This window comes from Zootoca vivipara, chromosome 10 (genome assembly GCF_965207765.1).
Source record: "Zootoca vivipara chromosome 10, rZooViv2.hap1.1, whole genome shotgun sequence".
Taxonomy (NCBI): domain Eukaryota; kingdom Metazoa; phylum Chordata; class Lepidosauria; order Squamata; family Lacertidae; genus Zootoca; species Zootoca vivipara.
In genome coordinates, this window is record NC_142593.1 from 13,428,437 (window position 1) to 13,500,525 (window position 72,089).

Genomic DNA, 72,089 nt, shown 5'->3' on the forward strand with positions numbered 1-72,089 from the left:
AGATGTCTTGCTGCACGCTTTCATATCATTTCTTTGCCCATTGCATGCTCCTGGGGTTTCCTTTGTGTTTGCATGTGATGTGTTGTACATGCAGCACAGTTTTGTGTGACATGCCTCTGCATTTGTTTGCACGTGCTGTGCTGCCGTGGGTGTTTGCGTATATTGTTCTGGCTTCATGGGTTGCTGCACTTTTTTTTATGTCGTGGACAAACTGGCTTGAGTTAATTATTCATCTGCTCTTGGTAATTATTCAGCCAGGTAATATAAATAATAATCACATATATTATTCTATTAGTGGTTATTCTCGTGTCAAAGCTTTTCAATAGCTTTCTCCAACTCCATTACAAAATAAAGGTTGGTAATGCTTGGGGATCTCTTTTCAGCCTGGCAGCTGTATTCTCTCGTGAGCAGTCTGCTGTGGCCCGCAGGCCAGGGATGGGCAGGGCCAGAGGCGAAAGCGGATGTGGTCATGCAAAATGAACAGAACAGTGGATAGGACTCTTACCTCTGTACAGTAGATTGCATTCCAGCTACACAACGCCAGGTGTTTCTGCCCAAATGCACTCCACACTTTTCCTCCCTTCATCCAGGCAAGCAAGAGGCATTGTTCCAGTTTGACAACACACACAAAAGCATTCAATGTGAGACTCGGGGTTGTGGGTTCGAGTCCCACATTGGGGGAAAAGATTCCTGTGTTGCAGGGGGTTGGACTAGATGACCCTCATGGTCACTTCCAACTCTACAATTCTATGAACAATTATTTCTATTTACAAGAAAGGAGATTCCAACTAAACGTTCGGAAAAACCTTCTGACAGTAAGAGCTGTTCGGGAGTGGAACAGACTCCCACAAGAGGTGGTGGACTCTCCTTCCTTGGAGGTTTTTAAACAAAGGTTGGATGGCCATCTGACATGGATGCTTTAGCTAAGATTCCTGCATTGCAGGGGGTTGGACTAGATGACCCTTGTGTCCCTTCCAACTCTTAAGATTCTATGATTCTTTCAAGGAGGGTGTAAAGCCTAGGGATGTGTGATACCTAGGGAGAATCCCAGGGACCAGACAGAGCTATGGAGGGCTGCATTTGGCCTTTGCGCCTGAAGTCCCCCCTTCCTGGTTTAGGTTTTAATGTAGACAAGAAGGTTGAGGCATACATAAGGACTAGGCTGCTGGCTGGGGTATAATAATTAAAATAATTACTGCCACTCCAAAAGCAGTGAGTCGCAGTCAGCGCTGAAAATCAGCCAGGCGCACTTTGCAACTAGGAATTGTCTGATTTGAGAAATCTTGGTGCCATGCACGGAGACTTGAGATTCAATATTAAAATTGCCACGGAGGGCGCAGGAGGAGAACCCACTCTAAAGTAAGATCGCTGGCTGCTGCCTTCCAACTCTTTAGTGCTACTTTGCCTCCCTCCCCACCCCAAACAAGTAAGTTCAAATCTAGCACAATATTTTACATAACACACACACACATTTGTAAATATTACTTATTCAAATGACTTGCGGTTTTGGCCACTATTGCAGGGATTGAGCCTCATTTATGTTTGTGGTGTCCAATTAAGAATTGCTATTAAAAATGTGACATTAACACTGTGTCACTGGTGTGAATTGTGTATTAGTTCATGTGTAATAATAATAATAATGATGATGATGATGATGATGATGATGATGATGATGATAGAAAGTGCCACTGAACTGAGGGGGAGACGGCTAGCCATTCTCTTTTAGTGCCCATAACCTCGGTTCCAGGAGCCCTGTGGCAGATTTCTATTGCTGTTTGTTTGATTGCTGAGTTGTTTGATGCTCCCAACAGAAACTGAGAATGTACCCCAAATCCTTTCTGCCATCATGACCTCCCAACCACTCCCATTATCTTTCAGCCCAAACCATTATGCTGCTGTTTTAGTTTTAGTAAGATTTAGCTCGTAACACTGCAGGGTGATCAAATTACTGTACTATCTTCATGCTATGTGTAATCAGGCACATTGTGTTGGGGAAAGTATCCCTGAAAAGTGAAATGGAATATTCATTTAGCTATATGTAAAAATAATCCGAAACAATTAGTCATAATATTTTGATGCATAATGTATCTAACTGAAACTGTTTATTATATACTTTTCCTAATAGTGCACGGCTGTTATTTTATGTTAATAAATTATGGGTTTCATCATGTAAATAAAGAATAACACAAGTAATGACATGTGATATAAATGGGAATGGAACAATATAGGGTCTGAAATATAAAGTAGTCTCCTCCTGCCCAAGAAATACACTAAATAAATAATTTTATTCAAAGTGAGCAACTGCTTTGCAGTAAAGCCAGAGGGTGATATCCAACATTAGTCAAGCTCAGATTTGATCTCCTGATTTCATAGGGTATCCTTTTAAGTAGGACTTAGTTGGAAAGCTCCCAGAGCGCATGGCCACAATCCAACAAAGGGACATGTGTGGATGCACGTGAACTGAACATATGGCCAGAGTTTGACGTGGCAGTTTTTAGGGGTGCCACTTCAGGTTTGGGTAAAAAGATGCCAAAAAGCACTTGCAACAAGGGTATGCTCACAACAAGATTTAAAGGCCTTTCTGTTATTCCCCACCTCCTTATTTCCTTTAATATGCTATTTTTGGAAGAAACTGGAAATTCAACATCCCCCACCACCCTAAACTAAAGTTGATTAAATAAGGGACAAGTAAAGAAGGGTGGTGCTGTACCACTGAGCCTGGGGCTTGCCAATCAGAAGGTCGGTGGTTCGAATCCCTGCAATGGGGTGAGCTCCCGTTGCTCGATCCCTGCTCTTGCTCACCTAGCAGTTCAAAAGCATGTCAAAGTGCAAGTAGATAAATAGTTACCGCTCCGGCGGGAAGGTAAACGATGTTTCCATGCGCTGCTCTGGTTTTGCCAGAAGCAGCTTAGTCATGCTGGCCACATGATGACCCAGACGCTTTCTGCAGACTAACGCCGGCTCCCTCGGTCTATAGAGCAAGATGAGCGCCGCAACCCCAGAGTCGTCCGCGACTGGACCTAATGGTCGGGTACCTTTACCGTTACCTTTTAAAAGAAGAATTAATTTCTAAACCCTCAAGTGTATTACATAGGAAAGCAGTAATCTTAGCTGGACCTGCAATCAGGAAGGTTTTCCTTACCTTTAAGAAGGGACTTAGATTCTGAATGGAACTTACTTGTGAATAGACATTAGAGACATCCTTGGCATAGGGAAGGGAATTGCTGGATAACCTTGTGCTTTAGTAATTGCTTGCCTGCTGATTGTGGAGAAACAATGCTTCAGCATCCCTAGACAACCTAGCTAGAGAGTATTTGTGATAAGAAAGAGAGATAGACTGAAGTGTAAAGAGTGTCTCAACTGCTAGCCTGTTTCTATGCGGAATAGTACTTAATGCATTAGTATGTATTATCTCAAAATGGTGTCATTTATACCAGTCCTTCGTAAAACCATAAAATTTAGTAGCAGGAATGCTATTAACGCCACATAAGTGATGCAATTAGGAGAAGGTAAATATCAAGAGGGCAAAGAAATGCAAAATCCCTGCTGCTGTCTTTAAGCAGCATAGTAGTCTTACCTCTGCTGCAACATGAGACAGTAAAACAATGAATTATAAAAATTTACAACCCCTGCATAATGGCCATGAGAACGGTGGAAGCAAGTTGTGATTTAGCCTAAATTTATGCAGTTAATATTTTGTAGAGCGGAATTGGCAAACAACCAAAAGACCTGTATACTATAATTTTGAATAACCACTTTAGAACTGTAGGTGTGGTGTCTAATGAATGGTTTAAGGAAATGACTGGTGTTTTCTGATTTGTTTGTTTATCTTATGTCATACTGAAGATATAGGGCTTGTGTGCTTGTCACACGGTAGGTGGGTGGGTAACTATACAATTATGATAAAGCTAGGTGCGTTTATATCTTGGATTTATTAATTATTGCTTATGTACAGCTTAAAAGTAATTGAAGCACTGAATATCCAATACACACACACACACACACACACACACACATATGCATACATACATAAAACTGTGTGTGTGTGTGTGTGCAACACACAATTGTATAAGTTATAGGTTTAATTCAGATGACGATCGGAATCATAGTTTGGAGGATTGGAAATGTATTGCAGATGTACGCTTCTTACCTCTTCCTCTTTTGCCAATCCTACTTCCATTTCCAGCTTTTTACAAATTCACAGCATGTTGGTGGGCCCTGATGTGGATCATAACTCCAGGTTGAGTAGGGTGGTTGGGGTTGTAGAAAGTTTTAAGCCTTTGCTCTCTGCTGTGGTCCCATATGACTCAGGATTTGCATGCTGCAGCTTGCTTTTTGGGGCGGGGGGGGGGAATCAGGCCCATTTTCATGCTGCAGAATTGGACTCCCTGATCTGGATCAGGACCACAGTGAGAGTTTAAAAACTCCTACCCCTGGTTCCAGGCTCCTGATCCGAATTGCCCCACCAACACCCCGCTGGCAATTTGTGAAAGAAAAAGTCTCTGCTCAAGGGCAAACTGTAAGATTGAAATCAGCATGGCCGTGAACCTGGCGGTTTTCATTAGCGCTGTTCTCTGAAGCATGGCTTGCTTTCAAGTACTGTAAAGGTGTTTAAGTTTATGTTAAGCATAGTTAGCAGACATCATGGTAACCTGTGGGTAAAAGAAACCTGAAGATGAAGAATAAGACAGACAATGAAAGATATCCCAAGCTAGGATTGTAATGTGACATCTGAACTGGGCCATAGGATAAAACATGTTACATTCATAGGATTGTAATTATAATCCAGTTCATTTATGAGCACATAGTTCTAATTGAAATCAATGACTCTGCCAGATTGTGATCTTTATATCTTGAAATCAGTGCGCACTTTTCGGTCTCTTTTATGCCAGTGGAACAGTTAAGCGTGTACTTAAATCCCTCTCATTTACATAAGTTCCACTGACAGTCAAACTGTATGTATGATTACTTTGAACTAAGTTTCATGGGACTCCTTATATTGTGCCATTTATTCTTTATTATTTTTGCTTTACGCAGTGTTTGAATACATCGCTATTCTAAATAACACTTACCTTTTTTGAGGGCTCATTTGAAATTCAGGTTTCCCTGCATGAATTTTCTATTAACTCCAGGAAGATTGCTATTGAGCACAATTATGCCCTCTATTTCCAATGTTCAGAGTGTGAGCGCCATTTTTTATGTAGCCAAACTGGCACTGCCCACATGCAAGAGGGAGATACCAGCAGGTTTGGGAAGAATCTAAAGGTTTGCAAATGTAAGAAACAATGTTTTTTTTTGAGGGGGGAGACTCCAAGGGAGTAAAAAACAACAACCCACCCACCTCCAAACAAGCAAATGAGTACAGAGTGACTGATTAGGGTTATGGGGAAGAGAAAGTCAAGTTTGATGGGAAATGGAATGGAATGGCCACCGCATGAGAAGAGAAAACTCCCTGGAAAAGACCCTGATGTTGGGAAAGATTGAGGGCACAAGGAGAAGGGGACGACAGAGGACGAGATGGTTAGACAGTGTTCTCGAAGCCACCAACATGAGTCTGACCAAATTGTGGGAGGCAGTGGAAGACAGGAGTGCCTGGCGTGCTCTGGTCCATGGGGTCACGAAGAGTCGGACACGACTAAACAACAACAAATCTTGGGAAAGGGTATGGCTCAGTGAATGGAATGATGAACAGGAGCATCTTGTTTCAGGCCTACCCTTCTATAATTATTTTATAAAGAATAATTCACAGACTCATTTCCATTCAAAAAGTTTGCTCTCTTTTGATGTCTTATTTTTCATTTTTGTGCACCATAAATATACATAGACACTGTATTGTGATGGTTTGAGGGAAAGGCTTATCTTATAATCTGTTACTGGTGTTACCTTTCCCCCCGGATATTGGACAGATTCCTAAACAAATGTTGTATAACCATGAGGCATCTTATGTATATTTGTGTATTAAAACAGACCAACACTTTCTTTTCTTTTTCTTGTTTAATGGTACCATATTTCTGAAAATTTGCCAGGCACATTCCATAATTAAGCTCTTCTTGCTGAAACAATTCTAAGCGATTTACATTGCTGGCTGGATGCAGGGGTGGGAAAGCTCATTTCAACAAGTTAGTATGATTTTTATACTTGCCACTAGGTATTCTGCCTTCCAGCTCGGGTTACTGTTGTTTTTCCCTTGCATGTAACAGTCTAAAATCAAGACCACCATTAATAGTAATAAAAAGTTAATCTTTAAAAAGAGCTACGTTTTTAGAACTTGATGTTTGCAGCTGACATTTTCACAATCCTCATTGTATCTTTTGAATGCTTAGATGGATCTACGAAGTACCATTTTTTTCTTGAATCAGAAAACCTAAATAGTAGGTACTGACTTTCTTCTCCCTGTTCTGGTCTTGGCTAGAGAAGGGAGTGACGGGCATATCAAGTTAGGTTTCTTCCTCTGCAGTCTAGAATCCTGTCCTGGGGTATCGGGTAACTTTCAGCGCCCAAGGACCCTAAGCTACTGATGGCTGCAAAATTCACTCTCTCCTTGTGGGCAACTTGTTGCTAAGAAAGGTCACCTCTACACTGTATCCCCCAAACTAGTTGTCAGTCCTTGGCCAGATGACCCAACAAAACGAGATTCATAAGTGTGTTAGCTGAGCTTAAGAAAAGGGTCATAAACGAGACGCCAAAAGCCACCGAGACGACAGTAGATCGGCTTGACTAAATCTATAGGAGGATGGCACAAAATATTCACGATAGCCTCCCAAGTGTTTTATCTGAACAAGGATGAAGCATAACATACCTATCTTATGCTGTGTAGCTCTGCCGAGGGTAAAATACAGTCCAGATTGTGGGTGGAACAGCTGCTGCTAACAGTCCCAGTTGATGCCACATGGTTATTACTCCTGCTTTGTTCCGTATGTCTGAAGAAGGGCATACCAACATTCCCCGTGTCAATATTTATATCAGAAGGGATATGCTCTCCCTCTGCAAATGCTACTGTTGTCTTAGGCTCCAGTTACAGAATTAGTCTTGTCAAGTCCATTTATGTCCTGCCTCAAGTACTTCGCCATTGATTCAGTGAATGTGTGGAATCTTTCTCCAGCCATCATTGGTATGAGAACCATGGCATCCCTGATGAACAGTGTGGCTTCTTTATTGCATGCTTTCAACCCCATGGATTCTTCCAGCTCTTTGTGCTGGTTTTCCTACCTTATCTTCAGATGGCAAGGAGGCAGCTTATAGGCAAAGCTTTTATTCATCTGGAACTCAGTTCCGGCACCTCTCAGGTGGGCGCCATTGCCATTATAAGAGAACAAGGGAGGTGTTCCTGGTGCATTCCGGCACCTCTTTTTCTAGGAAAAATAGCACTGGTTATAAGTGCAAATGAGTCAGCCAAGAACAGCTAAGCCACACAATAACTTCTGCACATTCCTTCAAAAGAACTCCGTAATGTTTTTTTAAAAAAAATTGCCGAAATTTGATTTGGTTTTAGTCATAGCACCAAACGCTACGCCAGGATTTTTGACTGAGCAAAAGGCTCCATCTTAATCGAGTTGGCTTGGCATGCCACAAATCTTTTTATTTGTCGTACATTAGCATTCATTTTGCCAGATGCTGTTGACATCTGGTGTTACATGCTGCCCAGGAAATATATTAAGCATTTTACAGTATATGTGATATAAGATTAAATGTGCATGTGATATCCCAACGAGAAATGAGCATGTTCGCCTAACACAGGGGTTGTCAACCTGGTCCCTACCACCCACTAGTGGGCATTTCAGGATTCTAGGTGGGCGGTAGGTGGTTCAACGGCACAAGCTGAATCCTCCTTCCATCGAGCACTGGGGGGGGGGCGGTAAGGAAACTTTACCATCAAGAAAGATGCATTAGTGGGCGGTTGGTATAAAACGGTTGACTACCCCTGGGACGCAGGTGGCGCTGTGGGTTAAACCACAGAGCCTAGGGCTACTGATCAGAAGGTCGGCAGTTCGGATCCCTGTGACAGGGTGAGCTCCCGTTGCTCGGTCCTAGCTTCTGCCAACCTAGCAGTTCGAAAGCACATCAAAGTGCAAGTAGATAAACAGGTACCGCTCCAAGTGGGAAGGTAAATGGCGTTTCCGTGTGCTGCTCTGGTTCGCCAGAAACGGCTTTGTCATACTGGCCACTTGACCTGGAAGCTGTACGCCGGATCCCTCAGCTAATAACATGAGATGAGCACCACAACCCCAGAGTCAGCCACAACTGGACCTAATGGTAGGGGTCTCTTTACCTTTACCCCTGGCCTAACATCTAGCAGCAAGACTCCTATCAGGAGCAAATTGTAAATATTACACAACACGTGTCTTGAAGGAAGTGAGTGCCCATGTTTTATAAGCCAAATCTGATGCCTTTATATTGACCCTTAAAGCTCTAAAATGCTAAGGCCATGGATACCTAAAACAGCCCCATTGTTTTCAGAAGAGTAATTGTCACCTGTGAGATCTATAGGGCTTGTCCAGCCAGATACAGAGTGGGGAGGCTATACTGTGTCATTCCCTAGTGGCAGGTGTGCTGTTGTCTCCTGCCTTGTGTGCCACTTCATGCAGCCTCCCTGTCCCACCTGCTGTGCATCATTCTCATCCCCCGCCATCAATATGCTCCTGTGTGGATCGTAGCCGAGGTTGGTGAAGGGGGTGGGCCAGGCTTGAGTTGTCCTTTTACCATTTTTGTTCCTCTCTGGCCTCAGGTCTCTCTTTGCCAGTTGGGAGATGGGGCATGCATTCCCTTCACAGCTCTTGGCAACACGAGCTGTCCTTAAGACTTATATATCCTTCCCACTTCTGGCTTCTGGTTCCCCCCCCCCCCATTGGTTATGGGATAATTCATTCCGTAGAATTCCCAGTCCAGTAGGCACTTAGTGAAGACACTTCCGTTTGATGACTGTGCTCTTAATCCATTTCTCTTGCACACAGCTGCTCCCCCCTCAAAAAAAATTCTTCCATGGCAATATCAGGCATTATCTTCTTGATGGCATTTGTGCCAGTTGCGACAATGTGAGCATTCATTTGTGTGTCCCTCCGACTCTGCTAGCCATTCTCCAATCTTGCTTATGCCCTTGCAAGCTTTTGAGTGAACAATGACTGATGTGGACCAGGAGGGTGTTCCCCCTGTGTAGATTTGAAAGATGGGGTTTTGCGAACGTGTGTGTTTATGCTTTCTTGCATTAGAGTAGGAGGTAAACTGTTTTGTCTTGTCGGGGGGGGGGGATCAAACCAGTCACCCTAGGAGTGAATGCTTGCTTGCACTTTAGCAGAGCACGCTAAGGAGTTTGCCGCAGTTTCTGTTGGGCTCTTTGTGTGCCTTCCATGTCCGGAGTGTGTAACATTGTGATGGACATCCCCTTGGCTTATAGCCTGCATGGATCGGCTCCCTGTGTTACATAATCACTGGCTCTGCCCAACAGGGGTGTAGTGTTGATGTGTCTATGTCATTCTGCCATTTTGGGATTTTCTGGGTTGTGCATGTTTCCTCTTCTTCTGCCAGACAGAGCAAGTATAGGGATACAGCAGCCTTCCCTGTCCCCCGGTATAATGTAGGGTTGCTATGCTGAGCACATGTGCACTGAAATATTGCTCACATCTGCACTAGATTTGGACAGATGTAAATGTTTCAGGCTTGGTGCGTTGAACTCAGTTTCAGGGTTTGTGGATTTGCCCTGCTTAAAGAGGGGTGATTTGTGTGCTCTTCCTTCAGTTGCGATAGACTGTGCAGAGGAAGCGTACTTATCTTGTGACCCACTAATCCAGCTGCAGCACAACAGCCCAAAATGGCAGCTCATGAAAGGTTTAATAAATCTGCCAGCGGGTGGGTGGGTGGGTGGAGTTTGCTGTCTGCCTAACCCTGCAAAAGTGGAAAAATCTAAAGCATTTTACAAACCATAGCACATGGCTGGTGCTTTGTAAGTCTTTTGAAAACAAGGTATTTGGTCTTTGTGTATTTTGACCCTCCTACAAGTTGCTTTGAGGAGTGTTCTCCAAAGTATTGGATCCTGACTGAAGCTAACTTTCAGAATATCCTTCGATAAAAAGTATCTCATGCTTTCACTTTTTACACGCTCAGTCGACTGTCTTAAGGGAATCTGTGGCATTTTTCTCAGATTTTATTTATTTTGCAAGCCTTTTGTCCCATTCAATCAACAAAAACTTCTAAGTGGTTTACATAGAACAGTATAAAACCTTCATTAAAAATATAGATGATTACCTCCCCACCTTGTTGGTTTCAGCAATGCACTGGTTAGGTGTCTTTGGTTCTTCCCAGATCTTTTCGAAAGTCCATGGCCAGGGGTTGAGCTTCAGCTCTATGGCGATGAGGCTACGCTGTTGCTCTGTAGAGTGGGAACACTTACCCATTGCAGAAGCTTTTCCTTTTTAAAAAAGGTTATTGATCTCTCCTTCGTTTGTTACCCTTTTCTAGCGTTTGTTACCCTTTCTAGCGTCACTCCCACTAATGGTGAACTCAGCCGATGAGTTCCAGCAGGACTGTAGCCAAAACAATGGAAACTAAAAACCAGGAGGAAGGAATTGGTATGCTCAAAGGAGACCCAAGGTTTACAGGAACACTTGTGCACTTTCTAAGGGGGCAACCTCCCCACTAAAAAAGGACTGAGCATCCTCAGTGGCCACATAATATTGAGTGTCTGTTGTGTAGAACATAATATTAGTAAATAAAGGGAGAATGTAGTGTCCTGGCTGACTTGATGGAACTCTGCCTAGGCACATCACACTGCAATATTGTGTTGTAGGTTTCCTATGCGTTCTTTTCTAATGAGTTACCAGGCAGTCTCAGGACTACCTCATATGTGCTTGAAGCTGTTGTGTGCAAAAGCTCCCCCCCTCCGCCCGTTTGTTGAGTGCAATGATACTAGCACTGCATATAAGGAATCATTGGCCCCCTATAAGCTGTTGAGCCTTTCTGGGTAAAGAAGGCTTTCTTTCACTTGTGGGTTCTACTTGCAAACATCTCCCCATCCACTGGTTTTTTGAAAAAAAGGTAAAGGACCCCAGGATGGATAGGTCCAGTCAAAGGCAACTATGGGGTGCGGGTGGCGTTGTGGTCTAAACTACTGAGCCTCTTGAGTTTGCCAATCAGAAGGTCGGTGGTTCGAATCCCCGCGACGGGGTGAGCTCCCGTTGCTCTATCCCAGCTCCTGCCAACCTAGCGGTTTGACATGCCAGTGCAAGTAGATAAATAGGTACCACTACGGCGGGAAGGTAAACAGCTTTTCCGTGCGCTCTGGTTTCTGTCACGGTGTACCATTGTGCCAGAATCGGTTTAGTCATTCTGGCACATGACCCAGGAAGCTGTCTGTGGACTAACGTTCCCTCAGCCCGAAATATATTTCTGCTTGGGATGCTGTGGCTCAGGAAAGCCCTTCTCCTGTTGCTTTCAGGATCAGTTTTCTGTCCTCCAAACTGCTTTGGCTGTGGTGTTAACTGTGCATGATAAGATGCTATGTACTTCTCATGTCAGCAAGGTGATGATGTCTTACAAGCAAGCAACCAGAAAACTTAATTATTGCACAGCATACTAATGCAGTTAGAGAAATAAATAAATAGCGGGTCAAAAGGGAATGGACTGGGTTCCATCACTGCATTTTGGTTGGTGCTTTCCATGCATGGTTAATTTTAGCATCACTGGGATTATAATATAATTGCTGGGTAGAAGCAGTTGCTGTGGCCCCAATAGGAATGGGTAGCTGCTGTATTGCCAGTTTGTTTGCTGTATATTGTGCCATATTGTGGGAGAACATAAGGATCCCAACTGCTTACACCACTGTAAGCTCTGTCATAAAGATGCATCATTCGAGCTGGGCTACAGGATTTCCTTTCCCATTTTGAAATCATGACTATTTTTTTTTTTAATGGAACAGAGGAAAACACTACTGAAATACCTGATATGAAAATACCTTTTAACAAGCTACAGTTTAAAGTAGTGGCAAGCAGTTTTTTAATTGTTTGACCGTTTTGCACACTTCTCACATAATCTGAGACCTAAAGTAAGGAGTAAGGCTATTCGGTGAATTTCAGCATTATCTCTTACCAATAGTTCTGGGGAATGCTTCCTCCTCTAGCACAGATTTGTTTATTTATTTTTAGAATCCCTTAACAAGGCTGAAGAAGATGGTGATACTCTCCCAATCTGGCTCATGCCATAGGATGGGGGAGAACAAGCATGCCATTTCACTATCATTAAAAAAATATATCTGAAAATCACCTGTGCAATTTTAGCCTACATGCATAGGTTGCATTTGCACTTTCTATATTGCCCCCCCTCCCCTCATGAAAATGCTAGGTGGGATGGCCAGCCAGTACACACATAGTCCATGTTATGGACCCAAATGGAATAGCGGTATTGTCCAATCTGACCCAAAGCTTTAGTTGTTGCCTGTGCCCCACTCCACCCCAGATCTTTCTTTCAAACCCCAGAACACTCTCTTTCAAAAGAGCTTGCCATGGCATAAATAGGGTTATAATACGTTGTTTTAGGTCACCTAGTAAGCTTTATAGTAAATAAGGGATTTGAACGCAGGTCTTTATTTAAGTTCACTATGCTGGACTGCCTCTTAACTGGGATGTCACCGTTCTATCCCTTGTATATAGACTTCAGTACAGTAGAAAACTGGAATCTCTTAAGGACGTCATCTAAGAGCATCCGTACTCAGCCTTCACATGCTGGGCTCTGCCTCTTAATATCTCCATCTGTCTATTAGAGGGACATAGCACCTTGGGAGATTGGGAGAAGTCATAATACTATTGTCTCAATGTCCAAGTCTTGATGTTACAGAAATGACATTTAGGGCTACATAGGGATTTTTCTTCCTGCATGCTTGGGAGTTTCTGTGCAAATAAGAAAAATCTCGACAACACCAAGTTATTATCATTTGAGAGGAAAACATTTCAGCACCACTGCAGTATATTTTCAGTGTTTTCCTTGAAATCTAATGTTTGTTTGTTTTAAGAAGCAGGTATTTACTAAAGCCAGCTTCTAAGCTGACTCAGCTGGAAGGCTCCAACATTCCCTAAAATTGCTTGACTAGGAAGTGGGAACAGAGTGTTCTCAGTTCTAGGTCACCAAGGCTGTGGATCTTTTTTCATTTCAGCACAACAGTCAAAAGGTTTTTCACATCCAGGTACAACACAGGGAATCTATCTGGAGTTGAAATGAGGTTTATTTGTTTGGTAAATGGGGCTTTTTCATAACCATCAGCTAATAAAAGATTTCTTTTGCAGCATTGTGGATTTTTTTTATTTGTAAAAGAAATAGTACTTGCCTCTGGCAGAGGGACAAAGTCTGTGCTCCTCAAATCATTTCTTCAGCAGCAATCCCACTGACACAAGAGTTTGTAGTATGACCCATTATTTAATTCTTAAAGAGACCCAGTTTGTTACACAATTGGATGATAGAACATAAGACTAGAATTGGTTTTTCATCAGTGGAGGCCTTCTCCTAAGAAGAGACTGGTTTATTTTTGTTGTTGGACCATTTTACTTCTCCAGTATACCTGAAGGAGCGTCTCCACCCCCATCGTTCTGCCAGGACACTGAGGTCCAGTATCGAGGGTCTTCTGGCGGTTCCCTCGTTGCGAGAAGCCAAGTTGCAGGGAACCAGGCAGAGGGCCTTCTTGGTGGTGGCGCCCGCCCTGTGGAACGCCCTCCCATCAGATGTCAAAGAGAAAAACAGCTACCAGATTTTTAGAAGACATCTGAAGGCAGCCCTGTTTAGGGAGGCTTTTAATGTTTAATAGATTATTTTATTTCATTTTTCTGTTGGAAGCCGCCCAGAGTGGCTGGGGAAACCCAGCCAGATGGGCGGGGTATAAATAAGAAAATTATTATTATTATTATTATTATTAAGAACGGGGGCAATAACAGCCTTCAGGCACTTTGGTTTGCTGCTACACATAGCTATTGTATTCATTACGCAAATCGTACCTTCTTAAATTAAATTAAGCCAGCAACTGGGCACTTATTAGGTACCTAGTATGTGTTCCCGTTGCTTTTTAAATATTTGACTGCCACCGTAGCCAGCTTTTAGAAAACCCTTAATGCATAATGAGATCTAAGGAACACCAGCTGTTTCTTGAAAATGAGAACATCATTAGCTGCCATTACAGGTCGGATATTTTGCTTCATATCCAGTAATCTGCAGTGACCAGTGTCATAAGCTTTACACGCAGCAGGGTTCGTGGTAATTTGTGCTCGTGGTGCTTTTGGGCCACTCACGTGCAATCCCACTTTCAATAATGCTTGTTACTTCAAAGATTTTGAGGTGGTTGTACTGTTACATGGCGAATCGGTGAATATCCCTGCTGAAATTCTATATCTTTTTGCATCAGTAATGTTCTGGTTTGTTTTTGTCCCACTTTTGTTGTGCTGTAGCCCCTCCAGACAACAATAATGTGATAGCTCTGAGGAAGCATTGCAGAACGAACTAAAGCAGAATAAAGCTGGCACGAATCATAGAATTGTAGAGTTGGAAGGGACCCTGAGGATCATCTAGTCCAACCCCCTGCCATGCAGGAATATGCAGTTGTCCAATACAGGGATCAAACTTGCAACTTTCGCGTTATGAGCACCACACTCTAAGCAATTGCAATGCACTGTTATTGTGTAAAAAATTACATTTCAGAATACACCCATAATAAAATAACAGTGTGGATGGGCCCAAAGTTTAAATACACATAGGGCTTATCCACACTTACATTTCCTCTGCATTTTCCAGGCATAGCCCATGCTTTAAAGCTCCGAGTGCCCTTGTTTTTGTTTCTGTTTGCTCTGGAGCTTTCCCCGTGAAAAGCTGCTCTTTAAAGCTGCATCAGAGCAAATGGCAATCCACAAGAAATCCCAAATTGTCATTTGCTCCAACTGAGTGCTAAAGAGTGGGTTTTTGCTCAGAAAGCTCAGGACATGGAGCTTTAAAGTGTGGACCTGTGTATGTGGCTAAGCCCAAAGTGTACAACCAGCTTAAGAGAAGTTAACATAATTCATGTGTAAGATTCTGGTTTACCCTTGAGTCCAAAATCAAATTTCTCTCATGTGTCCAGGCGATACCTTTTATTTACTGGGTTGCTGGTGACTTGCTTTGATGAGGCCCACTTCTTACCCTTGTTTTCACACTTGTAACAGACTGTCCACACACCAGAGACCTTTCTGTACCATCTTTGCTTTGTATTCTCTAGCATCCTACCCGTAGCATCAGGAGCTGGAGGCAAACACAGCATTCACCTCCCTGAGTTAGGTAAAACACTGAACCTAGAGATATCATTGCAGCAGATGATGGCCTCCACTGAGAAGCTAGATACTTATAGGTATAAGGAATACCATAATATAACATATTGGTGCACAGTGTGGCCTTTTGCACCAAGACATTCATTCAAGTATGGTTTCCTGAATTTTTTTCAAAAGCATGCATCACACTCATATTATAGGTTCAAATGACAGACAAAGAAAATGTTGGTCATTTTTTTAAAAAAAGTTTTAAAACTGCAAGTAACATCTATGTTTATGCAATATTAATATATAATAATTTTCTTAAATTTTCTGTTTTACAATTTAAAGTTCTCATTTTTACATCTTTAAGATATCAATGACTTCCCTTCTTCTCTTTCCATGGTTCATTTTACATATCGTAAATCCCTGCATATTTTACAGAAACTGCCATTCAGTATTCCATTATTACATCCATCATAACTTATTTACACTGTTGGATTTATCTTAATGCTGCCAGCTATTTCCCATATATTCAATAAACATTTTCCAGTCTTCTCTAAACGTATGTTTTTCTTGTTCTCTTATTCTATATGCTAAGTCTGCAAGCTGCGCATATTCCGTCAACTTAAGTTGCCACTCTTTGGTTGGGACCTTGGTTTATGCAATATTCAGATGAACAAGATAGTGTGTGTTTTTAGTTTGCCACATGTCAAGTTTTTCATTAGACGTGTCTTGATTTCATCACCTCTTTTCTTGGCTTGGCGATGAGTCACTCTTCTGGGCTGTGTTTATTAACCCAGCCATGCTCTAGATATTAGGAACAGCACAGTACTGAGAAAACAGTCCCGGCCTCCAGGTTTTTCTACCTTTAGTGTTCACAGTGAGAGTTGTAGAATGTGCAGTACACTTCTGACCAGTTTTAAATGTTGGCACGGGGCTGCCTTATTTTTCTTGAAGATGTAAATTGGCTGATACTTAGGTGTATAAAAAGTCCTCAGTACCAAATGTTCCAGGTTTTTTTTAAAAAAAAAACTAATAAATCCAGCCTTTAAAAAGTGATTTATGTGAAATATTCTATTAATATTCCAAAAGCATTCACGCTATAAGAAAGGGGAGTGTTGATTGCCTTCATATTCTTCTTATGAGCTCCTAGACATATCTGACACACTGTTCTAAACAGAATAGTACATAGACCTTGTTCAGCAAGGTTATTAAAATATATATCTTGCATTGATTGGTGTTTTTCTTTTATTGGGGTTCACCATGCAGTTATGTATGCAAATGGTGCTTCAGAGGCATTTCAGATACTTCATTCCAAATTTTCTTTAACATTTGCTGCTCGTGTGGACTTTTCATCTCGTGAATTTCAGGATGCCAGTTTTAATTTTGTCTTTTTAATATTGAGCCCATCGTGTTCATCAAGCCTGAAGCTGTGCATGGTAGATGTCAGTGGAGGAGGAGGAGGAGGAACTGACCTCTGGAGGCACACCAAGTTCAGCTCCATGCTTTGGGGACAGCAGGTGGCCCCGGCCCCTACCCCAAAATACAGGGGTGGCCAAAAGGGCTTGGCTCCTGCTACATATTAGGAAGTACCTCTTCCTCCTCAACTTCCTACAACAACTGGAAAAAGCTGTCATCTCTGGGTCCACATTCAAGATTAACTTCAAACAGATTAGTTACTTATAAAACTTTTTAACCACCCTTTTTATATTTACACAAGACAAAAAAGAGGGGATTTTATTTTTGTCCCCACCTTCTAATGTTTTATTACAGCTGAAGTGGGAATTCCAGTTTCCATTAGGGACTTTATGAGATCATTAACAAAGGGTAGAATAATTAATGTGGAGCACAAAGGGGAAAGTTTTGTATGTGGCACTGAAATCAAGACCCAAGCTTCCCAGCTACAGTACTTTGGAATGAAGCCTCAAGATTATAAACAGAAACAATGATTGCTCACTCTCATCAAAAGAGTTTGCTTGCCTGCAAAGCAGATGCTTTATCACTGAGCTAAGGCCCTTCCCCTGAGCTACTTCCCTGACCAAGTGTTATTTCTCCCGGTAGAGAGTTTTAGAGTCTCAGACAAGATGAAACTAGAATACTTCTGTTCAGTCAAACAATGGCTACAAGGAGGTGAAAGACCCGTTTAACCTTTGCACTTGCTTCTCCTATTCTCTTACATCAATGGACCGTAAACATGCTGAAAGTTGGCTAGGTAGCACCCTAGCAAACTTCTTGAAAGAAATCCCATTCTTATGTTATTTGCAGCCTAATCTTTTAATCTTAGGAAGTGTAGGTAGTTGAGATAAGCATGTATCAGATTATATGGGATTGTTATTTATAAATCCAGCCTCCTTTCGTTCTAAATCACAATTTCCTCAATTAAAGCCTGATCCCGCTTCTTAGTTATGCTTCTGAACTCTCCACAAATTACCAAGATGTTTTGTAAGGTTGGCACATGCAAAAAATAATTTTTTCACACTTCCTTGAAGGGTGTTGGGGTTTTTGTTTTTGTTTTTTTGCCAGCCTTCTCAGGCTCTGCTGTGTGACAAAAGTTTGCAAGTAAATCAGTACAAGAAGTACACCACCTTTCGGGTGTTTTTTGAATAATAACCACCCTGCCTCCTTGTACATTCCCAACTTCTCTCTCGTTTTATTCTGTTAGATGTACCGTAACTTACCGGTAGTAGCAGAGGGGCTGCTTTGTATGATAGGCCCCGCAATCTCCCCTTAGCATGTCCTGTTCAGGTAACATAAGCCTGGGAAGGATATTGGCCAGGAGACTTGCTGTCAATCACATGCAGCTATACATTTCCTTTTGTCTCTGAAATGTACATCCTCCATTCAAAGATTGTCAAAGCATTCTACCACATGGATGTGCAAAAAGGCAAAGGCATTCTGGGAAATGATATATAACGAATTGAAAAAATGTTTAAGATAACTTTTGTTAAAAAAAAAACACCAGAAGCCTTTTTAATAGGTATAATAGGAGAATTACCAAATGATATGAAAAGACTGTTTATGTATATGACGGCAGCTGAGAGAATGATTTACGCCCAGGCATGGAAAGAAGAGAAAACACCAACTAAATAAGAGTGGATTACGAAGACGATGGAATACACTGAAATGGCAAAGATGACTGGAAGAATCAGACACCAAGAGGACAACAAATTTAATACAGAATGGAAAATATATACTATTAAAGAACATTGCAAACACTTAAAGATGTTAGCAGGATTTTTAAAACGCTTGTAATTTGCAAAACCTAAAGATTTTTTTAAAAAGGATTACATTAAAGTTAGATAAATGTAATTAAATGTGGTAAGGATAAAAAAATGTACATTTTGAAAACCAGGGTGAGGAGAAATCCAGGGGTTCAGAGAACCCCAGGTTTATAGCAGTGTTATTTTGTTTGAATGGATGTGTTTAATGTGAAAAACAATGGGGGGGGAACCCACCACAAAGATTATTAAAGCATGTGAGGCTTGTAGCATGTTCATTTGCATTCCTGGCTGCTGCTAGTAGAAATTAGGGTTGTGCGTCTGCTTCAGATGAAGTCTGATTCCAGAAGCCAAGCAAGCTGCTTCAGGCTCTGTATGAGTTGAGGTGCATTTGGCTTCTCCCAGAGCCTCAGGCAAGGCTGGCCAAAGAACTTCTGGCACCTGAGGCAAACCACAAAATAGCACACCATCCCGCAGCCAGGGAAGAAGGGGCGAGTGAAGATGTACTTCAGAAACAAGGGGGGAAATTAAATATCTACATTGGGAACAAGGATGGGCTCTTAGTCACCAAGAGGCTGCTGTCTAGGGATAATTTGGGGTGGGGGGCTGTCGAGGAGGGTGCAGATCTGGCCTCTGAGGAGCACACTGCAGCTGCAAAGGCAGTAACGGCAGGTGATGCATTCCTTGAAGGCCTGATCTGCTGTCCCCATGGAATCTGCAGTCTGAGGTGGTTGCCTCACCTTGCCTCCTGGGTGGGCCGGCCCTGTCTTCAGGTCTGCCTTGAAGATTCAGATGATGCCAGTAGAGTCAGGCAGTCTGAAGGAGCAATCCTACCCTCCCATTTGCGGGGAGTGGGTTGAGGGTGGTGAAGTTTTCAGAAGGTTTCTTACAAAAGGGCACCTCTTACATTTCCACCCGCTCCCACAAAAATGGGGTAAATCCCTTCCCCGCAAAATGTTAAAGACCAACTTCCCTTGCATTTAGCCTTCTGAAAGGATACTTAACACTCTCTGTACCTCATGCCGTTTTAATACAAATCCCCCCCCCCAAAACCCATGGGGCATTAGTGAATCAATTTCTCTCAGACTTTTAAGACTCCTTTTGCATAAAATCACCTGCACCTATCTGTCTGAAATTTGGCAGGCATCATCCTCTCAGGTAGGGTTGCCAGACTCAATAGAGGACAGGACTTTAATTTCCAAGCAAAGGGTCTGCTGGTTTCTCGTTAAGGTTTCCAGACTCAAAAGAGAGCAGGGCAATTAAAGGCACAGAAGTCCTGTCCTCTATTGAGTCTGGCAACCCTACTCTCAGGTCTGCTATGTCTGCAAATTTCATCCAGTTCTGTCAGAAAGAAAGTTGTTGCTGATTGACGATTTCCTCATGGAAGGCATAGAAAGCCTTGGATTTTCTGAAACAAGGCTTGGTATTTGAAGTGGAATCAGCCAGATGTACAAAGTGAGGTCTGAATAAAACAATAAGCATAGCACTCGTGGAAATCCCCTCTTCCACTTTCCTGAGTCTAAGGTGGGGAGTATGTCCTTCCAGCAATTGTGCTGGATTCTTCTGTTGATTCCAATTGTTTAACTAGAAATAAAACGTGTTGTCTTTATACGAATTTCTTCTCTGCTTGCAATTTATGTGCTGGAATGCTGTGGCTCACACAACCCACCATTTGAGAGTCATTGACATAATCTTTACACCCAGGCAGTTAGTTATAGATACATCCTGCCTCTGTTCTCCATTGCCAAATATCTAGAAAGGTACTGAAAACTGAGTATTGTTGGGTAACCTTCAAAAATTTGGGGATGCCAGATCAGTTCAAGCATCACAGAGACTACTCCATTGACTCTTGCTTTTCATTTCCCCTTGAGCTTTCTTCCAAGGCTGGAAACAGTCACTTGTTGGTTATGTTTAGAACAAATTTAATCATCAGCCATCTAAAGCAGCTGCAATGGTGACTGATTTAGACATGAAATACCGAATAGAGGCCTAGAATTAATAGAAGGCAGTTTAAGCCAGAGATGACAAAACAGTCTGCTATTAGAAAATAGTAGCAGGAATTCATCAGTCATGGGAGAGTAATACTTTGTTTTCTGTTGCAGGATTCTCAAAAATGTCTGTTGCTTGTGGACTCGACTGAAGTGCCGGTGGTATATTATTGCTGCTTACTGTTTACCAGCTATTTTAGTTCAACCTCACTATAGATGACTCAGGTTGATAAAATAAGGCCAGGTTATTGGCTACTGCTGACCATAGCTGCCAAGTTTTCCCTTTTCTCGTGAGGCAGCCTATTCAACATAAGGGAAAATCCCTTTAAAAAAGGGATAACTTGGCAGCTATGCTGCTGACCCATTTGTTTTGCTCAGGTATCCATTCCCTTGTTTCAGCAATTTGGAAAATCAAATTTTACAAAGCACCTGGGGATCTTTCAAAAATATAAGGTACCAAACATTTCATTGGGAAGTGAGTTCCCTAGGAAAATATATGAAGAAATATTCATGGCATGTATAGAGAGTATCAGTATTAATATTACAGAATGGTAAAACCAAGGCATGCTGTTCCGTTTGTTCAATGCCACTTCTGATATTGTATCTCCAGCTTCAAAAGACTTCAGCAAATATAGACATTTGGGTCTCAATGAGAGCAATGTGAAATTTCTTAATCTGCATCCATAATAGATAATTGGAGGCATTATGTCTCTGAATGCCGGTTGCTGGAATTCACAATGGGAGAGTACTGTTGCGCTAAGTTCTTGCTTCCAGCCTTCCCATGGGCATCTGGTTGGCCACCGTGAGAAGAGGATGCTAGATCACAAAGGAGAAACAGACAGAAAGAAGAAATGTAATAACTAATAATAATAATAATATTTTATACCCCGCCCATCTGGCTGGGTGGCTCCCAACAGAATATTCAAAACACAATAAAACATCAGACATTATAGAATCATAGAATCATAGAGTTGGAAGAGACCACAAGGGCCATCCAGTCCAACCCCCTGCCGAGCAGGAAACACCATCAAAGCATTCTTGACATATGGCTGTCAAGCCTCCGCTTAAAGACCTCCAAAGAAGGAGACTCCAACTCACTTCTTGGCAGCAAATTCCACTGTCGAACAGCTCTTACTGTCAGGAAGTTCTTCCTAATGTTTAGGTGGAAGCTTCTTTCTTGTAGTTTGAATCCCTTGCTCCGTGTCCGCTTCTCTGGAGCAGCAGAATACAACCTTTCATCCTCCTCTATATGACATCCTTTTATATATTTGAACATGGCTATCATATCACCCCTTAACCGTCTCTTCTCCAGGCTAAACATACCCAGCTCCCTAAGCTGTTCCTCATAAGTCATTGTTTCCAAGCCTTTGACCATTTTGGTTGCCCTCTTCTGGACACGTTCCAACTTGTCAGTATCCTTCTTGAACTGTGGTGCCCAGAACTGGACACAGTACTCCAGGTGAGGTCTGACCAGAGCAGAATACAGTGGTACTATTATTTCCCTTGATCTAGACCAGGCACCCCCAAACTGCGGCCCTCCAGATGTTTTGGCCTACAACTCCGATGATCCCTAGCTAACAGGAGCAGTGGTCGCGGAAATGAGAATTGTAGTCCAAAACATCTGGAGGGCTGAAGTTTGGGGATACCTGATCTAGATGCTATACTCCTATTGATGCAGCCCAGAATTGCATTGGCTTTTTTAGCTGCTGCCTCACACTGTTGACTCATGTCAAGTTTTGGTCTACAAGGACTCCTAGATCCTTTTCACATGTACAGTACTGCTCTCAAGACATTAAAGACATTAAAAACTTGCCTTCAGATGTCTTCTAAAAGTCAGATAGTTGTTTATGTCCTTGACATCTGATAGGAGGGCGTTCCACAGGGCGGGCGCCACTACCGAGAAGGCCCTCTGCCTGGTTCCCTGTAACCTCACTTCCCGCAGTGAGGGAACTGTCAGAAGGCCCTTGGAACTGGACCTCAGTTTCTGGGTGGAACAATAGGGGTGAATATGATCCTTCAGGTATACTGGGCCGAGGCCGTTTAGGGCTTTAAAGGTCAGCACCAACACTTTGAATTGTGCTCGGAAATTTACTGGGAGCCAATGTAGGTCTTACAAGTTATGTGGTCTCGGCAGCCACTCCCCGTCACCAGTCTAGGTGCCGCATTCTGGATTAGTTGTAGTTTCCGGGTCACCTTCAAAGGTAACCCCACGTAGAACGCAGAATCAGTAGTCCAATGTAGATCAGCACTCCCCAAATGCTAGAAGAGGTTGTAAACAGGACATTGTTAGGCCTATCATCTAGTTCAAGCACAAGATATGAAGCTTGCCTCATAAGAGCTGCCAGCATTCTTGCAGAGGCCAAGCCAAATCACACACACAGCAAAACACGACTCCCACATGCTCTTTCTTCACACATTTGAAGAACCAGCCTTTCATTGTGGGAGGAGAGATTTGCCAGTGGCCTTTAAAAGCATTCTCAAAACAGGACAAGCCAGAATAGAGGATGGCAGGAGATGCTTGACAAACCTTAATAATTCTCGGAGTGGGGAAGCGAGGCTTTTCGTTGCCACCCAAAAGGATTCTTGGAAAATACCCGTCATGTGGAAGCCTGCAGAGGAGCAGTTGCTTACGCACAGACTTCTTCAGTTCAAATGCCAATGCCGACTTGTAGGTGGTTAGAGGTGTGGCCCTGTTCCCCAATGCTCACGTGATGTGCCTTCCATATGATTGATACGTGAATGAATGAATGAATGAATGAAGTTGGCTATACAAACTTTTAACATAAAAATCTATATGCCACCTTTTCTGTTAAAGGAAATTTGTGCCCCACTAATTCACCGAATATCGGGTCAGGTGTGTACAAACTTACTTCCACAATGAAGACAACACTGTGAAAATGGCTAGTATCCTTGTAATGGCAGTCTTTCCTTCCCTGTGTCATTCTAGGCCAGGGTTTTTGGGCTACAACTCCCATCATCCCTAGCTAGCAGGACTAGTGGTCAGGGATGATGGGAACTGTAGTCCAAAAACAGCCCTGTTTGGGAAACCCTGTTCTAGGTATTTCCCTATCAAATAGCTGTTCACCAGCTGCTGGTGGTTTATCCCGGACTGCCTAGGGATTCAGGCCCCTGACAATTTACTTTTGTAAATTGTAAAACATGAGCCATCAAAAAAATTCCGACACAGGGTTGCCTTCAGATGTCTTTCTAAAAGTCAGCTAGTTGTTTATTTCCTTGGCATCTGAGAGGAGGGCGTTCCACAGGGCAGGTGCCACTACCGAGAAGGCCTTCAACCTGGTCAAACTTTGTAGCCAATGTTGCCAATTTCTGCCCTCTTTACCATGGCGCTAAGGGGAGCCTCTAACAGGACAACCACTGTGAAGGCTTCTTTATAGCTTATTGTTTGCACTGCGTGTGGAGCTCTGTGGGTTAAGTGTGATAACCTCATGGTGTTTCCTGCTCCTCTGTGCATTGATTGGTGTGCCTTCAGTTCATATGTACTGCAGACAGAGCATCTCTACCAGTGGACAGCGGCAGTGTTTATAGGGGCATTGAAGGAATGCCAGTTGGTTAGACAGCTACTTTAGCTTGTAGCTTGCCCCGATAGTGTTTTGCTTTGTTGGTGTGAGTTCACGGGACTGATTACAGTATGTGCCTGCTATCTATGGCATAGCAGCTGTTAGCACGGTGGGACTGAGGATCAGCCTATGATTTTTTAAAATGTATATGCTCACATATGAATGAGATCATTGTTAAATGCTCTGAGAGCCCCAGGCTGAAGAACAGTACAGGAATTGTCCATATAACTACCGTAAATAAATGAAATTAAAGCTTGATATGGCAAAATGTTCATATTTGGGTCACGGCCATGTGGGAAACTGACTCATAGCTCACTCATTCAGAAACCAGCAGAGCAAGTTTATCATAAATAAAGGGCATGTGGATCAGAGGCTGACAGAAGTATTTGTAAGCGGCCTCTTCCAAAAAGGAAAAATTAGGTCCCTGCATAAAGAGACATATACTGTATGTTGGGTGGTTTAAATATTTCAACACAGGTTTTGTTTCGGAGGAGAATACTTACTACATGCATGATTTCATTAGATTGTAGCTGTTCTCAGCACAGCAAAATGAGACAAAGTGGTGATAGTCTGTTGGTCTTGGAAAGCCTTCTGTTTGCAAGAGCACGGAATCTTCCTACCTTCGCCGAGCTTTTAAAATGGAGCGAAACCAGATGTTAAGTGTGGTTTCGTATATCACATTCTTTTAAGTGCTTTGTTGAATCTGTGCCCTGAGTCCGTTTTGACATACCTGAATAGGAACTAAATAATTTAGCTGGGGGAAATGTGACCGAAATTATACGAATTACACCTCGATGCAGGAAAAGTTGCGTTTTGTAATACGTGAGGTTGGCCAGCATCACACATGACTAAATTTGTTGTATTGCAGCAGTTTGCATGGGCGGGGGGCGGGGGGGGGGAGAGAAGAAGCTTGCCCTATGGATATATTCTTGGATCTATGTGGCAGTGGGCGGGGGGCGGGGGGGGGGAGAGAAGAAGCTTGCCCTATGGATATATTCTTGGATCTATGTGGCACTGTTGACCAAAAAAAGAGCTGCTTTTGAGTTTGCCTGAAGATGATAGAAGGTTCTGACAAAGTAACTATGTTCAGATACTGCAGTAAGGGCCACATATTTTAGGAAGAGGCAAAATAAAATATAATTCATACACAAAAAGTCACCCAGAAACACTTTGTCATACTGTTGCAATAAACAATGCAATAAAACTTACTAGCAAAAAATATCACCCAGGCTCTAGATAATTTGACAGATTTGAGGAGCATGTCTTCCTTTTGCCCACTATGATAATCAGTTCAGGGAAATTAATAAAAGTCCAAAAAGGACTACTACTTCACATAGAAAGTCCAGCCTGCAGCCATAACAAGGCCCACCAGGCCTCTGAATTTGCATCAGTTTGCATATTTATTTTAAGTCCTTATGAAAATTCATCAGTGTTTTACCGTAGTGCAGATTTCTCCTAATAGGCATATTTTCCTAAGCAATTTCCCTTAATAATGCGTCTTTGTGTTTTATTTTCATTAATACAGTGGTACCTCGGTTTACAAACACAATTGGTTCCGGAAGTCTGTACTTAACCTCTGAAGCGTACTTAACCTGAAGCGAACTTTCCCATTGAAAGTAATGGAAAGTGGATTAATCCGTTCCAGACGGGTCCACGGAGTACTCAACCTGAAGCGTACTTAACCCGAAGTATGAGTGTAATTGGTTCTGGAAGTCCGTACTTCGCCTGAAGAGTACTTAACCTGAAGCGAACTTTCCCATTGAAAGTAATGGAAAGTGGATTAATCCGTTCCAGACAGGTCCGCGGAGTACTTAAACTGAAAATACTCAAACCGAGGCGTACTTAAACCGAGGTATGACTGTATTTGCATTTTACTGCACACTTTACCCCACTAAATGTGCTTTTGTATACATTACTTAGCTGGAAAACTGAGTTGCAAAATCTAAAGAAGCGTGAATTTTGAAGAAAGGATGTGTTTTGGTTCACACACAGTTTGGGAAAGTGAATTAGATGGATTTGCTTTTAAATGCTGGCGGTTTTAAATGCTGACTGAATCCAATTTCTCTTCCATCCCTAACTGTGTCCATGCTGGTTGTAACACTGCTCCTATTTAAGACTCTCGGCATTGTACCGCCTGTGCTATGCTGCCCTAAACCAAGTTGCACGTGATCCGCAGCTCTTCATCATTGCTCAGCAGGGTCAATTGAGCAATGCTTGGCATCACTGTGCATGCTATGTGAATCAGTGTAAGCCTTCAAAAACAGAGGGAGAAACAGACCAATTCCATGCTACTTAGTTGTGGCAGTCTCTGATGCAACAGAGAGAGAGAGAGAGAGAGAGAAACATGTATTTGTGGAAGTGACTCCCTTCCTGACTCAAATAAGACATAACTTATGTTTTGAAGACATCTGAAGGCAACCCTATTTAGGGAAGTTTTTAATGTCTGGTGTTTTATTGTGTTTTGAATATTCTGTTGGGAGCCACCCAGCCAGATGGGTGGGGTATAAATAAATTATTATTATTATTATTAAGAAGCCAGTAGAGGAATCACAAAGATGTACTTCATAAATCCACCCAGCTTTGTACTGAACGCAGCTGCTTCCACAAATGTTCCAGGTAGTGCACCCGAGAAGCTCAATATAGCCAATATTGATAAATGGCCCATCTGTTAACCTTGATGTGGTTTCTGAGTCCATCATTTAAGTTGTGGTGCTGCTAAACACACTTTTAAATATGTTCCAGTGGGTTTGCTTCCAAGAAAATAGGCTCAGAATCAGAGCATCTGCTGAACTAGATGCTGATGTCTTAAAGTTTAGTATGGAGAGAGACACCATCAAAGCAAATGAAGTTGAAGTAAAGTATAAAGGAATCCTGCAAATATCTCTAAGGATTGCTTTCCTGCCTCTTGGAGAAAAGGAGATGAAAACACCCAATTTTGAATACACTGCTTTCAGTCTAGAATTTGGCTGTCGGTGGAACATTGTAACAATGAAGCCCTGTTGTAAAATCTTCCTCATTGTGCCTAAAATGCTAATAAAGAAAATACTTCATTGCCAGAGGAGTATTCTTTCAGCTGTATTAACATTTAAAGTAAATGGCACTCACTGTCTACTTAAGTTAATTATAGTTCAGAAATGCCTGTTACTTAGTTAGGGAACATAGTCTAACCTCTGGATTCCTTTTGTGGAAGGTAAGCTTGGAGAACACAAATAGCCTATTCACTAAAGGACCTTAAATATTTCATAAATTAAGCTGGGTTCCATAAGAAACAGAAGCTTCGTTTGGAACACCGTCACAGCAAATTGCTTCACTCCATTTCTGCCTATGGGAGCCCTAAAGCAATGTCCTCGCCCACCTTTGGAAAGTCAAATCAGATTGTGAAACTGGTGGGCAGATTCTGACAAGTCAGGCCAACTTTTTAAGTGGCTTCTCATTCCTCATCTCTACATGGCCAGCATTAAATCACCTTTTAGAATGGCTTCCAGATTTGCAGACACAACGTTGTACATTCTAATTGAAAGGGCATAATTACATAAATCCTCAACAGCTCTATGGTTACCATGTTCCTAAAATTTAAGAAAATAAATTACAACAGTACTGCCAGTTCTGGGAATAGTTTATGCATAGCTGCCAAGTCTTCTCTTTTCTCGCGAGGAAGCCTATTCAGCATAAGGGAATTTCCCTTTAAAAAAGGGAGAACTTGGCAGCTATGAGTTTATGGTTTACACTCCGGAAACTATCCTATGAGCCAATCCCATGATTTAACATGCCAGCACATAAAACACTTGCTTGGATGGGATGTCTCTATTGGGGTGCCAATGCAATGCCATGTTTAAACAATATTTTGTTGCAGCAGGCAGATACTCAGGCAATAATAATAAGGATTGGAATGATTAAATTATCACGGTTACTGCATAATCCTACACATGTCTTCTCAGAAGTAACTCTGATTGAGTAAATGTTATCTTATTATGCATGTTTTTTTAAATGTATAATAATAATAATAATAATACAAATAGTAATACATTTCCCACAAAATTAAGAGTTACAGCTTTCTCCACTGCCGTAATACCACACTAAACAATCACTAAAATCCTCAACTCCCCATCACTCTCATGTTGCTTGCAAAATACCTTCAATTGGCACCTAACTACCTGTTTGGTTTTGGTTTTCAATAATATATCCCATCCACAGACACATCTGTGGTGATCGTATTAAAATATCCTGTTCTTCAATGAAACAGAAGAGGGAGACCAAATTGCATTGTGTGTGTGTGTGTGTGTGTGTGTGTGTGTGTGTGTGTGTGTGTGTCATAGCTGCCAAGTTTTCCCTTTTCTCGCGAGGAAGCCTATTCAGCATAATGGAATTTCCCTTAAAAAAGGGGATAACTTGGCAGCTATGCACAGTGTGTGTATGATTCCTTTGATTATTCGCCAACAGTATGTGAGGTATTTGGATAGAGCTATGCTCAACATGTTGTTAACCCAAGCCTCTATTGGTATATTTCTTCCTTCCTTCCTTCCTTCTTATGCACCAGTGAGATCCGGCAGAGTGATCAACAGGCCAGTGTGACGAACTGATTTGCTCAGCTTCTTCCAGTGGGGTTATCATTTCAACGTCAGCCTCAAACCGTTGACCGAGCAAGATGAGTTTGCAAATGTATGCAAATCGGATCCTCCTAATTGAGGGTCCACGTTGTACGCGGGCCCAAGGTGCTCCCCTGCCACTAACCTTAAGGGGGTGGGGGATTGAGCCCGGCCTACGCGATGGCCGCATGCTCACACCATGGCCTATTGGCCAATCAGAGATTGGTGGAGTGACCGTGGGGGCATATAAAAGGCAGTGGCACTTGACTGGGGCCTCACCTGGTTTCGCGCCGCCAAACACCCACCCACCCGCCCTGTATTTTATGTGCTTGCTTTGGCCTTGCTCTGGACTTGGGTCGCCTGTTTTGGAACAGGGGCCGAGTAGGAATTGTTTCCATTTGGCAAATTGGCACTGGTCATTTGGTTTTCGCCTACCTCTTAGCAATCGTCACAACTTTTGTAAGGTTTGGCGGTTAGGCATTGGCTTATTGTGGTGTGTGGGGGGGTGAAGGTGTGGCCATCACCTGCGGCTCCAGGTACAAGGGTATTCCGGTAAAGGAATCGGCAGATTTGGATCTCGTCTGAAGTCTGCTTGAGGGGCTAGGGCCATGCCAGGACCCAGCCGGAACCGAGGAGTGAGCTTCAGTTGGTTGCTATTGACAGAGCTCCCTCGTTTGGTTGTTTACCCTTCCAGACTTCCTGCAAGGCGAGCAGGAGTCAGATACAGTTATTGCCAATGCCTGAGCCAATACTACTCACATTGCTGTAATCACTAAAGTTGCGGCCTAAATTTTTGCCCATTAACTTTCAAACTAAAATTCTGTGTCAGTGTGTATTTATTTATCCTTGGGGGTGTGCTGAGGTCTTGACGTGCAAATACTCTTTAACTGGAAAGCAGGAGAATACTTCATTTTAAACGTCTTGCAAACTAGTTTTGTGTTTCTGGTGTGAAGGAATCCTAGCACTCGGCTCATAGCTATGTACAGCTTGTAAGTTTCCTGGTGATTCTGTTTCCAGGGGAGGGTGGATCATGTAATAAAAAGTGTCCAATCAAAGGTCTGAGCTGCTGCTACTTTTTCAGCTGACCCTTTTCATGAAGGCAATGCTGCAGTTTTGTAACGCTTCTGACTATGCCCAATCGAAGTTGCTGAGATTCACTTCTGAATAAGCGTGTGTTCGCATTTATATATTTATTTTTGAGACAATTTTCTGCTGAAAAATCTCTAAACCAGATGATGACACAAAGTAAGAACACCATAAAATAAACAATATACATATTAAAACAGAGATACTAAAGCAGGAGGGGAATCCACACTAAAAAAACAAAAACCCAATGAAATCAAAGGAATAATTAAAACGGCAAACCAGGAGAACGTAAGAAAACAGACATAATCAAATAAGCAATAAAACAACATGGTTTTAACTGATTGTCAGAACATCAATAAAATGGGGGGGGGTCAGACTAGTTTCTCGGGGAAGAGACTGCAGAGCAGGGCTCAGCAAACTTTTTCAGCAGGGGGCCAGTCCACTGTCCCTCAGACCTTGTGGGGGGCCGGACTATATTTGGAAAATAAAAATAAAAATGAACAAATTCCTATGCCCCACAGATAACCCAGAGATGCATTTTAAATAAAAGGACACATTCTACTCATGTAAAAAACACGCTGATTCCCAGACCATCCATGGGCCAGATTGAGAAGGCGGTTGGGCCGCATCCGGCCCCCGGGCCATAGTTTGCCTATCCAGTTTGCTCCAGAGTCTACTAACCACAACTGAAAAGACCCCATCTTGTGTCCTCACCAAGCACAAATATACTAGACGGGATACTGGGCTGGTCTTCTGATAGGATTAGTTTGTGTATGTGCTAAATACCGTATCAAATGTTTTGTGGCTAATGCTATGTATAATAGAAACAACAGATGACAGGCTTTTCATGGTGGTATTGTTGAAGGTTCATTTCTTTTAATCTCTGTTTATTTGTTCAGCTGCATAAATATGGATTTGGGAGGTTGGATTCCATCCTCTCCTTTGTCCATATGTTTATATGGCTCGGAGATCAAAGCTAGCTAAGATGGTCCATTAAATCCATGTCTGGGTCACAACAATCTGAAATTAATAAGCTGCATTAATTAAAAATAACAACGTAACCGAAAACCTTCACAAATTTAGCAATTTATAGATGGTACTACTGGACCAGTTCATTCATTACATTTTTATGTGAAATACCGTGGACCCGTTTTTTTAAAAAAAGCCCAAGTATTTTATACATTTTCAGAAGCAGTAACAAGAATGTAGTTAATCCCTACAAATCTGTTACATTTCACCCACTTATCTTATAGCCTTGTATAGAAAAAAAGAGTTGTGGAGTAATAATCAAAGCATAGTGCAATTTCAAATTAGTGTGAATGCAATATAATAAGGCACCATCGCTGAAAGGTACAGACACTTTCCAGTTCCAGGGACATAGAGATGCAATTGAAAAATGGGGGGGTGTGTGTGTGTAATATATTAAATTATAATCTGTGTTGGAAGAAAGAGCCAAAATCATTCCTCTCATATTTTTTAGATGATACTTTATTTCTGTTCTGCATCCTTTGTTGGGTGGGGGGAATTATTTGACGCTAAGTAAATGCTAAGCTTTAATGTTTTTACTCTCTTAGTTTGCATTCAGGGTCATTTCACGTATCAGCTCTTTCCATTTCCACCCTACCCCATTCTGACCTCTTCCGGGGCTGAAGGTCACACACGTGTCAGTTGCGTGTCAGCTGGACTCCACCGTGTGTGTGTGTGTGTGTGTGTGTGTGTGTGTGTGTGTATTATATAACACACACAAAAAAGAAATATGAATGTTTGCAGAAACGTCTCAGAATATTCTCTACCTGGTATGATCCTAGGTCAATAATAATAATAATAATAATAATAATAATAATTTATTATTTGTAAACAAACATCAATCAATCAATCAATCAATGCCTACTAATGAAGTCAGGTTTTAGAGAATGTGCATAGGTTGAGGAATGGTAAGGAAAAAAAAATTCAGGAAATTGGGTGCTACCATTGGAATGCAAGGTGGGTGTCTGTTTGAATGAGCTATTGTCCCTCTCTCCCTCCATATTACCTTGCCAATATTTTGTTGTGATCTTGTAGCCTTTCCCTCAAGCCCAATTTCTTGCCACCAAGAGTTCTGTTGGCCTTCCAGAAAGGATATTAGTCTGGGCTGAACTTGGGACTTTATGTTTTGTTTACTGAGATGGAGACATCTGCGTAAGTTTGGGGAAACCTGTTTTATAACAGAACTTTCATTTGCCAGGATGTTTTGTAGAACTTGGAAACGGTGTGGACTTCTGTGGGAAAGAAGAAATAGCCCTTTCTGTAGTTTGTTTTGAATGTATGCAACACACAGTGCTCCGCAGTGTTTGCTTCTTCCTCACTATTTAGAAAGGAAGAAAGTGAGCATTAATGTTTCATGTTGGGGTGTCTCATTCTATTTTATTTTTTGAGCTGCCACCTAATTGCATCCAAAGGGCCTTGTCTTCCAGAACAGAGAGTTCCAGAACTGGTTACTACCATAGAGAAGACCTTGTCCTATGTCCTAATCCTCTGAATCTTACAAGACAGGAGAAGAGTAGGATATCCTCCTCTGATGTCCACCTTCTGCAGTCAGGGTCCTTCAGATATCTTAGTTCCTACTGTCTACACACACACACACACACACACACACACACACACACACACACGTGTGTGAGTGTCTGTATCTTCCAACTAAGGTTAATCACTGATGAAGTAGTCTCTAGTCCTCAAGAGTGTATGCCAGAATGAATACATTAAAGATGCCATAAGATTCTGTTTTCTTTTGCTGCAGTAAACTAACATGACCCACTTGTTGCACTGAAATAGCTTTCCAGAAACACTTGTACTGTATTTACTTCTCAGGAAATGGAACTTATTTGCACAGGCAAAGTCCTGATTTTTACAGAAATGAGGAGGTGTACTACAGTGTTAGGTAAAGGTAAAGGTAAAGGGACCCCTGACCATTAGGTCCAGTCGTCACCGACTCTGGGGTTGCGCGCTCATCTTGCATTATTGGCCGAGGGAGCCGGTGTATAGCTTCCAGGTCATGTGGCCAGCATGACAAAGCTGCTTCTGGCAAACCAGAGCAGCACATGGAAACGCCGTTTACCTTCCCGCTGTAGCGGTTCCTATTAATCTACTTGCATTTTGACGTGCTTTCGAACTGCTAGGTTGGCAGGAACTGGGACCAAGCAACGGGAGCTCACCCCGTCACAGGGATTTGAACCGCCGACCTTCTGATCAGCAAGCCCTAGGCTCAGTGGTTTAACCCACAGCGCCACCTGGGTCCCCCCGACAGTGTTAGGAGAAAAGGCTAATCTGGGTGAAGTAGACTCTGCCCTTCCTAAGCCCAATTGTTAAGTCTTGTTTTCCTCTGTTCCTGGACTTGGAAAAATATTTCCACTTTGGTGCTTGAGCAGAAGATCTGTACAAAGGAAAACAATACACACTTCACATTCAAGGTTGTATTGACCCTTAAGGAACACACACCAGATAAGATGACTGCACAATACCTTTTAAGTGCCAATCCTAAGGCTGTAGAAAACCTAACTGGCAGGTCTCTGTGCATTTCACTCCCTTCTGCATCACTTTTATCTTCATCTGCATACAGCTGTAAAAGAAAGATTTCCCAGCATTCTGTTAAAGTATTAACATATGAAAGGGCTGACATGCATTCTGTTCTCACAAACCTCCCCTCCCCTACGGAGATACTATGGTTTTATAATTTTTAGCTATTCCAACTGAAAGCATTCAGGCACTAAAACAAAAACAAGTAAAGCCATCGCCCTGTACTGAAAACAAATGCAATTTTTAAAACACCCAACCAAGCTGGTACTTACAGTAACTTCAGTAAACAGGAGCCTGGGCTGTATCCTTTGGGGAAATTGCAGTAACTTGCCTGCTCCACAGTATTGGAATGTTATTATTTACTATAAAAAGATCATCAAAACAAATGCATCACCCATAGACACTCTCTATATAATGCGTACCTAAAAGAAGCAGAAAAGCTTTTGCAGAGCATTGTTGTAAACAAGCATTTAAGCAAACTGGTAAATCTGTAACTGCAGAATGTTTTTTTAGATGCTTGAAATGTGAAAGAAAATTCAAATCTCTCATTCACTGGATGGCAGTGACGGGGTGGGGGGTGGGGTGGGGTGGGGATGCCTTTATAATTTTTCTGTTCCTTCCTTGCCCAACGCTGATATTTTTCTTGTATTTTTTAAAATATGTTTTTATTGATTTTATGTCAAATACAGAGGGAAAAAAACGAAATGTAAAAAACAAAAGTCAAAAAGAAAAAAGAGAAAAAAGGGAGGAAATTCTTTAACAATATCTACTATAATTCTTAATCTGTTGACTTCCTTCTTCCCTCCCTTCCACGCTTCTATTTATAACTAATACAGCACTCTCCATCTCTTAAATCATTTCTTCTTCTAACACACTTATTATAAAAAAAATTCTTCAACCATTTTAACCACACATTCCCAATATTTCAAAATGTTATATGGATCTAGAAATCTTAATAATCATTTTACATTTATACTTATTCCCATCTTACTATATCTAAATGCTTCTTCAGCCTCTTTGTACTTCCATTTCCCTTATTGTCTATTATTGATCTTATAATTCTTTTCCAAATAAGTCTTAAATTTCTTCCAATCTTCTTCCATCGTCTCATTTCCCTGCTCTCAGATTCTCCCAGTCAGTTCAGACAGTTCCATATATTCTATCAGCTTCATCTGCCAGTCATCCACGGTCGGTAGATCTTCAGATTTCCAGTTCTTTGCTAATACAATCCTTGCTGCTGCTGTGGCATACAGAAAAAAAGTAACATCTTTCTTTGGCAATTCTTTCCTTGTAATCCCGAGTAAAAAAGCTTCTGGTTTCTTAACAAACGTGTTTTTAAACACCTTCTTCAACTCATTCTCAAGTGTAAAAGGTGAAATCACCGTCACCATTTTCTCACCTTAATTTGACTGCCTAAAATTGGTATAAGGGCTGGAGGGTTTTGCAATTCTAGGAGGAAATCTGGTAAATATACAGTAATTAAAAAAGAGATTGTGGTATGTTAGAAACTTGCTTGCCAAGCTGTTAATGAAAAGTCACGCTTCCCACATCTAAGGCATCTGCCAGTATAATCAGTGTAAGCATGCAGTTCCTGATTGCAGTGCTTCCATATTGGTTAAACCTAGTAATATCTAGCTGGATCTGAACTTTAGGCCAGAAACACAGAATGCAGAAAACCATACCAGTGGTGGTAAAATAAGGAAATGGGTCATATGCTCAAGAGACAAACATCTTTTAAATCCTACTAAGCTGGATTTTTAAATGATGTACTCCCTGTAATTACCAGCACTTTAAAAAAGAATTCATCACTTCTTATTGCATTTTATCTCAAAAATTGTCAATAAAAGTATTTTTTTTAAAGAACTCATCACTTTAAGCACAAGGTCATGTTTCAAAATTGATATTGTTTGGCACATCTCCTTTTTGCCTGCTAATAAGCAGGGTTGTTTTGTTAAAGGCTTTTCTGTCTCTACAAAGCAGCCATCTTCCAAAATATTCTTGCAAGTGCCTGTTGTTTTTTGTTGTTGCATATTTTCACGAGTAGAAGTTGAGTCATCACAGGCAGGCTATACAACTGTGTCCAGTTGGGGAAAGCTACGGTAGTGACTTCTTCAAGGGTATTCAAGAAGGAAGTGGTAGAGCTTGCTTTAGATCCCATGCCGTTGGCTGGCTCCCAGTTTCATGCTAAGTCAAAACTACGACACTGCCCTTCTTGCAAACACAGAAGTGCCTTGTTCAACCTATAGGTGTTTCCTTTTACTTGTCAAGAGAACAAATACAGTATTCAATGTAAGAGAGACATGAAGTATTTGGAAAGGGTAATATTTCACTAACAAAAGCCGGTACAATTACACAGCGCATCTTCTATAAATCAAACAGCACTGCAACAGTTTTGTAGCTGTGTGTGGAAAAGATAATGTCACTTTTTAGGTTTCTTCAGTTATATCAGTGAGTTAATTCTTTATTAGCAAAAAACAGGATCTCCACAGGAGTGTCAGGCCTAATGAGCTCAGCAACTCATCTTCAGCTGGTCTTGCCTCCATGAAGCAGTTGCTGAGACTGAGGACACTTAGGTCCAGCTCCAAGGGCCTTCTGGCGGTTCCCTCACTGTGAGACGCGAGGTTACAGGGAACCAGGCAGAGGGCCTTCTCGGTGGTGGCCCCCGCCCTGTGGAACACCTTCCCACCAGATGTCAAGGAAATAAACAACTATCTGACTTTAAGAAGTCATCTGAAGGCAGCCCTGTTTAGGGAAGTTTTTAATGTTTTATTGTGTTTTAATATTCTGTTGGAAGTCGCCCAGAGTGGGTGGGGTATAAATATATTATTATTATTATTATTATTATTATTATTATTATTATTATTATTAGTCCCCACCTCTCTATAGCTGCCTAAATCTTCTCTGTCCCAGGGTTTTCCCCAAGGAATACAAGACTGTGCCTGTCCGGGTATCCTTCTGGTCTCATAAAGCAACTTAAGGGACACGGGTGGTGCTGTAGTCTAAACCACTGAGCCTCTTGGGCTTGCCAATCAGAAGGTCGGCGGTTTGAATCCCCGCGACGGAGTGAGCTCCCATTGCTCTGTCCCAGCTCCTACCAACCTAGCGGTTCAAAAGCATGCCAATGCAAGTAGATAAATAGGTACCACTCCGGCGGGAAGCTAAACAGCGTTTCCATGTGCTCTGGTTTCCATCATGGTATCCCGTTGCCAGAAGTGGTTCAGTTATACTGGCCACATGACCCGGAAAGCTGTCTGTGGACAAATGCCAGCTCCCTTAGCCTGAAAGCAAGATGAGCACTGCAACCCCATAGTTGCCTTTGACTGGGCTTAGCCATCCAGGGGTCCTTTACCTTTACCTTTTCTTTTACCTGAAAGCAACTTACTCAGGCTGACTTCTCTCAATATGAGCAACTTGCTCAGTTATGGACTGAGTTGCTCTTTAACCAAACTTGCTAAACTGCTCTAGACTACCAGCCTTGATGATGATATTGCAAACCAATCCTTAAAAACATTACACAAATTAACGCTATATGTAGTAAAGAATGAACTGAATTCCTCTTGTTACATTCTGTGGTTTCACTTTTCCCTATGTTCCATTGCCTTTCCTTTTTGTGCTGTGTGTCATCATCAATGTGTACACACGCTTGTGTGCACCAGGAAAAGACACAAATGAACAGAAGGAACTGGACACTGCAGCAAAATGAAAACACACCAACTGGAAATAATGTTAGCTTTTCCCAGTCTTAGCCAGAACCATAATAGACCCATTGAAATTAATAGACATAATTTACTTGAATTCATCATTTATTCTGAGTTGTACTTGATTAGCTATTCGTTATTAATGGGAAAATGTAGAGCGCCAATGTCTATTAAATTAACGGTGCACGGGTGAGTTACTATCATCTGATCAATTTGTGTTAATTTATCATCCGATGGATAAATCATGCATGCAAATTGTGCAATGAAGCTGGAGAATGAGCTGCATATGTATTTAAAAACAACATATTAAACTTATCAAACAGAAAGGGGCTACCATTTGGTCCAGTGCTGGGCCTGTAAAAGCATTTAAATAGAAGCTTGTTGCATCTTATTGAAGTGACATGACTGAAGATCTATGCCCTGAAAAAAGCTCATTTGGAGCATGGTGGTGAAAAGTTTAAAAGGAAGCAGTAGAAGAAACTCTAAATCTTCAAACATTAATATTTGCCTTCACGCTATTCCTCTCACTAAAATGGGGCTCATCTCTTTTGTGTGTGTGCTTCTGCTGAGCTTAACAAACCTTTTATTTTCTAATGTAAACCATTTTAAAGAAGAACATTACATCAAATAACACATTTTATTAGGTGTGTTGTCAGCGTCTGGTCTTTAATGGAGAGAAAGGCAGTACTACCCTTGACTTCTTTAAGATGACCCCGTTGGAATAAAAGATATCATAACTTGTTCTGTGTCCGCCCTCCAAAACGGGGGAATCATTTAATAGCTAATCCTGCTACAATTGATTAGACTTTCATCGGAGCAATCCAAAGTACAGTGGTGCCTTGGTTTTCAAATTTAATCTGTTCCGGGAGTCCGCTCGACTCCCGAAACAGTTCAAAAACCAAGGCGTGGCTTCCGATTGGTTGCAGGAGCTTCCTGCAGCCAATCGGAAGCTACATCGGACGTTCGGCTTCCCAAAAAATGTTCTCAAACCAGAACACTCACTTCCGGGTTTGTGACGTTCGGGAGCCGATTTGTTCAACAACTACGGCGTTCGACTACCAAGGGTCGACTGTGTAGGAAGCAAGCTGAACTTACACTGACTTAAATACAACTTAAGCTGGTGTAAGTTACATTTCCCCTGCTTCCCCCCTCCCCCCATCAGCAGGGCTGCTGCCAGCTAAGCCTGCCTGGGCTTGACAGAGAGAAAAAGAAGCTTTTCAAATAGAGTTTGATTCACACCATCCTTTTTCGCTGGTGTATTTTCCACTGGGTTGCCAGGTCATGTGACATGACTGAGCTGAAACAGATTTGGGATAGGTATAAGTCTCAGCTTGTCCCGCCACTGCCATGCCCCTTTTGGGGGACATAAGATTCCACCAGCTGAGTCAGTTCTTATGGACCCATTGTTAAAATCGTGTTTATGGAATACAATCTTACTTGGCTACGATTGATTGCCAAAGAAGAAGAAGAAGATTTGGACCCCAGTACGTTGTTTTTTTAAATTTTTTTAAAAAGGGCTATCCAAGGTATCTAACTGTTGGAGATGCAATAGGGATAACACTTCTCTAAAAGATGTTTCTTCATTGTCCTATATTGAAAGATTTTTGGCAGAAGATAACTGAAACTATACGGAACAACCTTACATTTACAGAACAAAATATCCTCTTGAATCAGCACATGGAACCTTACAATCAGCACATGGAACCTTACAAAAGGACAATATGAATGGACTCTCCATGCCCTTACCACAGCAAAGACTGATACTGATGAATTGGATAAATTAAAATGCGGCTCCCTTCTACAATTGGATTGAAGACTTATACAAACTCACAACATATGAACAACTTGCATATAAACACAGACTTGCCATGGAGAAATTCAATGATATTTGGAATCCATTCTTACAAATACTGTAATAGGTTAAGATCTGGTGAAGTACAAGAATAACCTTGTAAAATAAACAGTTAGGGGTTTTCCCCCTCCCCCCTTTATTTTCCCTTCTACATGGGTTCTGTTTCTCTTTTTCCTTCTCTCTCTTTTATACAGATAATGACCATACTGTAATAATAATAATAATAATAATAATAATAATAATAATAATAATAATAATAATATATTTGTACCCTGCCCATCTGGCTGGGTTTCCCCAGCCACTCTGGGCGGCTTACAACAAAAATTTAAAATACATTAAAATGTCACACATTAAAAACTTCCCTGTAGTTTTATTTAAAAAATCCTTGTTGTAAATACTCTAGTAAACCAAGCAAAAATGATGGCTCTGTATTTTAAGAATTATAACCTAAAAATATGGCATTGCAAACACCAGAACAATTTCAGATTATACAGCTAATGCAAAGTCAGAAACAGTAACTCTTGGGATAATACATGAAAGGTGCTGGGAGGTCGGTGCAGATGTGCATCCTTCGAAATGGGTTAATTTTTCACACTGCGCATGGGAGAATCTGGATAATAGCCAGGATGATTCAGCCTTCGTCTGGCTTCGGCAAGCTAGCGAAAACTCAAATGACATAAATGTGAATGATAATTGGGAGAAACAAAACAGTTCTTCACTCATGCAGTGCTCCTCTCAGCTACTGCAAATAAAAGCCATATAAACAATTTGCAGAGATCTCCCCACCGACTCAGGTTTACATAACCTATTAGAATGACTCTGTTAAAAAATGTGCTCTTTTGCACTGAATATGTAAGTAAATCCTATGGTCCTATGTAAGTAAATATATCCCGTTCTGCTTCCACAATTTCTCGCAAACTTCCCCAGCACTGTGTGTTTCCTTGCTATGAATTAACATTTTCTCAGAATTGTTAAGAGTACTGGTTTAAATTTTGTCTTAATCTTGTTTAGATTTTTAACAATGAAAAATGTACTGTCAATGAGCTTTTCTTGTATTTTATTTTTTGCCGTAATCATTATATGGAATCAAATATTTGTTTTCGGAATTCGAAGTTCTGTGACCTATTAGCAAACATGAACTGGAGTTTTCTCACGTGCTACTGATCTGGGCCTTTAGCTGCTGGATTGAGCTGGAACAGTTTAAGGAGATGTCTTACCTTACTGTTGCATTGAAGGCAAAGTTGCACTTCATCCATCTTTGCCTTACCAGAGATGCAATAGCATTGAACTAGCAGCCAGCTCCAGAGTAGTCCCATTGGTAAGGATAGAGCCTCTGTGTGGCTAAGGAGGGAAGCAAGATCTATGTGATGTCAGGCCTCCTGGGCTTGCCGATTGGAAGGTTGGCGGTTCAAATCCCCATGATAGGGTGAGCTCCTGTTGCTCTGTCCTAGCTCCTGTCAACCTAGCAGTTTGAAACCATGTCAGTGCAAGTAGATAAATAGGTACCACTGCGGTGGGAAGGTAAACAGCGTTTCTGTGTGCTCTTATTTCCGTCACGGTGTTCCATTGCGCCAGAAGCGGTTCAGTCCTGCTGGCCACATGACCCAGAAAGCTGTCTGTGGACAAACACTGGCTCCCTCAGCCTGAAAGCGAGATGAACACCACAACTCTATAGTTACCTTTGACTGGACTTAACTGCCCAAGGGTCCTTTACCTTTTATCTTCTTGTTACTGGCTAGTGTTGTTGCAACACTCTAGTTTGTTCTATTTCTATTGATCATCAGGGCTGGGTCTTGCAATAAGCAGATTGAAAGCCTCAGGTGGCATATCTTGTAGTATCATTAAAGGGCAGCAAATTATCTGTTGTTTAGTTTACTGTATATTTAGCATTATGAGTGACACTATTTATATTTTCTTCCTTGGGCAGCAAAATGCCTTGCTCGTCTCTGCATAGGACATTGTGAACTTTTGTTTTACCCTGACCCCAATATCCCCTTTTGTCTTCTGATTGCAATTAGGGTTGACCTTGGTTTCAGCCTTGCACTAATCCCTTGAAGCAGGGCTTTCCATTGTGTCAATTTTACAGGAAAGTTCCAAAGCAGAGAAACTAGTATTCCGAGTAAAGAGAACTCTCCAATTTTCTAGTTTTTCAGTTGGAGTTAGCTACCATGCTTCATACTGTTCAATTGCCAAGAGGAAAGAACAAACAAACTTACCTATTATATCAGCTGGACCATGTTTAAGAGTTTAGATGGCTTGGGAGTTAGAGACATTTTATATATTTTATATATTTATATAACCCTCTGTTGTGGGTCCATCACTGTATTGACCATAAAGACAATGCCTTTCATTTTTCTGGATGTCAGCAATGGCAGGCCCATTTCTGATATCTCGGGCAAGTTGTTTGTTTGTCTAGATTCAGTCCAGGATTTCATTAACATTACAATGAGATGTACTAGGAAGATGAATATTTTTAGATGTTCATATCACCATGGATTGTTCAGCTTGCATAGAATATGGGCATTTAAGCAGGTAAAAGGTAAAAAGGTAAAGAACTCTGGACAGTAAAGTCCAGTCAAAGGCAACTATGGGGTTGCGAGGCTCATCTCGCTTCAGACTGAGGGAGCCGCCGTTTCCCCACAGACAGCTTTCCGGGTCATGTGGACAGCATGACTAAACTGCTTCTGGTGCAACGGAACACCATGACGGAAGCCAGAGTGCATGGAAACGCCATTTACCTTCCCACCACAGCGATGCCTATTTATCTACTTGTACTGGCGTGCAGGATGCAGGTGGCGCTGTGGTCTAAACCACTGAGTCTCTTGGGCTTGCCGATCTGAAGGTCAGCAGTTTGAATCCCCACGATGGAGTGAGCTCCCTTTGCTCTGTCCCAGCTCCTACCAATGGGGGTCTAGAGAAGCACTGCCAGAGCGCACAGAAATGGCTTTTACCTTCCCGCCACAGTGGTACCTATTTAGCTACTTGCACTGGTGTGCTTTCAAACTGCCAGGTTGGCAGGAGCTGGGACAGAGCAATGGGAGCTCACCCCCTCGCAGGGATTCAAACTGCCAACCTTCCGATTGGCAAGCCCAAGAGGCTCAGTGGTTTAGACCACAGCGCAACCCGCAACCCTTTTATTTAAACAGGTACTGCCCACCAAAAGAGCACTACTGGCTACCATTTGATCATGTATTTGGAAGTATATATGGAGTCCATATAGTCATAGGTGTCCACACTGTTGTTTTTTAGAGACTCCCAGGGTCAGTGACATAAAGGTGTTGGTAAAGTATCAACTATTGCCTTAAGTTTTAAGCAGCTGGGGCATCCTTCCTTCTCAGTTCTATTTTTCTAGAAAAAGAAGGGCCAGAACTCACCCTTGGTCTCTTATAATGGCAATGCACCTCCTGTGAGGGGCCAGAACTGTACATAAACACTGGAACTGCAACACAGCCAGGATTTTATGACAGCCAGGTTTTGTTGACTTTCCACAGTCCATGCTCAAAGTGTCTTACAACATGAAAAAATACATAACCACAACATAACAAAAGTAGTCATAAACCAACAATAAAACATTTAAAAGATAGAAAAACAAACTAAACCATGATTCACAGCAAAATCTAAAACTAAAAATACAAAAAAACCCTCTAAAGATAGAAAGAACAGCCCCCAATAATCACCCTCAAACAACAAGAGTCTGTTCAGCAGCCTCAGTTTGTGTCACTGGAGTCAATCGCAGCCCCACTCTCTCAGCCAGGTGGAAAAGGCCACACAAAGAAGGGAACAAGTCTTCCAGGACTCACAGCCAGGTGGTCCCTGGCTTCTAGGGTTGCCATATTTTGAAGAGCAAAAAAGAGGACACATTTGCTGAATTTGAACTATGAATCGCTATGTCGACTTTACCCATGAAAAAGAGCACTTGTCCTGGAAAAAGAGGACATATGGCAACCCTAACTAAGCATCTTCCTTTGAATGGCCCTAATTGTTCATCAAATCTGCAATGATTCCAGATGGCACAAATGCTAATGGTAAATCTATCCTGTGTAGGCTGTGTACAGGGGCAAGCTTGACCTTACACTGGAAGTTCAGTGTAAGAACCTGAGCTTTTTATTGATTATTTTGAAAGAGGCCACTAGCCCCGTGTCCCAGAAGTGTTGACCATCAACAAAACATTTTGAAAGAATGGTTACAGGTAGGTAGCTGTGTTGGTCTGGGTCGAAGTAAAATAAAAAAATTCCTTCAGGAATTTTTTTATTTTGAAAGAATGTTTCCATGAACAGGCAAAGATGCTCATCAAAAGTTCCTTGATTGAGAGTTCCCATTAGGTCTGGTCACCTGATAAAATAAGGGTGAAGGTTACTTGCAAACATTTGCACATGCAGATGGCATCCCAGTCAGGGCCGGCTCTAGGTAGACTCCCGGTGGCGCAGTGCGCCAGGGTGTTGGGCCAGTAGGCTGGGCGCTGTGCACCAAAGCCATGCAGAAACCATGCTGCACCCTGCGAGGGCGGGGGCGCCGGAGCGATCTCCGCCCCTCAGCGCCTGACCTGCTCGAGACTGCCCTGATCCCAGTGACCCCAAAAAAATAGGTTTGAAAGTTTTGCACAAACTGATAGCTGTAATGAAAGAAAACAGGTTTTTGGGGTGGGGGAGGGGTCACAAGGAAAGTTCCAATTGAGGGAAAGCGTTTTTAAACTTCAGGTTTGTAAAAGTGGGTTATAAACCTGTTGATCCTTGATACTGTTTGTGATGATGTTAAGAGTGTCTATTACGAAAAGATATTTTTCTATTTTTTTTTTAAAAAAACTCTCTACACTCCTTTCTCACATGAAATGGAGAGCAAGGGTTTTGGGCTAAGCATCTGTTGACATGATGAGTAGCTACAAACTTCAAATAGCATTTTGTGGGGTAACTTTGAACCTAACTACTACTACTACTCTTTCGCTTTTACTTAGTGTCAGATCACCAACATCCATAGAGGTGAACACCAGGTCTAAGGCATGTCTGCAACTATAGTTGGGCCAAACTTATTCAGGGACAGTCCCATGGAGGCCATGCTTTCCCAAGCAGCCCCTTGTAAGGCCATGTCGGCATGGATGTTAAAATCCTCCAGGACAACCAAACTAGGTGTCTCCAGGAGAACATCCGCCACGACCTGAAGCAGCTCGGGCAGGAAATCCTTGGTGCAGCGGGGAGGTCGGTACACCTAAAGGAATCCTGTACTGCCCCTATTGCCCAACTTCCAGAACATGCACTCAGAAAACTGGGTCTTCCCAATAGGACACCTGATGTAAGCTAATGACTTCCTAAAAAGAACTGCAAACCCCACTCGCCACCCACATGACCTGGGTTGCTGTGCGTAAGAGAAACCTGGTGGACAAGCAGCAGCAAGAACAGGCCCATCTGCTTCATCCAACCAAGTCTCTGTTACACATGCCAAGTCAAGTCCTCCATCCACGATCAGGTCGTGGATCACCTTATGTACATGGGTTTCCAGTTTTCTCAGTCATTGCAATAGGGCAGAGGTGGGGAACTGGATGTCCTCCACCTGCCAATCACCTGACACAAGCATGATGTCAGGTGAAGCATTTTCCTTTGCTGGGCGCTTGCAATTCAAGCCAGTCTCTAAAGGAAAAATGCTCCTTTGTTCACTCGGTTGAGCTCTATTTTAATTACACCCACAATCCACAAAATTTCGACAAGGACTATTTATAGCTTAGAAAGTTGTCAGGCACACTCAGTTTTCTTCATGCAAGATAAGTATGGGGGCTTTGTTGGAAAGCTTCAGGTTTCATTAGATAGGTGTGCCATATTTCAAAAAGTAAAACCAGGACACTCCGAAAGTTGTTGAGCTTCTTTTAGGAAACCCCCTAAAATGCTGAGCTTGACTCACCTAAGATCCAGGACAAAAGGCCACCTTTCGGGAACCCCCACCCCCCCGGCTCTCAATTCCACCTTTGAAATCCCAGTAATGTCCAGGGAAATCCAGATGTTTGGCATCCCTAAGATCTTGGAGTGGTTAAAGTGACAAGAAAAAGTTGGAGGATAGTCATATGGTGCCATGCTTACTGTCCTTGCCTTCATTCTTATTTACTTCATTCTTATTTTGCTGTCATTCTTCATTTACTCTTTTTCCAAGTTTACTATTAGTCATTTTCAGACATGGGCTTAGTTAAAAGTGTGTTGCTTGGTGTGTGTGCCTACTTCCTTGTTTTATTCACCAGATCTGAGACGAAAAGCACCCTCCCCAATGTGTATTTAATCTGAGTGAGCAGCTGCCTGGGTGAATTTCACTCGGCAACATACAATCCATTGTGCGCCCTGTAATAAAATCACGGTGCTGATATTTGGAAAGTTGATACGGCAGAATAGCGAAGCCGTTGATTCTCATCCAAGAAGTAAATTAACAGGACAACATTTTCTTCAAAGAATCATGAATTAATTAATGCAACTCAAGAATTTTTTGGCACCGGAGACATCTCTTGTTATTCTCTGAGCTGGACACAAACATCTCTAAACCCAAGGAGATGATTTGCTCTGCTAACTTAGGGCAGGTTAAACTCGTGGAGAAGCACGGAAGCAGCCACATTTCTTAATCGGTTGCTTTGTAGGGGGTCAAAAGGAATGAAGCACTTTCTCTTTCAAGTTGAGAACATCTTAATTTCAAAAGAACAATGGCTCCTGTCTGTGCAGATTCTCTGTTCCCAGGATAAGATGACGGGCCAACAAAGCATGAGGCGGGCTGTTGTTTGTAAATCATGGGGGCGACTAATTTATTCCCTTCAACTGTGGGAAATTCATGTTACAGGTTTAGATGGATGTACATCCCCCTCCCATAAAGGAACAGCATAGACCAGGGGTCGGCAACCTAAGGCCCATGGGCCGGTAGCGACCCACAAGGCTTGTCTGACCGACCCATGGCAACCCCCGCTGACGCCCGCTGTCTGCTCTTACTGGTGTGGTGCAGGGACCAACTTCTGGGTTGATGGCGCCTGCGTGCATGCGCACGGGCGCTCCTCCGACCTGGAGGTGTGCCGGAAATAGCATGTGCGCACGCATGTGGGGCGGAGAAGTGCCCGTCCACATGCGTACACGCTATTTCCGGCACACTTTTGGGGCGGAGGAGCGCTGGAAATAGCATGTGCGCATGTGCACAGGTGCTCCTCTGACCCGGAAGAGTATGTGTGTGCACATCCTCCGTCGGATGGAGAGTCAACCGGCCCATCCTCGGATAAGGTTACCGACCTCTGGCATAGACCATCTGAGGGTGGTGAAGGTGATATCTAGCTATAGAATAATTTACTACTAAGCTAAATTTAGCTTTAAGCTGCCAGACATTGAGACCCTAAGAGCAGTAGAGCTTTTACAGAATTGGGACTCAAAGTTCACGGCTTGTTATACATTGAAAAAAAATTATATTAAAATGATGGTATTTAACTCCTAGTAAATTAGCAAAAATGTATAAAACATGCTCAAATGTATGATGGAAATGTAAGGAAAAAGAAGGCACCTTTTATCATATGTGGTGGAATTGTAAGGAAGTGAAAGGATTTTGGGAAATGATATGCAATGAGTTGAACAAAGATTAAAATGACCTTTGTTTAAAAGCCTTAAGCCTTCTTTTTAGGAATTCTAGGTGCCGAAATCCCAAAGGAACAGAAAAGACTTTTTCTGTATGCGACCACGGCTGAACAAGTGTTACTGGCTCAGAGATGGAAAGAAGATAAAGTTCCTACCAGAGAAGAATGGCAGATGAAGTTAATGGCTAAAACGATTGGAAGAGTCAGAAATCAGGAAGACCAAAATGTTAATAAGGAATGGGGAAAGTTTATAACTTTTCTTAAAGACCATTGTAAACAGTTAAAATTGTTAGTAGGATTGGAATACCACTTGAATTTTAATGGTGAATTTTGGACATGAAGAGGTAAAGGGTTTGGATTATCATAAAAGATGCGGGAGGAATTGATTAATAATAGGATCCACAAAGGGAAGGATGGAAGCCCAGCAGATTCCTTGGAATCTTGTTTTTATGATTTATGTTTGATATATCTCTGTAAAGTTTTAAGCTGAAAAACGAGAGAGAGAGAGAGAGAGAGAGAACGGTGGAGCTTCTCACATCAACCCAAATGTTTACATCATGGTATCCATAGATGTGTGAAGGGGAATGTGTGAAAATTGATTCTTTTTTTGGGGGGGGGGAGGATCATTTACTTAGAAACATTTAACTCCAAAGCATATTGCAGGCACAATGCTTCCCATCCAAATTGTAAGCGCAGCAGGTAGCAAAGGGTTAACATTGTTTCTCAAGTTTTGGTACCCAGCTGTTGTTGGACTACAACTCCCATCCCACCCCCAACCACTGGCCCTAGCTAGGGATGATGGGAGTTGTAGTCCAAAAACAGCTAGGGACCCAAGTTTGAGAAACATTAAGCTTTCTCTCCCCACCCCTTCTGCCCAGGTCAGTATTATGATCCGGACTGGGTGCCCCAGGTGGGCAATTTGTGAAAGAAAAAGCTTGCGCTCAACTGCAAACACTGTGATAAGTCTCACACATATTTTAGCCCTTAGAAGCAGCTACTGACGGACTGTATCGAAAGCCGATGACAGATAAAAGAGAGTAAGAATAGAAAGAGCCTTTTCCTTTGGGGGGGGGCATCTTTAGTTGTAATATGTAAATGCAGATGGAATGCTTCATTGAAGGGAAAGACCAGTCTATGACGCACAATATTGCTCAGTTCTTCGGCAAATATTTCCTGCTGCTTTTAGCAAAGTATAAGCAAATACTCTATCATATCTTGTCATGACAAGACACTGTAGTTTGTTAGAGCTTAACGGATGCATATTTGTTTTGTTTCAGTCTGTCTCTGCAGTGTAATTTTGATTTTTTTTAATGGCTAAAGGTAAAGGTAAAGGGACCCCCGACCATTAGGTCCAGTCGTGACCGACTCTGGGGTTGCGGCGCTCATTTCGCGTTATTGGCCGAGGAAGCCGGCGTACAGCTTCGAGGTCATGTGGCCAGCATGACAAAGCCACTTCACCAGTAAAAAATGAAAAACACAAATGGTGCAGATTCATTCATTAGTTAAAATACACCTAATCAATTTAAAACAAAAAACCCCACAAAACTTTAAGTGCCTCACAGCACAAACGCTCAGACATGGAAGTGACCTGTTGGAGTGCTGTCATGGATCCCATCCAACATAAAAGATTAATGCATGCCTAATTCTGGGTTGGATTGTGGCCTGGGCCCATGCTGTAATGTGGAGGGAAGCCTTCAATAGCTCCCTTGGATAAGTTCAAATGATTTCTAGGATAAAAGCATAAAATGGAAAGGATCAATAGGAACGGCAGGCAAAGCCATTAGTGTCAGAGATAATTTTTGTTTGCCTTTTCCACAAAACCCATGACATCATTCAAAGGGGGTGGGGAGAGAATCTGTGTGGGACAATAAAACAACGCTAGAATAATGTAAATCTAAGCAAGGAGCATTTACGTCTGCTGGTTTTGTTTCCCAAGAGTGGCTTCCAATAAAATCTTAGTACAAAAGGTTAAAGTACAATGTTGCCTGTGTCACCAAGTGTCTTATTTAGGAGCTCTCACGGCAGTGTTATTTTAGTGTAGAGAAATGCATTGTTCTCTCAACCCAGGAATGCCCTTTGTGCTGAGTGCTCTGGCTACTGACATGTAAGCACTGCAGAATTTCAATGGACATCAGAGCACAGGGGTAGAAAGGGCCCGCCTACAAATACGAAACCTTCACAGCAACATCCTCTTTCAGATCACCCCCTGCCTCACACCGTAGTCACCCAAGCACCTTTGCCTCCACCTGTCTTGGGTGGTATTGCGTTTCAGAAGAACAATTAATATTTCAAAGTGCATGCCGTGTCAAGGACAGGGCTTAGGAGCCAGTGGGTGGGTGACTGTATAGAGGTTTTGGTTTTGTTTTTGTTTTTAAAAGTGCTTGAAAAAGCAGGAAACACAAGAGTTTAAATTGATCTCTCTCCCTCTCTCGCACATGCACTTTTATTTTAAACATTCAGCAGCCAGCCATTTCATACATGGGAAGATGAACTCTTCATTTTTTTGGTGTTTTCTTTGTCTTTTCAAATTAAGGAGTCCTTGAAACATAGAATGCTTGCGTTTCTTGTTCACATTCCCTCCTTCTCTCTTTGACTATTGCAGCAGTCAGGATTTTTGTATACAAGCGTAGTTTCATCCATTAATCCATTCTTTCTTCCGTCACCAACAGTGTCACCGACAGCTTTGTAATCCACTAATAGCCCTGCCAGCCATTTCATGTGCTCCAGAAGACAAATGTGGGCTCGCTTGGTGAAATATACTCAAGAGTTGAGTAGTAATTTCATGCTCTTTATTTCAGCTCATAGGAACAGTGATTGAATTCCATCCCTCACCCCCCCCCCAAACCTCAGGCTTTATTTATATACATTATTTACACAATGAGTACCATCTGATTGGTTGTGTTTCCCTCCTGGAGCCTGATTGGGCTCCTGCAGGCCAATCAGGTTGTTGCATTCTAGGATCCTACCTGCCTATTGTTCTAGGATCCAAGCTTAGGACATAACACCTGGATCGCCAAAGACACCAGCCAGGAGTATAGGAGCAAAACAGCAGCCTGTAGGCCTGATCTTTATTCAAAGACTGTTGCAACAGGACTTCCACCCACCACATGGAAGAAGCAGGAAGAAGCCCAGAACAAAAGGATGTTCTTACTTATATAAGTTTTCCCTTTTCCTCACAACACCTTTGGTGAAGCATCATGCATACATCATAGATACATCATACATATGTCACAAACAGGGAGGGGTTTTCTGGCAGAAACCTGTTCATCAGGTTTCCCCCAACCCTCCCTTGCCCTTCACCTTACACCCATCAAGTGATACAATAGAAATATTTACAAGTTCCTGGTTTTCCCAGTCACGTGAACACACTTCTTTGTCCTGACCAGGAGCACAATCCATTCCTGGAGGATCTGCTATGTGACCGCAGGTTTCAGGGATTATGGCTGCCCACATCCCAGATTCCCCCCTTGGTAGCTGTTCCCAGTACGTTTCCGAGCACAATTCAAAGTCTTGGTGCTGACTTTTAAAGCCCTAAATGGCCTCGGTCCAGTATACATGAAGGAGCGTCTCCATCCCCATTGTTCTACCCAGTCACTAAGGTCCAGTACCGAGGGCCTTCTGGTGGTTCCCTCGTTGCGAGAAGCCATGTTGCAGGGAACCAGGCAGAGGGCCTTCTCAGTAGTGGCGCCCGCCCTGTGGAATGCCCTCCCATCAGATGTCAAAGAGAAAAATAGCTTCAGGTTTTTAGAAGACATCTGAAGGCAGCCCTGTTTAGGGAGGCTTTCAATGTTTAATCAATTATTTTATTTTTCTGTTGGAAGCCGCCCAGAGTGGCTGGGGAAACCCAGCCATATGGGCGGGGTATAAATAAATAATAATAGAAGAAACTTCCGGTGCCGCTCTACCCGATTTTTGGTGCCCAGGCATGGGCAGAGCGGCACCGGAAGTTGATTCTACGCAACTTCTGGACATGCGTAGAAGCGACTTCCGGTGCCGCACTACCCATGTCTGGGCACCGGAAATCGGGTGGCGCCAGGACCCAAAATGGAGCCTCAATGGCAGGTAGGAAATCCGGGGGAATTGCCGGGATTTCTTTCAGTTCGGGAGACCAGCGGGAAATGGATTAAAATCCGGGGGTTTCCCGTGAAAAATGGGAGACTTGGCAGCTATGCGATGGCACCCCACCGGGATCGCGCTGCCGGGGGCGGTGCACTCCCCCCGCACTCCTCTTCCTCCGCCAGTGGGTATATGATGTCTGCTGGAGGGGCAACCCCCTACCTTTACATAAATTCCGGTAACAAGGGGAAAGTGAGCAGACCCTCCAATTGTCCTTATTTTCCAGGGACATCCCCGATTTAGAGAAGCTGTCCCAGTTTCTGATTTGATCCCGGAATGTCCCACTTTTCCTTAGGATGTCTCTATTTTCATTGGAGAAATGTCGGAGGGTATGGAGTTACCCAACCCCTGAGCCACTTGAAGGCAATCCTGTATAGGGAAGTTTTATTATGGCTTTTATATAAGTTGGAAGCTGCCCAGAGTGGCTGGAGCAACCCAGTCAGATGTGTGGGCTATAATTAGTACAATCATGATGGAATGAGACTTTCCTATTTTCATCAGAGAAATGTTGGAGGGTAAGCAGTTCACTGATTTTAAAAACATTTATGGCTGAGAAGCTTTTTCTTCCCCATACCCTCTGATCTTTAAGATAAAACATATGTAGCTAATGTGATTATTTCCCAACCCATCTCTATGTGATATGAAAATACAGTTGCTCCTTATTTTTTCAAGCCGGTGCTGTTTTCCTTCACAAGCCCTTGCCACAGAATTCAGTTCTCATGTTGTGTTCTTGTCTTAAAGGATTTCTGAAGCGCGGCAAAGTGGCCAGTTGAAAATCTGACAGAATATTTACTGCACCAAGAAAAACTCGAGCCAATCACCTCCTCCCTAGACCACATACATTAGGATTTGTAAGAAGCAAGTCTGAATTTATCTCACCCTTTAAAAGTATTTGGAATGTTTTCTGCGTTTAAAAGTAAGAATATGGCTCTTTCAGCTTAAAATTCCATTCACCGGTATGATTCCTCATTAATTTCTCAATTTCTCATTTTATAAATGTTTTGAGATAAGTTTCATATAAGTTTGTTATATATTGAGTTGTCTGAGACACGCCCGGTGTCAGTGTGGTGTTACTGTCTCTTTAAGGAATGAAGCCTCTATTAGTATAAAAGCCCAGAATTAGCAACACTCGGCAGCAGTCAGAGTTAAGTTGGTTTGAACACCTTTACTTTGGAAGGCTGATGCAGCTTGTGGTTTAAACTTTGAGATATGTCCACTAGAACACCTTAGCTTTAGCAAACTTGCGCAGCCATTAGTTTAATCTTGCAAGAAAATGTTTTTTTTTGTTGTTGATTAATAATCTTTGGAGGTTATCTAACCTTATGTTAAAACAATTCCAGCTTTCTCTGGGAAAATTTCCCCGACTGCTCTGTTTTATTCAACCTTTTGTAGAGTTTTTGCAGAGTTCATTACTCTACTCTGAGTTACTTTAAACATTAAGATATTAAAAACCAAACTAAAAAGCCTTTTCCTTCTGAGGAAGATATTTCCAGTGAAACGAGAGTACAGTATATAACCGGCATCTCGTCAGGTGATTTGATTTATAGGTCACTTAGAAAAAGTTTAATTTTTTTCTTATTTACTTATGTTCGGGAGACTTATATATATTTTTGAAAAGTCATTAGTTTTAAGTTGTCTTCACAATACATCTCATTTCAGGGAGTTGTCGTGGTGGTTTTGTCTTAATGTTTTATTATGGATTTTATATAAGTTGGAAGCTGCCCAGAGTAGCTGGAGCAACCCAGTCAGATGTGTGGGCTATAATTAGTACAATTATCATGATGGAATGGGACTTTCCTATTTTCATCAGAGAAATGTTGGAGGGTAAGCAGTTCACTGATTTTAAAAGCATTTATGGCTGAGAACCCTTTTCTTCCCCCATACCCTCTGATCTTTAAGATAAAACATATGTAGCTAATGCGATTATTTCCCAACCCATCTCTATGTGATACAAAAATACAGTTGCTCCTTATTTTTTCAAGCTGGTGCTGTTTTCCTTCACAAGCCCTTGCCACAGAATCTAGTTCTCATGTTGTGTTCTTGTCTTAAAGGATTTCTGAAGCACGGCAAAGTGGCCAGTTGAAAATCTGACAGAATATTTACTGCACCAAGAAAAACTCGCCAATCACCTCCTCCCATCGCACTTCCCTCCATTTCAAGGACCTTCCTCATCTTTCCCCCTCAGCAATACCTGACATAGCTTAGAGAGAATGCCAGAAAGAATGACTATATGAAGAAGGAATTTTTGGTGCCTTGCAGCTCTCACCAACATATTTCCTGTTTCTTTGTCTGACTTGAATCTTTTTTTGTAAAAAAGGGGGGGGGGCTGGGACAATGCCGTAAATGTCAAGAAGAGGTTTGCCTGTGATTTTCTGACTCATTTCCTAATTTCCTGTCCTCACATTCTTCCAAAGAATGTGAGTTGTCACCTTTAAGCACACAGAGCCTTGACGCTTAACAGATCGATATTTTTAATGTGAAATAGCAGCGCAGAGAGGCTCCAGGCCCTTTCAATGACTGGCTCATGCCCAGACGGTCATTGGATATTCAACGACTCATTCTTTGCAGAACCCTGGATTCTAAAAATAGTCCCCAAACAAAATGATGCACTCATTAGAGCTTTACATCATGGTAGGAATTTTCTCTCGGCGTGTGTAGTTCCCTACTAACAAAGTGAGGAAAGAAATCGGGGAGGGGAGAGAAAGCAGCTAAACTTAAGGTTTACTTTCAAAGGTTTCAGTAAGGTCAGAGCCTCATTTGAGAACACATATCAAGTGATTTTCCATGTAGCAAGAAGACTACTGACTGACACCTTCCCTTCTATGTGAGTTCATTGCTTGCAAACATTAAAAATACATTTGTAGCCAAATATGTTTGTGTATGATAAAGTGATATGTACATGTGAGAGAGATGAGCGCTGCTAATTTTCTAGGAAAAGAAATGTTGGAACTCACTATGAACCGTTGTTCTCTTAGAATGGCGCCCATTCTGAGTTCCGGTGAGTTCCCACTGGAGCCCTGGAGATTAGTTGTGTATGAATGGTGCAAGTGTGTGTAGTAGTAATAATAATAATAATAATGGTAATAATAATATTTTTTATTTGTACCCCGCCCATCTGACTGGGTTGCTCCAGCCAATCTGGGTGACTTCCAACAAATATAAAAGCATAATAAAACATCAAACATTAAAAACTTCCCTATACAGGGCTGCCTTCAGATGTCTTCTGAAAGTTGTACAGTCATGTTACGTCCGCTGCGGGTTAGGTCTTTTCAGGTTACATATGTGTCGAACCCGGAAGTCCCGGAACTTACAGGTACGGCACGCGCGCATGCACATAAGTGCTAAATCGTGCTTTGCGCATGCGCAGAAGCACCAAATTGTGTCACACGTGTGCGCAGATACGAAGTTTCAAGATGTGGCCTTTTCATGTTGTGAGCGGGTCTCCGGAATGGATCCCGTTCGCAACCAGAGGTACCACTTTATGGTCATTTATCTCATTGACATCTGATGAGAGGGCATTCCACAGGGTGGGTGCCACTACCGAGAAGGCCCTCTGCCTGGTGGATGTCCTTTGGCCTTACCTACATGCATCCCCTGCATCCACCAAGGGAATGCATTCCGGACCCTCCATCTCCTAGAACCCGGCAAGCCTTAAAAGTAGGAGAGCAAAGAGCTCAAAGACAGAGGGCACTTATTGGCACCCGTAGAAGTGATGAATGCGGAATTGGGAGAGGCGGTGTGTGTGTGGAGATTCACTTGAAACAATGCCATTATCCATGAGGCTGGGTTCTATAACCTTTCTCTGTAAAGATTGAAATAAAAAAGGATGGTAAGAAACTTTTCCTTGTCTTTATAATTTCCTGCGCAACCAGCTGGGAGCTGATGACAGCATCCTGACACACAGTAGACAAGGTGGTAAGGACCCCTTGCGCTCAGACACACCTGAACCAATTAGGATTGGCACATGAACCAATTGCTTGGCCTCTGCGTGGACCAAAAAGCTCTTATGACCTCCCCCTGGTAGTCCCTCTGACCAACCCATCAGCTCTATTTTGCCTGATAGGTCAGCTCTCCTGGGTAGCACCACAGCATCCCTCGTTACTGCTCCCCCTCCTGCCCCCAGCTGAGTGCCTGGTACCCCTTGGCAACCGTATCCATTCCTCACAGCTTAGAAAAGCAGAGTGAGCAGGGAGAGGGTGGGTCATTGCCCTCAAGTCTGGCAAGCTTTCTGTCCCCTTCCACATCCTGACTCCAGTCAAAGCCACATCATACTAGGATGTGAGAAAGCAATTCCTACCTGCCACTCCCTAGCAACAAAGAAGCAATGCAAGTGTAAATATCAAAGATTTTGTTGAGCATCATACAGGATGAAATAGCTTCCTAAATGGAAATATATACGTGTGGGGCTGACATCCCGTCATTCTAGCAGGGCCTTACTTATGACACCCATTCTGTGCTGCATAGCTACACAGAACTTGCCAGGGTTGAACAGCCTGTCTGAAACAAGAGTGTTTTCAATTCCACGAAGGAGCAGCCAGGTCACTGTGGGTGGTAATGGGACAGGCATCCCTCCCGGCTGTACAGAACAGGGTGTGGAATGCATCCTATAGCTGCTTGAAAGCAGCCCATTGAAAACTAGGGGAGATGCACAGAAAGAATAATGTTCAATAGTCAGCAGCTGGAACACATTGTTTGTGAACCTGTAGGTACAGCAAGCGTTTGTGGGGGAGAAGAGGGACTGGTTCCACCTGAATGCTTGGCCAGTGATCCCAACATAACTTTTCTGGGGGACGGGTGGGGAGTAAGGGAGCATTTGAGTTTGCTTTCAAGTGTTTTGTTATGTGATGAATGACATTCATAGGTGACAGGAAGGTAAACGACATTTCCGTGCGCTCTGGTTTCTGTCACAGTGTTCTGTTGCACCAGAAAATTATGCTGGCCACACAACCCGGAAAGCTGTCTGTGGACAAACGCCGGCTCCCTCGGCCTGAAAGCGAGATGAGTGCTGCAACCCCATAGTCACCTTTCACTTTATCTTATCATCTTTCTAAGCAAAGCTATCCCTAGTTGGAGTATGCTTCTTGATAGAAAACAGGTATCCAAACACCATTCCTACATTCCCTAGCATCACTTCCATGTTTAGGAGGTATAAAGTAGGGTTCAACACCAGATCTGGGTTTAAAAACCTTGATGAAACATATGGTTGTGAGCAGTGCGATTTTTCTAGGAAAAGAGGTGCCAGAACTCACCATGAATGTCTCCCTTTGAAATATACTCAGAGTCCTGTAGTGACTTCATGCTCTTTAGTGCAGCTTGTAAAACAGTGAATGAGATGCCCCCCCAAACCTCAGGCTTTTATATACATTATTTACACAATGAGTCCCACCTGATTGGCTGATTCCGCTTCCCTCCTGGAGCCTGATTGGTCCTTTCCTGCAGGCCAATCAGTTGTTGCATTCTACGATCCTACCAGCCTAATAGGCTGATTAACTTCTTCCTGGAACCTGATGGTCTTCTCCTGCAATCCAATCAGTTGTTGCATTCTAGGATCCTACTTGCCTATTGTTCTAGGATCCAAACTTAGTACATAATACCCTTGTTCTCTTATAATGGCAATGGCACCCAACTGAGAGGTTATGTAACTAAGTTCTGATGAGTTCCAGCTGGGGGAAAAAGCCCTGGCTGTGAGGGGTGGGGAGAATTAGAGGCATGAATCCTTCTGTTCCACCTCCCCCCAACCTTGAACTGGTTCTGGGCCCAATCTGGGTCGATCCTGGATCACCCAGGGTTGCTCCAAAGTACTGGATTAAGCCTCAAATCAGATTGGGGTGGGCATGCACAACCACAGTACAAAGGCTGAGTGCAAATTCAGATCCCCGCTGAGGTGGGCAGGTTACTTTGTACTTCATTCATAAAGAGTGACTGGCTGTGTATCCCAAAACCCCACAACTGCATTTGCACTTTAGCTCTTCCTTCCTAGATAGTGGAGGAAGCTCAACCCATACATAGAATCTTTGCATCCAGACCTTGTTATATCTGCATGGCAAGTGAGACAGTAATATATAGGGATGTTCTAGAACAGGGATGTGGAATCTGGGGACCTCCAGATGTTGTTTGACCAGTAGCGTAGGAAGATAGGGGTGGTGAGGGCACGCCGCCCCAGGCAGCGTGATCCCAGGGGTGCCATCGCGGCTGCCCACCCCTCCCCCAAAATGCGCACCCCACCCCTGTGTGCGGCTGCCCTGCCCCCAAAATGTGTGCCATGTCCCTGGGGGCAATGTGCCTGCTCTCTGCCCCTGGCACCAACTTCCCTCAGCCCCAATCATAGCCAATGTTCTGGCATGATGGGTGTTGTAATCTTGCCATTTTAAGAAAAAAGAAGATTCTCAGACAGCTAATGAGGTTTAGAAGAGAAACGAGCAGGGACCTGCAAGCTACTAGAATAGATGCTTGTGTAACTTCAATAAAGTTACGCTTCAATTTGAAGAAACTAAAGATGCCTGAATATAGCATAAATAACAGGTTCTGCTGTTGATGGATGATCTAAGGTGTGATTGTACTGAAACGGTGCTGTCCTGGTCAACATTTTACTTTCTTTTTGTCCTTTGTTTCTTCCTAATTCTTCCAACTTGCTGGTAACACACTTGTGAAGATCTCCTGCCCTCACATGCATGTCAAGGTAGCCTCAGCATGCCCCCCAAATTACTTGAGCACCAGGCTCCCAAAACATGTCAGTGACTCTGAGTTGAAACTAAGGAAAAGATCTTTACACAGCCTAATAGCAGTACATGCTCAGCATTGAGCACAAGATCCAGAAGTCAAGATTCCAAGTTATATACAAGTCTGCTACATGGACACACATGAACACTCCATCTCTGAACCCAACTACGAAGGCAGCAATGACTTCTAGGTGTCCAGTCCCTTTGCCTCCAGCTCCATTGCTACCTCCTCCTGCTAAGTCCATCCCTCCGGCTGGTTGAGGTCCTCTTCCCTCCTTGATGAGCTCTTCCCTCCTTGATGAGCCTCTGTGCTCTGGCAGGAGAGGCAGGGGAGAGGACCAGCAAATCAGCTTCCTCTTCTGTAACATCTGGAGACAGAAGGGAAGGACCTCTCCTCTCCATCTGTGGTTGCCTGCCTTCCAGCCTCCCACCTGCTTCTCCCCCTCCTCTTCTTGTATCTGGGGCCACCAAATAATGCCAGGTTCTGACAGAGTCAAGCAGCCCATGTTTGGGGGTGGAAATATCTGGGATGTAAAATAGGTTATTCAGTTAAATTGCAAATTCCTTTTATGCCTTCAACCTCAAGGCTTCGTGGTACCCATGCCCTTGACTCTCCTCGTGACATGTCACTGCTGAATGCGAAGGAAGTTCACATATGAAACTGTATCTCTTGACTGAGAAAGCCACACTTGAAATACATCTCTGTCACACATCCCAGATTATATCGGCTGCAGAGTTCACCTTCTGTCTGAGATTTAGGAGGATAAAAAATTAGCCAGATTTCCCAAGTAGCTCAGGAAGGGTGCTTATTTCTGCCATCTACTTTGGAAAATGACTTCTGATGCCTTACACCAAACCTGCTTAATTCACAAACGAAACCCAATTACATAAATTACAAATCCACATATCTTGGCAGTGGTGCCCCTTAACAAAGAAATATGCAGGGCTCATTTCTCTAATGAATTAGCCATTGCACAAGCACATTAATCCTGTACATGTCAGCCGGTTCCAAATTAGCCACATTCATCCATAGCAGGCTGTCAGGAATTTTTAAAGACAGGGCAATGCCCTAATCTCCCCCTCTCTCCCTCTCTGTGCAATACTCATGCAAAGGAATTAAAGCTGGGACCCTGAATGTGCTGCGATGCAACACAGGGTGGCTTCTGTCCTGCGGAAGAGGTACAATTTCATCAGGAGGGAAGAGCTGCAATCCTCTTTGGGCATGTTTATACCTGAATTAGTTTTAAGCCTGCGCTTCATTTATGTTCCAAACATGATTTAATTTTATACATGCGCAACAGCTGTCAGTTTCAAAAGCAGAGGATGGGTTTAGCGCATCATCATCATCATAAGAAATAATGACCTTTGTTTCCATCCAGTAGCTATGGCAGCAACGAAAAGGACATTTCGTGCACCGAGCTAGGGGTGGGGCTTAGCCTCGCTCTCTTGTGATTGGGTAATGCAACAATCTTAGGCATGTTGGGGGGGGGGAATATTTTTTGGAGATCGTTTTCTGTTATTGTGATGGGATATCCCAGCATGAGAAACACAAACTATAGGCTTCCCCAGATGACAACAACACATGCTATCCCCCTTTCCTGGCAGTGCTATATCGCTAGGGCATAACAGACAGCACAATGACAGTTGAGCATTAATAAGCATTTGGCACTGCAAGCCTCTGCATGTCTACGCAGAAGTAAAGCCCATTGAGGTCAGTGGGACTAATTCCTAAGTAAGCCTGCAGTGCCAACTCCGCTTGAATTCTGAATAAACAGCCAACTCTCCCTTCACAGCAGTGGGGCTTTAGAGAGCAGAGAAGCATCTGCAGCTAAGGAAAATTGTTTTGCAAATCTGTGTATCTTAGGCAAAGTTGCACAGAAATGTGTCAATGAGGAGAACTTTACAAAAGATGCTAATAAATTTTCATTTTTTTAAAAAAAAAAAAAAACACGAGGTGGAAATAGTTTCATTGCTATCCATTTCAGAACATTCAAAATATTTCATGAGATGGAACTGAAACTCTACAAGTCTCATATTTTGACATTGTTTTGGCATTTATTTTGAAGTATGATTAATTTATTGGGAGTGTCAGTTGTTTGAACTGGTATTAATTATTGTTATTGTTTATTTGAACTCCAGCTTTCTGAATTGTTTTTTAAAAAGTTTTTATTTATACTTTTCAAGTTTATACATTTCATTAGTTTTACAATCCGTTTAACATTTCAAAATTTGACTTCTTTCCCCCCTCTTTCTGCGGTTCCTTATTATTATCATTATTTTAATATCTTCTGCATATCCAAATTCATTTCACTTGCTCATTTAATTATCTACTGTAAATATATACTCTTGGGAAAGTGCAGGTTACTACAATAATCCTGCTAATGTTTTTATCTGTTTACAATTTATCTGTAAATATTCAATAAACCATTTCCATTCTTTTATAAAAAGTTTTTTAACTTGATTTCTTATTCTGTTAAAAAAACAAAACAAAAAAACTGTAAAATATATCATCTTGTGTATCAGACAATAAAATAGTGTAGGATTTGAGCCATTGTGCAAAGAAAACGTAGTTTGAATTTATGGTGTTTCCTGTGAACATGGATGTTCCACATATGGAAATCAGGACTTGACATTGCAGTCACGGCAGTCCTATAAATATCTAGCCAAAAGCAAGTCCACTGAATTCAATGGAATTTACTCCCAGGGAAAGTGCACATAGGACTGCAATGTAAGTAATAAATGTTCATGTACTAACTCACTTTCAATTAACCTAATTGGCTGGGATACATTTTTTATGTATGGTGTCTCCTGATCTTCAATTAAAATATAATAATAAATTATATAAATGCTAGTTTGACGCCCTTTGACGGCAGCTGAAGCCTGCTAGGTGAGATTTCCACTTTGGTGTGAAATATAGGAAGCGGTCTTTAATCAGGTCAGACTGTTTCTCCATCTGATATTGTTACTCTGATTAACAGCGACTCTCCAACATTTCAGCATAGCATTCAGACTTTTCCATCATCTGCTATGAGGGATGGAATGATCTGTCAAATTCTGTTCCTTCACTTTCTCATTTTCCCGCATCATAAATTAAGTTTTCCAGCATTCATTTAGTGTGCATTTTCCATATAAACACATTTTTGTATGTAGTTTTGATTAATGTATATGTTTTTGCAAGCAATTTATCTTAGCACCCTGCATTTTATGTTGTTTTCATTAGTAACATATATTTAATATAGCAATATTTAATATATTTTATATAATGTATGCTATATTTAATAATATAGCATTAATATATTTTTAACACACATTCCCCCTTAATATATGGATTTTTTTGTTAACATTTGTGGGTTGGAGAACAGAATCCTAAAATTCAGATAAGTGCGGATTTTGAAGACAGCCTCTATTTTTCTTCTTACATTGTTTCAAAAGTGCGAATTTGTCAAATTGGGCTTATAATGTGAATTGAACGGAATTTCTCCACCACCCCTACCTGCTACTAGATTCTTTTAACTGGAAATGTCTAAGATTGACCTGGGGCTTTTTGCTCTATAATCAATAAAAGAGCATTCAGAATTTAAAAAAAAAATCAAGATCAGTTGGGGGCAATTCTTTGTTATTAATGTGGAAACTACTAGGGTATGAAGATGCATGCCTTTTTACTGTGTCTGGTTAAATAAATCACCAATTTGTTAATTGTATGAGTTTACGTGTTTAATAATTTGATTAAACATGGCCACTGGTCCCATCACCTCCTGGCAAATAGAAAGGGAAGAAATGAAGGCAGTGAGAGATTTTGCTTTCCTGGGTTCCATGATCACTACAGATGGTGACAGCAGTCATGAAATTAAAAGATGCCTGCTTCTTGGGAGAAAAGCAATGACAAACCTAGACAGCATCTTAAAAAGCAGAGACATCACCTTGCTGACAAAGGTTCGTATAGTTAAAGCTATGGTTTTCCCAGTAATGATGTATGGAAGTGAGAGCTGGACCATAAAGAAGGCTGGTTGCCGAAGAATTGATGCTTTTGAATTATGGTGCTGGAGGAGACTCTTGAAAGTCCCATGGACTGCAAGAAGATCAAACCTATCCATTCTGAAGGAAATCAGCCCTGAGTGCTCACACTACTGCTTGGTCTGCCAACTCTTCCACTGCATAGCTGCCAAGTTTTCCCTTTTCTCGCGAGGAAGCCTATTCAGCATAAGGGAAAATCCCTTTAAAAAAGGGATAACTTGGCAGCTATGTTCCACTGCCAAGCCAGCAACTTCCAGAAACACTAAATTAACTTTTAAAAACAACAACAGAAAATAACCCAAGATAGTGTGTCTTCCCCCTCCTCACCTACTTGCCCTTATTGTAGTATTGTTTTTCCCCCCCTCATCCAGGCCAAGGCAAACAAGCAAGATCAATGATTCACCCTGTTTTACAGCTACAAATTTGTATTTGCCTCTAACGATAGATCGGTAAAAGAAAAACACATTGATGTAAACACATTTCCGAGTAGGTATCAGCACTGAGTGCTCACTGGAAGGACAGATCCTGAAGCTGAGGCTCCAATACTTTGGCCACCTCACGAGAAGAGAAGAATCCTTGGAAAAGACCTTGATGTTGGGAAAGATTGAGGGCACTAGGAGAAGGGGACGACAGAGGACGAGATGGCTGGACAGTGTTCTCGAAGCTACGAACATGAGTTTGACCAAACTGCAGGAGGCAGTGGAAGACAGGAGTGCCTGGCGTGCTATGGTCCATGGGGTTAAGAAGAATAGGACATGAATAAATGACTAAACAACATCAACAAAATTGATTAAAAGATTTCTGCTGGTAGTGCTTTCCAAAACAGCATTGGATGAAAATAACATGCTAGTATGTACCATAACAGTAACATTTGGGTCAGTTCAGCTACGCTGGGATTTATGCCACGTGGAGCCTGCCTCCTGTGGGAGAGAGTTCCACAGTTTAACTCAATCGCCTTCTAAATCCGGCCAGTCCGGGAATCAGCGTGTTTTTACATGAGTAGAATGTGTCCTTTTATTTAAAATGCATCTCTGGGTTATTTGTGGGGCCTGCCTGGTGTTTTTACATGAGTAGAATGTGTCCTTTTATTTATAATGCATCTCTGGGTTATTTGTGGGGTATAGGAATTCGTTCATATTTTTTTCCCAAAAGATAGTCTGGCCCCCCACAAGGTCTGAGGGACAGTGGACCGGCCCCCTGCTGAAAAAGTTTGCTGACTCCTGGTTTAACTGCATGAAGACGTTCTTTCTTTTGGTTGTTCTGAAAATAAGGGCATGGGAAGATTCTGGCTGCTCTTTCTTTCTTCCTTTCTTTTTAAAATTTGCAATTAAACAAACAATTTTTTTTCAAAATACTATGACGTTGATGATGATTAGCCAGTGGGTCTCTAAAGGTGACTGGCTAATTTGAGCAAGCTAAAGCTAAAGAGTGACCCCCAAGAAGGTCTTTTTGGGGTTATTTCAATGTAGATTGCATTTTAAACCGAGCCTCCATCCATCTGTGTTTTAAGACGGATTTTGCCCTCCCTGCAACGACCTATGGGCTACCAGCAATTTATTGGCTGGAGAAAGACACCCAATGAATTTCACAAAATATAACAACAACAATTAGGACCTTTTAAAATGTGTGGGGTTTTTTGGGTGGGGGGTTATTGGGTTGTTGTTTTTATTTTGATTTTATATTTTGTGGTTTCATATTCTGATTCTATTCTGTGAACCGCCCTGAGACCTTCGGGTATAGGGCGGTATATAAATTCAATAAATAAATAAAATAAATGGAGTAGACACTGTTATGAAGGGTATAGCTGAACTTGGATACATGCAGCCGAAGATCCGAAAAAATTCTTTTCCTCGCCTTCAGGAAGGTCTAAAGTACTAATTGTTGTCATCCTTTGTGGGTGGGCAAATGGGAGCTATATGGGAAATCCTATCTTTGAGACAAAGGAGGGAAATGAAAGGGAGAGGCTTTACTGCCTCCTCACGTTCCTAGCCAATAGGGTGTGTACTCTAAATATAGTTTATGATTCATGTAATTCTGAAACATGGCCTTTCCTTGGGCTATTTACGATTTATTTGATTGGTTGGTTAATAGATTTACAAACCAAAAAACGTAAATCAATACATCATTTTACTGCTCCCCCCACCCCCCTAAGCTACACTCCTAGAAACAATATTTGTAACATAGGGTGTATTCCTCTAATGGTGTTGGCTGGGGGGGGATAGAATGGTGCCCCCACCAATAGAAAGGAATGCCCCTGGTGATGCTGGAAGGTTTCATCATCACAAAGACTGTAGTTGCACCTAGCAGATGTTAACCCTTCATTGGCACAAAGGCTGAAAACAAGATGTTTTTTCATTTATTTTTTTCATTTGCATTTTGCAAAAACAGGAACAGAGAGCATATTTAACCCCCATCCCACTTACAACTTTGTACCAAATACAGCATGTATACATATACCATATGACTTCCCTTCCACCCTTTTCCTGGTTCCTTTGTTTTTCTACTACTCCGCGTATCCCACAACTTTTTAATCATCCAATTTGTTATCTATTAAATTCTCTATCTATTTTGTCTTTGCTGGATTTACTTGAGACCTGCTAGGCTATGAATTTGTTTATACCGGTTCTTAAAATATTCAATAAAAGTTGTCTGTTCCTCCTTGTATTCCTTACCTTTGTTTTCTATTATCCTGTTTGTCAGACCAACCAGTTCAGCATAGTCAAACATTATACACTGCCATTCTTCCTTAGACTTGTTCTCCACCTTCGTACCAGTAAGGTTCTAGCTGTGGTGATGACCATACAGTAATAAACTCTTTCGGTTTTTTGGGACCTTCATTGTTTCCATCTCCAAGAGGAAAATCTCAGGTGTTTGGGGGGGAGGTTTTTTTAATAAAAAACATCTTTTAAAATTCATTATCTATAGTTTCCCAATATTCCTTAATTACTTTACAGGGCCATCAGAAAAAAGGATCCCCCGTTTTCATTACACTTCCAACATATACCTTGAAAGCAAGTTGTTTTGGGGTGGGGTTCCACAGATTTCGGAACTGATGTTCTAAACATTCCCGTGACTAAAAACAAAACAAAACAAAACATAGCTGCCCACACAAATCAGTGTTATGTGATTTAAAAGTGTAGATGGGTTGCTTGTGCTATTGGGTTCTCTTGTTGAGTGGGGAGATTATCTACAATTGTTTGATCGTGTTTTTTATATTCTGTTGGAAGCCACCCAGAGTGGCTGGGGAGACCCAGCCAGATGGGCAGATTATAAATAAATAAATGATGATGATGATGATGGTGACTGATACAATCACCTCCCTGCCCTGAAGCCTGGCTCTCGCCCCGACATTCAGCCCTGCAAAAAGGAGCAGAAATTTTTAAGTAACCAGAGAAACTCTTAGAACATTGCAAGTAACGCTTTGAGCAATTAGAAGGTATGCAAGAGCAGAAATGCCGTGGTGATGTCTGCCCTTTATTTCAAGCAGGGTTAATATGCACAGAGAAGGTGAATCATTTCACAAAGATCTATTATTCAGAAGTACAAATTCCTGAAATGAAAGATTACCTCAAAGGAACGAGGATTCCTTTTCCCACGCAAAGCATTCCAGAATTGGGTACTCCATTATCTTAAATTATTCACATGGGATCACTGGCAGAGGGGAAGAATGGAACAGTATTATTTCATGTCCCTTGGGTGAATAGTAGTCAGTCCCGGGGTCAGTCTCCTTTGGATAGGACAGCAGACTTGAATATTTTCGGGTTGTTGTGTGTGCAATATGTTGGTTTACAGGTATATAGGATTTGCTCTGCTGGTGAGTTTGCACTGTGCCAGAATCCCCACTGCTTCATCCTTTCCCCTCTCCCTTCCAATAAAGAATAGTGACCTACCTGCTGTGAAGCATAGCACAGCATCTCCTCCTGACCCAGCAAGCCACTTCTGGACAGAGTGACACCCCCCTCCCAGCAAAAACAGTATCACATCAATCCCCAATCCCCCCAAATGAAAATACCACCTATCCCATATTATTATTATTCGGACATGGGTGCGCTGTGGTCTAAACCTTTTGGGCTTGCCGATCAGAAGGTCGGCGGTTCGAATCCCTGTGATGGAGTGAGCTCCCGTTGCTCTGTCCCAGCTCCTGCCAACCTAGCAGTTCGAAAGCACACCAGTGCAAGTAGATAAATAGGTACTGCTGTGGTGGGAAGGTAAACGACCTTTCCGTGCACTCTAGTTTCCGTCACGGTGTCCTGTTGCGCCAGAAGCAGTTTAGTCATGCTGACCACATGCCCCGGAAAGCTGTCTGTGGACAAACACCAGCTCCCTCAGCCTGAAAGCGAGATGAGCGCCACAACCCCAGCCTTTGACTGGACCTAACAGTTCAGGGGTCCTTTACCTTTTTTCTTTTACCTATTATTATTTAAATACTACACAAACAATTTGTCCAAGCGTACAAGCAACTATTTCCACAACTGTTTGTCCTTGACAAACAGTCTAGCCTGAATATCCATTAAAGACTATTATGGAAGCATCTCTTGTAGATGATTAAGTGCCAGGCTACACAGAGATCTGGAGTGAAGGGAGAGTATTTTGTAGAAAAGAAAAATGAGGTCCATAACTTTTTAGTCTTCCCAGGTCAAATAAAAGTCCATTTTAGAAAAAGATTACAAAATTTAAAATGCCTATTGTCACAGTGGCCGGAGTGGGCTACTTCAGAGTAACGACGCTACGCGGCTCTGCATTTTATTCTTTTATTGGTGCTGCGTATTTACAGTGCTGAAGTCATTGCTATTTACACGGAGTGATGTGGTCAGTCGGTTTCAGAACCTCCGAATGGCTTTTGGCGCGTCTTTCTCCAACACAAAAGCTTTGGCAGACCCATCCTCTTTCCCCTCCTCTTTCTGCGTAATTCCGGAGTTGGGGGGATGGGTCTCCCCCCCTTATTCGCCCCTTCCTGTCCCACCTGGGACCCTGGCTCCTCTACCTTGCCTGAGCCTCGGACACGACTTCCTGCTTCCCCACTGGAATCGGAACTCTCTCTGCTTTCCCCTGTGCTCGGGGATTGGCTTGAACTCAGGAGGGGAGGGACTTCGCGATATCCCCTGTCCCTCACATCCATGTTGCCTTTTAAAAATGTTAAGAGGGTGGCATCAATCCAACGGCTTGAAAAGTTGAAGTAGTAAGTCTCTGACTAGTGCTGTCAGCTCCTGACACCCACCCACACCATTAAAAGATGCAGTAACATATCCATGCATTATTTGGAAGCTTGGTTTGCTCTGCCCACACTACTGCTTGGTCTGCCAACTCTTCCACTGCCAAGCCAGCAACTTCCAGAAGCACTAAATTAACTTTTAAAAACAACAACAGAAAATAACCCAAGATAGTGTGTCTTCCCCCTCCTCACCTACTTGCCCTTCTTGTAGTATTGTTTTCCCCCCTCATTCAGGCCAAGGCAAACAAGCAAGATCAATGATTCACCCTGTTTTACAGATACAATTTTGTATTTGCCTCTAAAGATAGAGTGGTAAAAGAAAAACGCATTGATGTAAGCAATGTGTTGGAATGCATTGAATTTCATCACTGGGATGTTGTGAAACAGCATGGAGAAATTCAGGCCTGGCTAAATTAACCTCTGCAGCAAATACAGATGAGATTCCAGGTTCAGTAACGGATAGAAGCTTGGCTAGAAAAGTACATTTTTCATGCAAACCCTGAGGTAAAATCTGAATGTCTCTGGATTTAAAGTTCTCTCTGAGGCATGTGTTGAAAGAATCAGTGTAGTCCCAACTAGGGATGAGTGAATGTCTCAGTTTAATTTTCTCTCGATTTCTCATTTTTTCTAATTTTCAGTACTCCACATCAGTTTGTGGATTTTTTAAGGGGGGAAACAGTCCTCATGAAAATTATTCAGCATTTTGATGTGATCCCGCCCCCATTTACACATTTTTGTGCTCAATTTTGCCTAATGAATTTTTGTATGCTATTTCCATTAATATGCGGGTTTACCTGTACTCTTTACCCTAATATATGTGTTTTTGTACACAATGCTTGGCTGGTGATCTGCATTGCAAAATTCAGAAAAGTTTGGATTTTGAAGAATGGCTTTTGATGTGAAAATTAGGTCAGCCTGTCTTTAAATGTGAACTGAATTGAATTTGTCCCCCATGCCATCACACCTAAGTATTAAGAATGCTGATTTCACCTCAAAAACCCAAATTGACACTAGGAAAAAAATAACCGAAGAGACCAACTAAAAGGAAGTTTCTCATCAAAAAGTATAATAATAATAATAATAATAATAAATTTTTATTTATACCCCGCCCTCCCCAGTCAAAAACCGGGCTCAGGGCGGCTGACACCAACAGAACCACAATAAAACATAAAAACAATTAATTAAAATACAGATTAAAATACAGTATTAAAATTTAAAGTGCAGCCTCATTTCAAGTAGGCCATAAGTGGCTGACACCAACAGAACCACAATAAAACATAAAAACAGTTAGTTAAAATACAGATTAAAATACAGTATTAAAATTTAAAGTGCAGCCTCATTTCAAGTAGGCCATAAATCCAAGCCATGAGGGAGAAAAACACAGGGGTCAGGCTGAGTCTAACCCAAAGGCCAGGCGGAACAGCTCTGTCTTGCAGGCCCTGCGGAAAGATGACAAATCCCGCAGGGCCCTGGTCTCCTGGGAAAGAGCGTTCCACCAGGTTGGGGCCAGTACTGAAAAGGCCCTGGCTCTAGTAGAGGCCAATCTAGCCATCTTATGACTCGGGATCTCCAGAATATTATTGTTTGTGGACCTTAAGGTCCTCCGCGGGGCATACCAGGAGAGGCGGTCCCGTAGGTACGAGGGTCCCAAGTCGCATATGCATGTCTCAATGCATTTACTAGGTTGTCAAGTGGTTCTTACATCACAGCAATTTTTCTAGTTGTTTATGCAACTTAAAGTGGTATCCAAACTGGTATTAGTGGTCAGTATGGTGAATATTTTATCCAAGGATGAAGAGACATCCTTTGTTCCCATTTTACAAGAGGGGAAGTGAGGCGCAGGCACCACAGTCCGAAACTCATTATTGGGAAGTTAAGAAACAATAATTCATCAGGAACTTAAATCCAAAGAAAATGAGTGCAAATGTTCTTGGAATACAAGTCCCACAATTCCATGCTGGCTGGGGATTTGTAGTCGAACATCTAGGGTGCTAGCTTGCCCAGCTCTACTTGAGCATATTAAATACTTGGAAATAAAATACGTTTCTGGATAAACGAGTTACAGGAGGTAACTCATTCACTTTGCCTAGTCATGGGCCATTTTATAATTCATTCCACAAATACTGATACTAATCTTCATTATCTCTGGGAAGACTTTATTTTCATCTCTCATTTTATAGCTTCTGTATACGCCACTTCTTTATGAAGAACAAAAGATGTGATCATAAAACAAGTCGTCGTGATGGGCTGTCATTAGTTTCCTTGGGTGTTTTCTTCTTCTTTCCATTTTGCAAAAGAGTGATTTATTTATTTAAGGTTGAGTAAAAGTTTAATCATTTACTTTCTCTACAGTCTTTACGTACATCTGGAAAGCTGTTATTCTCAGGGTTGTGCACACGCAGTTGTCCTGAGTTATGTCTTCTAGCATTTGGATCTTCCACTGGGACAACAATTTCACATTGTTAATACTGTGAGATGAAACTTCATTCCTTGGCTGCCATATCTGTCCTAGTCACTTTCCTACCACTGTGTGTTGTTTACCTACCTGGTCTTGTGAGAAATGGCTTTTATTATCTCCCAGAAACCCGAAATATTCAGCAGGTGCGCTCTAATTTATTTCCCAAGTCCCTGTTAAAACTAATGTCCTAGTTTCCAGCCCTCTATGAAAAATAAAGGTGAATCCCCCCCCCCCCTAAAAAGAAAGGGTGCTAATCGTCATCCAAATGCTGAAGTCAAGCCAATCATTTCAAAATTTCCATTCTAGTTCTATTACTGTAATTAACTACCAAGTGAACAAACTTTAGAAAGAACTGAGATAACTCTATTGTATTTGGGCACAGAGTTCACCTATGATTTGCCTTCCTCCACCCAAGAAACCACTTATTAGCAAGTCTGCACGTATTGTGTGACCTCATGTCCCAATGCACATTTCAGAGGCAATGAGATGTTGCTGAAAAAGTAAATTGCTGATACAGCTCTGAGGCTGAATCAGAACCATTGCTTATCCTAGAGACAGTTAGAATTAACAGGCCTCACGTATGGAATAGTTTATGGATGTGAAATAACACAGGAAGTGTTGCATTTTGGGTAGAAAGAAAGTGTAACTAAAGTCTGTAGATATCCCAACAATAAGCCATTTCTAGAAACAATGCACAGGGATGGGGATGACCAGAGGGACTTTTGCAGACATAATTGGATCCCACCCAATGCAAGAACAATATACTGGTCTCAGGGTAGGACTGTCCTTAATGGCGGATGGTCTGAATGTTGCCTTGGCCCACCCTGGTTTTGAGCTCTTCACAGCTGTAATGCCACTTTTAAAGGTTACTACTGAATACCAGCCATGTGAGATGTTGTGCATGAGGATCAGAAGATAAAAACCAGCTTGGAAGTTGTTGGTGTGTGTGCTGTTTTTTCAGACAAAAATATAAAAGCTACTGCGGCTGTTCTGTTCCCTTCTTCTCTAGATTGCGTTTCAGGTGCAAGGCCAGCTCCAGGTCATGGGGATCCTTGGGCGATATTTCTCAGTTGGCAGCTTTCTCTCCGTGTGACCACTTCCTACAACCCATTCAGCTGTCCTTGCCTGCAGGGTCAAGACCTACAACTGCTCAGAGGAAGCATGCAAGACAGTTGGAAGATGTGGCTCTAGCTCCCTTACTTTTATTTATAATCTTACAGTGGTACCTTGGTTTTCAAATGTCTCCATTGACAAACGTTTTGGTTTTCGAACGCCGTAAACCCAGAAGTAAAGGCTTTGGTTTTTGAACGCCGAGTGCAAGATAGCAAGATCCTGTCGGCTGTTGAGTCCTGTTGGCTGGGAAACTGCGCCTCGGTTTCTGAACGTTTCAGAACTTGAATGGTGTTCTGGAACGAATTACGTTAAAAAACCAAGGTACCACTGTATTTTTAGGCTGACTTTCAAAGTAAACCCTCTCAAGCGGCTTAAGGAGTAAAATAAAGCACACCAGCCACCATAGTTAATTGACAAATGCTAGCAATCATAACAAGATAAAGTATCTGACTCAAAAATATTAAAAGCTGCCAGCAGTCCTGCTCACGAAATGAAGCAACAATGCATGAAAAAGCCAAAGGAAACAAATGGAAGGACTCTCCTAAAGACCGGCAATGACTGACTCCAGATGGTAATCTGTTCCAGAGTGTGGGGCTGCTTCAGAAAAGGCCTTCTCCCTACAGGTGGTATCTGACTCCTAGTAAGTTAGCAAAAATGTAGAAGACAAGTACAAATACCTGCTGGAAATGTAAAGAAAAAGAAGGTACCTTTTATCATATGTGGTGGTCATGTAAAGTAATAAAAGCATTCTGGGAAATGATATATAATGAAAGTTCACTCTTTTCTTCTTCTTCTAACAGGATACCTTTACCGAGGAGGGGGAGGAGGAGGCTACAACCTCCCTTCCCATAAACAAAGGCTTACCCGATGCCTAACCTTACAAAGTTGTGACAATTGCTGCAAGGTAGGTGAAAACGAAATGGCTGGTCTAATATGCCAAGTGGGAAAATTCCTACCCGGCCCCAACAATATGGCGGCCGACATATGCCCATAGCAAGGTTGCAGTCATAGAAACACATCAAAAGAGGGCAGGTGAGCTGGGAGATCCAGTGAGGAGATGAAAGGAGGCCACCCTCGGCCATGCTGCAGTTTAAATGGCCTATGGCCATACTCCCGGCCATGCTAATTGGATGGCGAGGGACGTGACGTAGCCGGGAGTCTCCATGACGTAGGCAGTACCCCTCCGCCCTCCAGCCGGGTCCCTGGGGGGTTCCCGGATGCCGGCCGGCAACACACACACCCCAGGGAAGGGGAGCAGACTACTCATCATCCATGACCATTGACCATACTGATTGGGGTTGATGGGAGTTGCAGTCCATCTACACCGGGAACGCCCCAGGGCCCCACCCCTGCCATACAAGTACGGGTCTCTACATGATCATCTGCTTGCGTGCCCAATGCCCCAGTGCAGTTTCGGTGGTTCTTTCTAAGCACACAATGCAAACCCTCTTTTCCGTTGCATTGGTTAAAACCAGGGGTTAGCAAACTTTTTCAGCAGGAGGCCGGTCCACTGTCCCTCAGACCTTGTTGGGAGGCTGGACTATATATATATATATATTGGGGGGGAATGAACAATTTCCTATGCCCCACAAACAACCCAGAGATGCATTTTAAATAAGAGGGCACATTCTACTCATGTAAAAACACGTTGATTCCCGGACTGTCTGCGGGCCAGATCTAGAAAGCTATTGGGCCGGATCTGGGCCCTGGACCTTAGTCCGCCTACCCATGGTTCAAACAGTCCAAACTACATCAGTCACACAAAAGGATTGCCTTGCACAACCATGTCCACATGTTTGTGTTTGAAGTGGTAATCTTTGGAGGGGTGGCAATATGGTTCTAATAACACCAAACCATGTGGCAGCCTCAACATATGCTACTGCTTCGTTTATGAAGTTTAGCTGATGAAGCAGCTGTTACACCCTGTAAGAAATGCATCTTTGAGGAACAGTGCCTCAGTCGACTTGGCTGTTAGGCAGGGATGACTAACCTGTATCCCACTGAGGATCTGTTTGGTATTTATATGTGATGGCAATATATTTTTAAATCTGTTTTCCACAAAACAACAGATGTAC